Below are 72,089 nucleotides of genomic sequence, written 5' to 3'. Positions count from 1 at the left end.
ATTTTCAGGTCTTTCCAGAGATGTTTGATTGGCTTCAAGTCCGGGCTCTGGCGGGGACACTCATGGACATTCAGAGACTGGTGCCGAAGCAACTCCTGCGTTGTCTTGGCTGTGTGCTTAAGGTCGTTGTCCTATTGGAAGGTGAGCGTTCGCCCCAGTCTGAGGTATTGAGTGCTATGGAGCAGGTTTTCATCAAGGATCTCTCTGTACTTTGCTCCATTCAATTTTCCTTGATCATGACTAGTCTCCCAGTCCCTGCCGCTGAAAAACATCCACCACAGCATGATGCTGCCACCACCATGCTTCACCGTAGGGATGGTGCCAGGTTTCCTTCAGATGTGACTCTTGGTATTCAGGCCAAATAGTTCAATCTTGGTTTAATCAGACAAGATAATCTTGTTTCTCATGGTCTGAGAGTCCTTAGCTGCCTTTTGGCAAGCTCAAAGTGGGCTGTCATGTGCCTTTTACTGAGTAGTGGCTTCCGTCTGGCCACTCTACCAAAGGCTTGATTGGTGGAGTGCTGCAGAGATGGTTGTCCTTCTGGAAGGTTCTCCCATCCCCACAGAGGAAGTCTGTAGCTCAGTCAGAGTGACCATCAGGTTCTTGGTCACCTCCCGGACCAAGGTCCTTCTCCCCCCGATTGCTCAGTTTGCCCGGTTGACCAGCTCTAGGAAGAGTGTTGGTGGTACCAAACTTCTTCCATTTAAGAATGATGGAGGCCACTGGGTTTTTGATCTGTGCAATCCTGTCTTTTGTCTCTACGGACAAATCCTTTGACCCCATTACTTGGTTTTAGCTCTGACATGCATTGTCAAGTGTCCAATCAATGGAATTGACCACAGGTGGACTCCAATCAAGTTGTACTGTAGAAACATCTCAAGGATAATCAAAGGAAACAGGATGCACCTGAGCACAATTTCGAGTCTCAAAGCAAAGGGTTTGAAAACTTATCTAAATAAGGTATTGCTGTTTTTATTTTTATTTTTATACATTTGCACAAATTTCTAAAAACCTGTTTTCGCTTTGTCATTATGGGGTATTGTGTGTAGATTGAAGAGGGAAAACAATAATGTATGTGTATGTGGCTGGTATGTAAGTGAACTGTAATCAGATCAACTAACAACCTTACGATGGGTATAGGGCAAATTCCAGTATCATGTTGTAGCTTAAACCTATCGATGTTGTATACATTAAGCTGGGCTAATGGAATATGAATGACAGTCATCCAATATGCTGTGATAATACTGTAAGTCCATGCTCACACACAAAAAAATGTCATCCCAAATCTTGAACGGCACCTATCGCCACACACACACACACACACACACACACACACACACACACACACACACACACACACACACACACACACACACACACACACACACACACACACACACACACACACACACACACACACACACACACACACACACACACGTATCACACTGTCATCCACCGTGATGGGAGAGAGAGGCCCCATCCAGAAATAGCCCATAGCCCAGGGTACATTGTAGATTCTGGAGGGGAAAATGCAGCAACTACCATAAAGCTATCAAATTGTTTCAGATCAACATGAAGTGCCTAGGAGGTGGTTGTGTCTGGATGGGACCTCTGACACTTAGTGTTGTGGATTAATGGTGGGAGGCAACATCATTGGGTAGTCAAAACAACACTCTCTTTCATCCATCAGCCAGAACTGAGGCCTGGAGAGTAGAACTCCTGTGGAGTGAATAACTACAGTATCGCCCACACACACATCTCTCAGTAAGAGGGATGATTCACCCAATTACACTTGATGCAATTACACTTGACTTTATCATGCTAACAGAACCCCATTCAATCCCATTCCTGTCTAGGCATCAATGCTGATGGCAGTCTTGCATGACTCAATGAGGGTTAATTTACTGGCCAAGAATCAAATGTCATTATATGGTTATTTTTATAGCAACTCTGTCTGTGTGTTTCTAAACTGAGACCCATCTGTGTGTTTTTTTTTAGCTTAACTGAGGAGAAGGAAAGTAGAGCATTACTCTCAGCCCCACACGTCTCACACACACACACACACACACACACACACACACACACACACACACACACACACACACACACACACACACACACACACACACACACACACACACACACACACACACACACACACACACACACACACACACACACACACACACACACACACACACACACACACTGTAGAGTAGAGAACCAAAGAACACATTACCCATGCACAGAACAGAGTGTGCCCCAGGCAAGTCTCTCTGTCTGGGGGCGTCTCGCTAACTGTCTGCCCTGTTCCGCTTTGATCATGGAGCCGAACAAAGTGGAATCAGAAAGGCTTGGCAATCTCAGGCCTGTGATGAGATGCAGTGTAGTGACGTCTTGGGTGGTACCAGGCTTTTGTATGGTAATTTGTTCATTAAGGAGGGGGAGTTGTTTTTCAAAGGAGTGTTTTGAAGGTTCATGGAGATATGAATGGGGGTAGAAGATTATAGTAGCTGCAGAATGCTGGGTCCAAGAGAATGAAGGTGGAGATGAAAGCAAGTGAAAACATGTCAGATAAGGCCTTTAAATGCCTTTAGCCCAGCAGTAAGTAACTGTAATCTGCATGGGTATTCTAGTCTGTGGACCAAGTGAGGATTTTCTACCCTGTATCTGTTGGCTGCCATTCTGCTCATTCACAGGCAGCCAGAGATGGCTCAGTCCCAGGGGAGAGGGCATTCAGATGTTGATGGCAGACAGACAGACAGATAGACAGATGGCAGCTCCCTGGATAGGTGACAGGAGACAGCCAGCTAGGAGGGAGAGACTGGATAGGTGACAGGAGACAGCCAGCTAGGAGGGAGAGACTGGATAGGTGACAGGAGACAGCCAGCTAGGAGGGAGAGACTGGATAGGTGACAGGAGACAGCCAGCTAGGAGGGAGAGACTGGATAGGTGACAGGAGACAGCCAGCTAGGAGGGAGAGACTGGATAGGTGACAGGAGACAGCCAGCTAGGAGGGAGAGACTGGATAGGTGACAGGAGACAGCCAGCTAGGAGGGAGAGACTGGATAGGTGACAGGAGACAGCCAGCTAGGAGGGAGAGACTGGATAGGTGACAGGTAGGGGAAATACGGGAGCAGCAGTACATCATGGGACAGTTCAGAGAGTATCCAACAATCATTTATTTACTTCAACTTATTAAAATGTACTGTTTACACAAACATCTACACACACTTGTGCACACACATACGCATGCACGCACACATACACACACACAAACAGATATGCAACCCACAGAGCTGACAAATTAGTGTAGTGAGGGTTGGCCTCCCACGGCAACGCGTCACACAAATACACGACACATGTGCGTGCTGATAAAAACAGTCCAGGGGACCAACACATGCATTGTTTAAAATAACCCAAGCATTGGGGCGAGTTGTTGCAGTGAGAGATTGCTGTACACAAATAGGCCATATTGCTAAAACTGGGACACACGTAGTAGTCTCAGAATAAAATCCCTCAGTGTGTCTCTGTAGGCAGGATGTGAGTGGCTGTGTGCTCGTTATCTGAACAAACAGAACAGCAAGCTGAAGAATAGAGAACATACATCATTTCACAGAAAAGGGATGAAAGCCAGAAGGAAAAACCAAACATTCCCAATGAGGAACAGAACGCATAGCAGTAACATAAGAGAAGGAGAATTATTCAGAGCGTTTTATACATTGTAAGTCTAGCAAACAAAAACAAAGATATAGTAGATATTGTGTTCTGAATAATGTACTATGAAACAAAATCAAGATCAGCGTTACATTTGTGCTTTTAGTGTCTCTAAAATAATAAACAGTACCAACATAATCTCTTTGAATCCCCTTTTAGTGTGTCAGCTTTTGTAGGCCTACGTTGTCCTTGTTTTGGTAAGCGATGGAAGTGTGTAGGTTTCTGTAAGACAAAGGGATCAACCCTATCTCTGACTATTTCTCCGGCTTGGTTTAGAGGCTGTGATGACTGGGATCCAACTCTGTGGTAACAGTGATAAGCCTGACGTTTTATTTGACATCCCTTATCTCAAACCAAAAACCATTAAAACCCTTGTCAGTGATCGGAGCCTCCGTCCGCCCAGAACTGCAGTGACTGCCCAGTTTTTCTCAGTAGTTTTGAGGGAGAATGGATCTCAGGAAGAGATAAACGTGTAAGACTAAGAAGTGACGCGATACGAGCCGCTCAAAGAGCCTCACAACTCAATAGGATGCGTCTAGACGTCTGGGAGCTGCACACTGATATATTACTCCCATGCCAGATGGAGTCAGTGGACAAGTGTTCTTATCACTATACCTGGGTCGTTCCACGAAATGAGTGTCTTTTACGCTCTTTTGATATTTTAAGTAGAGATTGTGCACAAATATTGCATTTTAAAAGCCTGGTATACTAAATGAAGGGCCCTTTAATATATGTCATTAATAAAGACTTGCTTAAGTGGCAACATTCAGCATTTGGAAATGTCCCTTTGTGTATCCTCTGTGAAGATTTTAAACCACTTAACCCCAACAAACCCCACGTTTTCACCATCATTCTAACTCCCTTGTTATTTTGTTACATTGGCAAAGTCATTTCTGAAGATTATGATTTATTTCATGTGATTAGTGAGCTTGCATTCATTTGCCTCTCTCTGTTGTATAAAATAAGCTTCCCATTCCCCCTGTCACATGGGGATTTGTGGCCGATTTTTTTTGATGAAATCGTCAACCCTGTTGCGGTCAACCCTGTTACGGTCAACCCTGTTACGGTCAACCCTGTTGCGGTCAACCCTGTTACGGTCAACCCTGTTACGGTCAACCCTGTTGCGGTCAACCGTGTTACGGTCAACCCTGTTACGGTCAACCCTGTTACGGTCAACCCTGTTACTTTATTTGGCACTTAATAGGCACTTACTAAAGTCCTTTTTTAAATGTAATCTCTTGAGATGGGATTTTATTTATTTTTATTAAGTTGAACATGTGCTCTTTATGACAGGCTGTTACGATTAGGTGAAATAAGAAATGTTATTTAAGAAATTAGGTTACACTGCTCAAAAGGCATCAAATTGGTGAAATGACCCACCTGTGTACAGCATTGTCTGGCCGCATATTTCATCAATTCAAATTCACCTCTGTAATCTACTGGTTTGTGTTGGATGATTTGTTCGCATATGAGTTGTATTGATCGGTAAGGTGATTATGTGACGTTGAAAGGTCAGTCTTTTCACAGTAAAAAGATAGATCTGCAGTATGTAGCTCAGCCAGGAGATGTCACTGCTCCACTAGTAACAGGTCTGATATTGAGGCCCTTTCTCCAATCTGGGCCTTGAGATCTGTTTCTCATTCTTCCTCTCTTTTCAGACATTGATTCAGATCTGGGACTCCAGGTGAGCAGAATCTTGGCTTTGACAGACAGATAAATAAACAGAGAGGTGTGTGTGTCCATATCCTTCAGCAGTAGAACAATCAGAGGCGTCATGCTCATAGGGGGCACAAAGGCACACGCCCCCTCAGATTATTATATGTACATTTTTGTGTCAAATACATTTTTTATCTTCATTTTTATGCCCATGTTTTTTCATAATTATTTATAAAAAGATGTCAACAGTATTTTGTGGAGGAGGCACACTGACTGGACCAGGCAAAGAGTACCCCCTCTCTTATTCTCCCTAGTAAATGGTTCCTTCCAAGGTGCACCACGGAGCAGAGATATGCTATGCAGGATGATAGATACTCTAGTGCAGGGGTACTCAACTCTTACCCTACGAGGTCCCGTAACCTGCAAGCTTTCCCTTCTACCTGATAATTAATTCCACCCACCTGGTGTCCCAGGAGTAAATCAGTCCCTTATTAGAGTGGAACAATGAAGAAATGCAGTGGAACTGGCTTCGAGGTCCAGAGTTGAGTTTGAGGGCTCTAGTGCATACAGACAATATTGTCAGAGGAGGAGATAGAGTTCAGAATGAGTGACACACGCAGTGTTTGATTTGATTTTAGCTCCCGGTGATGGGCAGAACTCATAGGAGGTATGTTTGTAAATTAATTTGATCAAGCTATGTAGGTTATTGATTCAGTCTTGATTAGTAAATAAAACAAACATGTTTTGTTTTTCTCTGTAATACCAGCCACCTAGCAATTTGATGAAGTTGGCTTTAGCTATAGCCAGGTATACAGGTTCCAATTTCACAACCTCATAAATAGCTACTAAGGCATTTCAGGCTATCAATAAAGTTAGAGTAGCTTTTCTAACTATATTAGCTGGCATGGCTGCTGGCAAAGTTGCTAGACTTTAGAAAAGCAAAGAATTACGAAATATACTGAGTAAGACTTACATTCCTTTGACTCTTTTGCCCAGATTTGAACAGAGATGCAGAGAATCATTGGCCTATTTAAATCAGTCAGGTGGATACAGACAGCTCAAGAGGTATGCTTAGACATGCAGAAAGATACTTGGTTTATATTTTGTATTTGCATTTATTAGGATCCCCATTAGCTGATACTCTTCCTGGGGTCCAGCAACATTAACATACTTACAGTAAATGTAATTATAAATGTACACATTGCATTTCATAACACTTTTCACAACACATTAAGTGTGTTCCTTCAGGCCACTACTCTAATACCACATATCTACAATACAAAATCCATGTCTGTGTGTGTAGAGTGTGCGTAATTGTATCTGCTATTCAAATCTGATGCTACTGCTTGCATCAGTTACCTGATGTGGAATAGTGTTATGCAAGTGAAAGAGGACCCAAAAGCGACTTAGCGAAAACAGAGTCTTTATTCCAGTAAAACTCAAGACGAAAACAAAACAGGAAAAAACTTAAATCCACTCGTAGTAACGAGGACAGACTGGAGACTCGAGCATTGACTGCAGGTTGCTTCGGGAAGGCACCGACCGTAGCAGACTTAAGACACCTGCTCACACGCAGCATCTGAAGGAGACAAGACACGACAGGGCGAGACAATGACACAGCACAGCGAACATCATACAAGGATCCGACAGGACAGAAACGGAAAACAAGGGGAGAAATAGGGACTCTAATCAGAGGACAAAATAGGGGACAGGTGTGAAGAGACTAAAAGAGTGAGTTAGGAGAATGAGGAACAGCTGGGAGCAGGAACGGAACGATAGAGAGAGGAGAGAGAGGGAGGGGGAGAGAGAGGGATAGACAAAAGGAACGAACCTAATAAGACCAGCAGGGGGAAACGAACAGAAGGAAAGCATAATGACAAGACAATATAAGACAAAACATGACAGTACCCCCCACTCACCGAGCGCCTCCTGGCGCACTCGAGGAGGAATCCTGGCGGCAACGGAGGAAATCATCAATCAGCGAACGGTCCAGCACGTCCCGAGATGGAACCCAACTCCTCTCCTCAGGACCGTAACCCTCCCAATCCACTAAGTACTGGTGACCACGTCCCCGAGAACGCATGTCCATGATCCTACGTACCTTGTAAATAGGTGCGCCCTCGACAAGGACGGGGGGAGGGAAGACGAACGGGGTGCGAAGAAAGGGCTTGACACAGGAGACATGGAAGACAGGATGGACGCGACGAAGATGTCGCGGAAGAAGCAGTCGCACAGCGACAGGATTGACGACCTGGGAGACACGGAACGGACCAATGAACCGCGGAGTCAACTTACGAGAAGCTGTCGTAAGTGGAAGGTTACGAGTGGAAAGCCACACTCTCTGGCCGCGACAATACCTAGGACTCTTAATCCTACGTTTATTGGCGGCTCTCACAGTCTGCGCCCTGTAACGGCAAAGTGCAGACCTCACCCTCCTCCAGGTGCGCTCACAACGTTGGACAAACGCCTGAGCGGAGGGAACGCTGGACTCGGCGAGCTGGGACGAGAACAGAGGAGGCTGGTAACCCAGACTACTCTGAAACGGAGATAGCCCGGTAGCAGACGAAGGAAGCGAGTTGTGAGCGTATTCTGCCCAGGGAGCTGTTCTGCCCAAGACGCAGGGTTTCTAAAAGAAAGGCTGCGTAGTATGCGACCAATCGTCTGATTGGCCCTTTCTGCTTGACCGTTAGACTGGGGATGAAAACCGGAAGAGAGACTGACGGAAGCACCAATCAAACGACAGAACTCCCTCCAAAACTGTGACGTGAATTGCGGACCTCTGTCTGAAACGGCATCTAACGGGAGGCCATGAATTCTGAACACATTCTCGATGATGATTTGTGCCATCTCCTTAGCGGAAGGAAGCTTAGCCAGGGGAATGAAATGTGCTGCCTTAGAGAACCTATCGACAACCGTAAGAATCACAGTCTTCCCCGCAGACGAAGGCAGACCGGTAATGAAGTCTAAGGCGATGTGAGACCATGGTCGAGAAGGAATGGGAAGCGGTCTGAGACGACCGGCAGGAGGAGAGTTACCTGACTTAGTCTGCGCGCAGTCCGAACAAGCAGCCACGAAACGGCGCGTGTCACGCTCCTGAGTAGGCCACCAAAAGCGCTGGCGAATAGAAGCAAGAGTACCTCGAACGCCGGGATGGCCAGCTAACTTGGCAGAGTGAGCCCACTGAAGAACAGCCAGACGAGTAGAAACAGGAACGAAAAGAAGGTTACTAGGACAAGCGCGCGGCGACGCAGTGTGAGTGAGTGCTTGCTTAACCTGTCTCTCAATTCCCCAGACTGTCAACCCGACAACACGCCCATAAGGAAGAATCCCTCGGGATCAGTAGAAGCCACAGAAGAACTAAAGAGAGACGGGATAAGGCATCAGGCTTGGTGTTCTTATTACCCGGGCGATAAGAAATCACAAACTCGAAACGAGCGAAAAACAACGCCCAACGAGCTTGACGTGCATTAAGTCGTTTGGCAGAACGGATGTACTCAAGGTTCTTATGGTCAGTCCAAACGACAAAAGGAACGGTCGCCCCCTCCAACCACTGTCGCCATTCGCCTAGGGCTAAGCGGATGGCGAGCAGTTCGCGGTTACCCACATCATAGTTGCGTTCCGATGGCGACAGGCGATGAGAAAAATAAGCGCAAGGATGAACCTTATCGTCAGACTGGAAGCGCTGGGATAGAATGGCTCCCACGCCCACCTCTGAAGCGTCAACCTCGACAATGAATTGTTTAGTGACGTCAGGAGTAATGAGGATAGGAGCGGACGTAAAACGCTTCTTGAGGAGATCAAAAGCTCCCTGGGCGGGACCGGACCACTTAAAGCACGTCTTGACAGAAGTAAGAGCTGTGAGATGCTACCTTATATAATGTTACTTAAGTCGCTCTGGATAAGAGCGTCTGCTAAATGACTTAAATGTAAATGTAAATGTACTTACCCTACATTATTCATCTCATATGCATATGTATATACTATACTCTACATCATCGACTGCATCCTTATGTAACACATGTATCACTAGCCACTTTAACTATGCCACTTTGTTTACTTTGTCTACACACTCATCTCATATGTATATACTGTACTCGATACCATCTACTGTATGCTGCTCTGTACCATCACTCATTCATATATCCTTATGTACATGTTCCTTATCCCCTTACACTGTGTATAAGACAGTAGTTTTGGAATTGTTAGTTAGATTACTTGTTGGTTATCACTGCATTGTCGGAACTAGAAGCACAAGCATTTCGCTACACTCGCATTAACATCTGCTAACCATGTGTATGTGACAAATAAAATTTGATTTGATTTGATTTGATTTGATTTGAGAGGGGCAGCAACTTGACCGAAATTACGAATGAAACGCCGATAGAAATTAGCGAAACCTAGAAAGCGCTGCAACTCGACACGTGACCTTGGAACGGGCCAATCACTGACAGCCTGGACCTTAGCGGGATCCATCTGAATGCCTTCAGCGGAAATAACAGAACCGAGAAAAGTGACGGAGGAGACATGAAAGGAGCACTTCTCAGCCTTCACGTAGAGACAATTCTCTAAAAGGCGCTGGAGTACACGTCGAACGTGCTGAACATGAATCTCGAGTGACGGTGAAAAAATCAGGATATCGTCAAGGTAGACAAAAACAAAGATGTTCAGCATGTCTCTCAGTACATCATTAACTAATGCCTGAAAAACAGCTGGAGCATTCGCGAGGCCAAACGGCAGAACCCGGTACTCAAAATGCCCTAACGGAGTGTTAAACGCCGTTTTCCACTCGTCCCCCTCTCTGATGCGCACGAGATGGTAAGCATTACGAAGGTCCAACTTAGTAAAGAACCTGGCTCCCTGCAGAATCTCGAAGGCTGATGACATAAGGGGAAGCGGATAACGATTCTTAACCGTTATGTCATTCAACCCTCGATAATCCACGCAGGGGCGCAGAGTACCGTCTTTCTTCTTAACAAAAAAAAACCCTGCCCCGGCAGGAGAGGAAGAAGGCACTACGGTGCCGGCGTCAAGAGAAACAGACAAATAATCCTCGAGAGACTTACGTTCGGGAGCCGACAGAGAGTATAGTCTACCCCGAGGGGGAGTGGTCCCCGGAAGGAGATCAATACTACAATCATACGACCGGTGAGGAGGAAGGGAGTTGGCTCTGGACCGACTGAAGACCGTGCGCAGATCATGATATTCCTCCGGCACTCCTGTCAAATCACCAGGTTCCTCCTGAGAAGAGGGGACAGAAGAAACAGGAGGGATAGCAGACATTAAACACTTCACATGACAAGAAACGTTCCAGGATAGGATAGAATTACTAGACCAATTAATAGAAGGATTATGACATACTAGCCAGGGATGACCCAAAACAACAGGTGTAAAAGGTGAACGAAAAATCAAAAAGGAAATAGTCTCACTGTGGTTACCAGGTACTGTGAGGGTTAAAGGTAGTGTCTCATATCTGATACTGGGAAGATGACTACCATCTAAGGCGAACATGGGCGTGGGCTTCCCTAACTGTCTGAGAGGAATGTCATGTTTCCGAGCCCATGCTTCGTCCATAAAACAACCCTCAGCCCCAGAGTCTATCAAGGCACTGCATGAAGCAGCCGAACCAGTCCAGCGTAGATGGACCGACATAGTAGTACAGGATCTTGATGGAGAGACCTGAGTAGTAGCGCTCACCAGTAGCCCTCCGCTTACTGATGAGCTCTGGCTTTACTGGACATGAATTGACAAAATGTCCAGCAAATCCACAGCAATAGAGGCACAGGCGGTTGGTGATCCTCCGTTCCCTCTCCTTAGTCGAGATGCGAATACCTCCCAGCTGCATGGGCTCAGTCTCTGAGCCGGAGGAAGGAGATGGTTGCGATGCGGAGAGGGGAAACCCGTTAACGCGAGCTCTCTTCCACGAGCTCGGTGACGAAGATCTACCCGTCGTTCTATGCGGATGGCGAGTGCAATCAAAGAGTCCACACTGGAAGGAACCTCCCGGGAGAGAATCTCATCCTTAACCTCTGCGTGGAGTCCCTCCAGAAAACGAGCGAGCAGCGCCGGCTCGTTCCAGTCACTAGAGGCAGCAAAAGTGCGAAACTCTATAGAGTAATCCGTTATGGATCGATCACCTTGACATAGGGAAACCAGGGCCCTAGAAGCCTCCCTACCAAAAACTGAACGATCAAAAACCCGTATCATCTCCTCTTTAAAGTTCAGGTAATTGTTAGAACAATCAGCCCTTGCCTCCCAGATAGCTGTGCCCCACTCTCGAGCCCGGCCAGTAAGGAGTGATATGACGTAAGCAACCTGAGCTCTCTCTCTTGAGTATGTGTTGGGTTGGAGAGAGAACACAATATCACACTGGGTGAGAAAGGAGCGGCACTCAGTGGGCTGCCCGGAGTAACAAGGTGGGTTATTAACCCTAGGTTCCGGAGACTCTGCAGACCAGGAAGTAGCTGGTGGCACGAGACGAAGACTCTGGAACTGTCCAGAGAGGTCGGAAACCTGAGCGGCCAGGGTCTCAACGGCATGACGAGCAGCAGACAATTCCTGCTCGTGTCTGCCGAGCATAGCTCCCTGGATCTCGACGGCAGTGTTACGAGAATCCGTAGTCGCTGGGTCCATTCTTGGTCGGATCCTTCTGTTATGCAAGTGAAAGAGGACCCAAAAGCGACTTAGCGAAAACAGAGTCTTTATTCCAGTAAAACTCAAGACGAAAACAAAACAGGAAAAAACTTAAATCCACTCGTAGTAACGAGGACAGACTGGAGACTCGAGCATTGACTGCAGGTTGCTTCGGGAAGGCACCGACCGTAGCAGACTTAAGACACCTGCTCACACGCAGCATCTGAAGGAGACAAGACACGACAGGGCGAGACAATGACACAGCACAGCGAACATCATACAAGGATCCTACAGGACAGAAACGGAAAACAAGGGGAGAAATAGGGACTCTAATCAGAGGACAAAATAGGGGACAGGTGTGAAGAGACTAAATGAGTGAGTTAGGAGAATGAGGAACAGCTGGGAGCAGGAACGGAACGATAGAGAGAGGAGAGAGAGGGAGGGGGAGAGAGAGGGATAGAAAAAGGGAACGAACCTAATAAGACCAGCAGGGGGAAACGAACAGAAGGGGAAAGCATAATGACAAGACAATATAAGACAAAACATGACAAATAGAGTTCCATGTAGCCATGGCTCTATGTAGTACTGTGAGCCTCCCATCGTCTGTTCTTAATTTGAGGATTGTTAAGAGACCATTGGTGGCATGTCTTGAGGGGTATGCATAGGTGTCTGAGCTGTGTGCTAGTAGTTTAAACAGACAGCTCAGTGCATTCAGCTTGTCAACACTTCTTATAAAAACAAATAGTGATGTAGTCCATCTCCCCCTCCACTTTGAGCCATGAGAGATTTACATGCATATTATTAATGTTAGCTCTCTGTGTACATTTAAGGGCCAGCTGTGCTGCCCTGTTCTGAGACAATTTTTGTGTCACCTGACCACACAAATGAACAGTAGTCCAGGTGCTAGAAAACTATGGCCTGTAGGACCTGCCTTGTTGAAAGTGTTGTTAAGGATGCAGGTCAGTGCTTTATTATGGACAGACTTCTCCCCAACTTAGCTACTGTTGTATCAACATGTTTTGACCATGACAGTTACCAATCCAGGGTTACTCCAAACAATTTAGTCACCTCAACTTAATCAAACTCCACATGATTTATTTGACGATTTAGTTGAGGTTCAGGATTTAGTGAATGATTTGTCCCAAATACAATGTTTTTAGTTTTTAAAATATTTAGGAGTAACTTATTCCTTGCCACCCATTCTGAAACTAACTGCAGCTCTTTGTTAATTGTTGCAGTCATTTCAGTTGCTGTAGTAGCTGATATGTATACTGTTGAGTCATCCACATACATAGACACATAGGCTTTTCTCAAAGCCAGTGGCATGTCATTAGTAAAGATTGAAAAAATAAGGGGCCTATACAGCTGCCCTGGGGAATTCCGGGTAGCCATTTGGTTAGCTGTTCAGGAATCGTATGGCTTGGGGGTAGAAGCTGTTAAGATGCCTTTTGGACCTAGACTTGGTGCTTGCTGTGCGGTAGCAGAAAGAACCGTCTATGACTAGGGTGGCTGGAGTCCTTGGCAATTTTTAGGACCTTCCTCTGACACCGTCTGGTATAGAGGTCCTGGATGGCAGGAAGCTTGGCCCCAGTGATGTGTTGGGCCGTATGCATTACCCTCTGTAGTGCCTTGTGGTCAGAGGCTGAGCAGTTGCCATACCAGGCGGTGATGCAACCAGCCAGGATGATGTCGATGGTGCAACTGTATAACTTTTGGAGGATCCAATGACCCATGACAAATCTTTTCAGTCTCCTAAGGGGGAATAGGCATTGTCGTGCCCTCTTCACGAATGTCTTGGTGTGTTTGGACCATGACAGTTCATTGGTGATGTGGACACCAAAGAACTTGAAGCTCTCAATCTGCTCCACTACAGTCCTGTCGATTAGAATGGGGGTGCTCGGCCCTCCTTTTCCTGTAGTCCACGATCATCTCCTTTGTCTTGATCATGTTGAGGGAGAGGTTGTTTTTCTTGCACCACACTGCCAGGTCTCTGACCTCCTCCCTATAGGCTGCCTCATCGTTGTCTGTGATCAGGCCTACCTGTTGTGTCGTCGGCAAACTTAATGATGGTGTTGAGTCGTGTTTGGCCATGCAGTCGTGGGTGACCAGGGAGTACAGGAGGGGACTGAGCACGCACCCCTGAGGGGCACCCATTGTAGAGGATCAGCTTGACTACCCTTAATAACCTGGGGTGGCCCTTCAGGATGTCCAGGATCCAGTTGCAGAGGGAGGTGTTCAGTTGCAGAATCCTTATCTTACTGATGAGCTTTGAAGGCGCTATGGTGTTGAACGCTGAGCTGTAGTCAATGAATAGCATTCTCCCATACACTACCGGTAAAAGGTTTTAGAACACCTACCCATTCAAGGGTTTTTCTTTATTTTTACTAATTTCTACATTGTAGAATAATAGTGAAGCCATCAAAACTATGAAATAACACATATGGAATCATGAAGTAACCAAAAAAGTGTTAAACAAATTAAAGTATATTTTATATTTGAGATTCTTCAAATAGCCATCCTTTGCCTTGATGACAGCTTTGCACATGCTTGGCATTCTCTCAACCAGCTTCACCTGGAATGTTTTCCCAACAGTCTTGAAGGAGTTCCCACATATGCTGAGCTCTTGTTGGCTGATTTTCCTTCACTCTGCAGCCAGACTCATCCCAAACCATCTACCAACGCCCATGGGATAATTTACATTTGCTGAAGCATTATGACAACTCAGCGACACAATGGTAGGGATTACCTGAGCTGGCTTGGGTCATTGATAAGTCATTGTCTCAACACAGCCTTATAATGATGTGAACACATCCAGGAACCCAAAAGATTTGGGTGGACCCCATCCTCTTTATAATATGATCTTTGTTTCCAGAAGGTATTAACATTTTCAATGAATGTTACACCCAAAGAGCTACAATAGTCAGGTAGTCAGTTATGAAGTGCTAAAAGTCTGCTGAAATGTTCAATGGAATTAGGGAGGGCACAGGGCCAGATATTATGGGGCATTTGTTGGTGTCAAGAAGAGACCCAATCAGTTCTTTAAAATGGAATGTGGCACATTATATTATTTGTGTATTAATTATGATGCCACGATATGTGCCTGTATTCATGTGCGTTATGATCCCATGTACAGTGTTGTAATTTGGATGTAATATCCTAGGCATGTTAGTGCAGTATATTGAGATGTGCAATTTACAAGAGTCAGAATGACACCCTCATTTAAATGACAATTGAAAAGTTAAAATGGGTAAACTTAGATAATCTATGCATCAACATGTTAATATTTTTTTTATAGAATAAGGCATAGTGATTATGGCTCTAGATTACAGGTAACAGCTGTTTCAGGTGTTTTCTCCAGTCTCCAACCCCCCCCCCCCTCCATCCTCACATACTTCATGCCCCCTCTAAACTAGTAGGTGCATGATCCCCTGGAGAACAATTGCCTGATCAGGACTGCTAAAATGATGACATTTTGTTTTTATGGAGATATTCTACTCTGTTATCCCAGAGAGGTATCCTCTCTCTCTCTTCCTCTTTGGTCTCCTTTTTATTCTATATCTTTCCTGATGTAAATGTGGAGAAAAAACAATAAAGTTAATCAGCCTTATGTATTATAAATAGAGGTTGCTAAATTCAATCCAAATCAATGATCAGCACTTGGCTATTCCTACAGGAACATAGTGTCTATACTCTGAAATAAGCAGTCAACAATTCACAATCGTTTCACGCCAGAGAGGCAATATTACTTTGCACGCTACACAATTGTTTTCTCTCTCTTTCAGCGTGTCAGAAATTACAGAGGCGCAGGCAGCGAGCGAAGCAATTTCCTCCTCATTAAAAACCTGCAGGAATGAAGTGTCTGCGTAACATACTAACACACACACACACACACACACACACACACACACACACACACACACACACACACACACACACACACACACACACACACACACACACACACACACACACACACACACACACACACACACACACACACACACACACACACACACACACACACAGATGCAGAGTGATGCTGGAGTGCTTTACTCACACTAACATAACCTGACGGAGTAATCAGTCATACACATTGCTTACCACTCTCTCTCCCTCTTTCCAATCTATTCTATCTTGCTCTCTATCTTCATCTCCTTTGTCCTCCTCATTCTCTTCCCTCTCTTAGGGACAGATCGACATTTACTGGACGGTGTGGGGTTCCAATTCAAGGTGTCGTAAAATAATGAACCCCCTCCACAACATAAAAAACATTTTCACATGACCCTCCCCTTGTGCTGTGAAATAAATTGAACACCCTCCTCCTCTGCGGATGGACCCGCAGAAGGCGAGTAGGAAGTTGCCATTATCGTCAATACAATCAGCATTCAACACCATAGTACCCTCACAGCTCATCACTAAGCTAAGGAACCTGGGATTGATCACCTCCCTCTGCAACTAGATCCTGGACTTCCTGACAGGCCGCCCCCAGGTGGTGAGGGTAGGTAGCAACACATCTGCCACAATGATCCTCAACACTGGAGCTCCCCAGGGGTGCGTGCTCAGTCCCTTCCTGTACTCCCTGTTCACCCAAGACTGCATGGCCAGGCAAGACTCCAACACCATCATTAATTTTGCCGACAACACAACAGTGGTAGGCCTGATCACCGACAACGACGAGACAGCCTATAGGGAGGAGGTCAGAGACCTGGCCGGGTGGTGCCAGAATTACAACGTCTCCCTCAACGTAACCAAGACTAAGGAGATGATTGTGGACAACAGGAAAAGGATCACCGAGTACGCCCCCATTCTCATCGACGGGGCTGTAGTGGAGCACATCAACAACAAACTAGAGTGGTCCAATCACACCAAGACAGTCGTGAAGAGGGCACGACAAAGCCTATTCCCCTTCAGGAAACTAAACAGATTTGGCATGGGTCCTGAGATCCTCAAAACGTTCTACAGCTGCAACATTGAGAGCATCCTGACCGGTTGCATCACTGCCTGGTACGGCAATTGCTCGGCCTCCGACAGCAAGGCACTTCAGAGGGTAGTGCGTACGGCCCAGCGCATCACTGGGGCAAAGCTGCCTGCCATTCAGGACCTCTACACCAGGTGGTGTCAGAGGAAGGCCCTAATAATTGTCCAAGACCCCAGCCACCCCAGTCATAGACTGTTCTCTCTACTACCGCATGGCAAGTGGTACGGGAGTGCCAAGTCTAGGACAAAAAGGCTTCTCAACAGTTTTTACCCCCAAGCCATAAGACTCCTGAACAGATTACCAAAAGGTTACCCGGACTATTTGCATTGTGTGCCCCCGCCCCAACCCCTCTTTTACGCTGCTGCTACTCTCTGTTTATCATATATGCATAGTCACTTTAACTATACATTCAGGTACATACTACCTCAATTGGCCCGACCAACCAGTGCTCCCGCACATTGGCTAACCGGGCTATCTGCATTGTGTCCCACCACACGCCAACCCCTCTTTTTACGCTACTGCTACTCTCTGTTCATCATATATGCATAGTCACTTTAACCATACCTACATGTACTGTACATACTACCTCAATAAGCTTGACTAACCGGTGTCTGTATATAGCCTTGCTTCTCTTATTTTCAAATGTCTTTTTACTGTTGCTTTATTTCTTTACTTATCCCCCCCACCACCACCACACACACTCACACACACACACCTTTTTTTCACTGTCGGTTAGAGCCTGTAAGTAAGCATTTCACTGTCGGTTAGAGCCTGTAAGTAAGCATTTCACTGTCGGTTAGAGCCTGTAAGTAAGCATTTCACTGTCGGTTAGAGCCTGTAAGTAAGCATTTCACTGTCGGTTAGAGCCTGTAAGTAAGCATTTCACTGTCGGTTAGAGCCTGTAAGTAAGCATTTCACTGTCGGTTAGAGCCTGTAAGTAAGCATTTCACTGTCGGTTAGAGCCTGTAAGTAAGCATTTCACTGTCGGTTAGAGCCTGTAAGTAAGCATTTCACTGTCGGTTAGAGCCTGTAAGTAAGCATTTCACTGTCGGTTAGAGCCTGTAAGTAAGCATTTCACTGTAAGGTCTACACTTGTTGTATTCGGTGGACGTGACAAATACACTTTGATTTGATATAATTAACTCAAATAATGTTTACGACCACAAATAACAATAACTGTAGAGACCCTGTGTTTATAAAGTTGGATATCTACTTTGCATTTTGTAGCACAGTCAATGGCACGCAGGGCTACGGGACAGAAGGTTGAGGGTTGAAGGTTGAGGGCCGACCACCAGACAGGAGCTCCCTCTCCGTGTCTGTTTCATTACATAAAGATCAGAGCCGGTTGAAGAAAATGATCAGCTAGGGTGAAATCAGATTTTCAACATTTTGGTGCCATATTTGGAAATCTATCAAATATATGCAACAGATTTTCCACCAACATTTTTCTGTGCCAATGCATCACACAACCAATAAACAAAACATACTGACATAGTTTGCGTTTTCAACACCACAATAAATAGACTATGTAAATCTTGACAAACAGAAAACACATCCCTCCCTACCTTGTAGGCACATCCCTCCCTACCTTGTAGGCACATCCCTCCCTACATTGTAGGCACATCCCTCCCTACCTTGTAGGCACATCCCTCCCTCCCTTGTAGGCACATCCCTCCCTACCTTGTAGGCACATCCCTCCCTACCTTGTAGGCACATCCCTCCCTACCTTGTAGGCTCATCCCTCCCTACCTTGTAGGCTCATCTCTCCCTACCTTGTAGGCACATCCCTCCCTACCTTGTAGGCTTGCCCACTATTGAATCTTTGAATATCATTTTGGTGTTTTGTAACAGATGTCTCTTTCCATTTATCAAATTTACTCTGCACAGTTTGGATTGATTGATTGATTTTATTTGTAGGTTCAAAAAAATACATATATACACAAATCATTTTGAAAGTTCCTGGGATTGCACAATGATGTCGGTTACTTATTTCCATTGTGGACCATACATTTTGCTGCAGCATATGCTGCAGTAATATAAGGACTGAATGCATGTCTAATTAACACGTCTCCATCTGGCTTTCGAGTGTCACCTTATTATAATAACAGCTACATCTACACTCAAATTATATTATTTTTCACAGCAATCTAGAGTAGGCTAGATTGTTGTACTCACTTAAAAACAAGAATGCAATTATTCATTGTATTGTGGTGTTGTAGGCTAGACTAGGTACGATCATTGTGGTGTTGTAGGCTACACTGGGGAGGATCATTGTGGTGTTGTAGGCTACACTGGGGAGGATCATTGTGGTGTTGTAGGCTACACAGGGTACGGGTACGATCATTGTGGTGTTGTAGGCTACACTGGGGAGGATCATTGTGGTGTTGTAGGCTACACAGGGTAGGATCATTGATGTGTTGTAGGCTACACAGGGTACGATCATTGTGGTGTTGTAGGCTACACTGGGTAGGATCAATGTGGTGTTGTAGGCTACACTAGGTAGGATCATTGTATTGTGGTGTTGTAGGCTAGTCTAGGTAGGATCATTGTATTGTGGTGTTGTAGGCTACTAGGGTACGATCATTGTGGTGTTGTAGGCTACACTGGGTAGGATCATTGTGGTGTTGTAGGCTACACTAGGGAGGATCATTGTGGTGTTGTAGGCTAGTTTAGGTAGGATCATTGTATTGTGGTGTTGTAGGCTAGTCTAGGTAGGATCATTGTATTGTGGTGTTGTAGGCTAGACTAGGTACGATCATTGTATTGTGGTGTTGTAGGCTAGTCTAGGTAGGATCATTGTATTGTGGTGTTGTAGGCTACACAGGGTACGATCATTGTGGTGTTGTAGGCTACACTGGGTAGGATCATTGTGGTGTTGTAGACTACACTGGGTAGGATCATTGTGGTGTTGTAGGCTAGACTAGGCTACACTGATCATTGTGGTGTTGTAGGCTACACTAGGGAGGATCATTGTATTGTGGTGTTGTAGGCTAGTCTAGGTAGGATCATTGTATTGTGGTGTTGTAGGCTAGTCTAGGTAGGATCATTGTATTGTGGTGTTGTAGGCTACACTGGGTAGGATCATTGTGGTGTTGTAGGCTAGTCTAGGTAGGATCATTGTATTGTGGTGTTGTAGGCTACACAGGGTACGATCATTGTGGTGTTGTAGGCTACACTGGGTAGGATCATTGTGGTGTTGTAGGCTACACTAGGGAGGATCATTGTATTGTGGTGTTGTAGGCTAGTCTAGGTAGGATCATTCTATTGTGGTGTTGTAGGCTACACAGGGTACGATCATTGTGGTGTTGTAGGCTACACTAGGGAGGATCATTGTGGTGTTGTAGGCTAGTCTATCATTGTGGTGTTGTAGGCTAGACTGGGTAGGATCAATGTGGTGTTGTAGGCTACACTGGGTAGGATCATTGTATTGTGGTGTTGTAGGCTACACTAGGTAGGATCATTGTATTGTGGTGTTGTAGGCTACACAAGGTAGGATCATTGTATTGTGGTGTTGTAGGCTACACAAGGTAGGATCATTGTATTGTGGTGTTGTAGGCTAGTCTAGGTAGGATCATTGTATTGTGGTGTTGTAGGCTAGTCAAGGTAGGATCATTGTATTGTGGTGTTGTAGGCTAGTCAAGGTAAGGATCATTGTATTGTGGTGTTGTAGGCTAGTCTAGGTGAGCAGAGGTGTGACCAAGTCATTGTTTTACAAGTCACAAGTAAGTCTCAAGTCTTAGCACTCAAGTGCCAAGTCAAGACAGGCAAGTCTGAGACAAGTCTCACATCAAGACCGTCAAGTATCAAGTCAAGTTAACTTTGAATTTTGAGTCTTAAACAACTCTTAATGTGCTCTTCACCAAATTTAATACCATTTCATATTTTTAACAAGAGTAATAGTTAGTATATTACATTTACGCAAATCATGAATGCTTTTAAAAATATCTATAAATGTATTACTTTCCAAATAAACTTTATATTTCCATGGAATACATGGGTAGCCATGAGAAAGACCCCCCTCACACCCCAATAGTGATCGACTATCGAGGATCACTATAGGCGATGTAGGCTTGTACACAATCGCCCAACCTTGTTTTAAGAACATCAGGCAGGATTTAGGCTACCAACTGCCTAGCCAGTTGTAGCTCAATCTTGGGTGCAATGATCACATTCCCACACTGACTGACTGTGTGGAGGCTCATTTATTTAACGTTATGCTAGCCTACATGATACACTAGTAAAGTAATTAAATATATAGCTGTCGGCTATATTAGCCATGACTTACTGTTCTTTGTGCGCAACTTCAAATGTTGAACAAAGTTGGAAGTTGTTGCGCCTCCGTCTGTAATTTTCTTCCCGGATGTTTGGCAAGTTGCAATCTGTTTTTTGATGATGCAGCGTCGTCTTTATATCCGAAAATAATAATTTTGTTTACCATCTTTCCAAGGGCTCCATCTGAGTTCACCCGCCGACGTTCCTCTGCACTGCCAAGCACAACTTTTCTCAGCTGGCACAATTTGATTGGCTGCTGTCCGATACAAACTGTATTCCATTAAATGAAGAGTTGATGCGCTGCACACTGTTTTTAATAGCATCATTTTTAATATTTGGGCTTGGGGAGGGTATCAAGTCAGTTCGAGTCATAAGGCTCAAGTCCAAGTCAAGTCACGAGTCATTGGTGTTAAAGTCGAGTCATAGTTGTGACTCGAGTCTGACTTGAGTCCAAGTCATGTTGTCTAGCCCTGACCTTAGAGCTTTTTATGTCTCTATTTTGGTTTGGTCAGGGTGTGATTTGGGGTGGGAATTCTGTTCTTTTATCTATGTTTTGTATTTCTTTGTTTTGGCCGGGTATGGTTCTCAATCAGGGACAGTTGACTATCGTTGTCTCTGATTGGGAACCATACTTATGTAGCTTTTTCCCACCTATGTTTTGTGGGTAGTTGTTTTCTGTTTAGTGTTCTGCACCTGGCAGGACTGTTTCAGTTTGGTTTTGCACTTTGTTATTTTTGTTTCAGTGTTCAGTTTAATAAAAGTCATGAACTCTTACCACGCTCCGCTTTGGTTCGATTCTTCCTCATCAGACGACGACCACACCTCTGCTAGGTAGGATCATTGTATTGTCCCTAAACAAGATCAATTTGGGAGATTTTTGAGCTGTGCATCTCATGTCTTCACTGTTCTTTCTTGCACAATGATCCACCTGCCCTCTCCGCTGCCTATCAGCTATTTCTATTGTTCTTGTCGATTCATAGAAAACATGTATGCAGATTTGAATGTTTTAATGTGTGGTATGAATGCTGGTATGAATGCTGGATGGAAGACATTATATTGTCAAATCTGCAAAAGAGCACTACCCTCGCCTGTGCCCAATAAAAAATAAAAGTTTGACAACCCTCCCCTATTTTGGAACATCCTTCCCACCCAGTAAATTGGTATTTGTCCACACCCTCCTATGTTTCTCTCCACCCTCTTTCCCCATTCTCTCATATCTCCTCTCATATCTCCCTCCTCTCTTTCTCTTCATCCTTCTCTTTCTCCCATCTCCCTCTTCTCTTTCTGTGTTCACATCAGATGCTGGAAGCCTATTATACAAAGGACATGACAGGCCAGTTTTAACAGCCCTCTCGTTTGTTCTCTGTTTCCTCCCTCTCTCATTCTCCTTCTCCCTCACACTCTCACTCGTTCTCTCTCTTTCATGCTGTTCTCTGGGTGGAGGTGGAATGCAATGCAGAGAGAGAACTGGAGCGAGACCAAGCCGTATCTCAGTCAGGGAGAACCAGGTTCACACAGGGCTGGGTTACACCTCGCTAAACCTACTCACATACACCCGCGCATACACGTGCTTACAAACTAGCATGCACGCACGCACACACACTCATTCACTGGTGGTAGCAATTTCCATTTTCTTTTTGTGTGTGTGTGTGTGTGTGTGTGTGTGTGTGTGTGTGTGTGTGTGTGTGTGTGTGTGTGTGTGTGTGTGTGTGTGTGTGTGTGTGTGTGTGTGTGTGTGTGTGTGTGTGTGTGTGTGTGTGTGTGTGTGTGTGTGTGTGTGTGTGTGTGTGTGTGTGTGTGTATCGCTGTGTGTTTTTGTGTGTATACATTATACACCAGCTGCAGTGCTGTCCATCTGTGAAAAGGTAAATTGAATTTTACAGACACAAAGCGGAGTTCCCTGCGGTCCTTAGGAAAAAGCCCACTGTGAGTCTAAAGCTTTCTAAAGCTTTTCTCTCTCTGGAAATGGAGGTGTGAGAACGACTGATCAATAAGCTATTTAAAGAGCTCCCTCTTTCTAATGCTCCGTCTCAACGCAGCTCCACAGGAAACACAACACACAGAGGAAAAAACCACCTCAGATAACAGCTTTTAAAATAGTTCCATATCTTAAACCTACCCCCACACCTCTAATGATGTGTTCCAAAGAACTACTCAGAATAGTTTTCCTTCTATAACTACCCAAACACAGGGTCGCTTTTTGTGTGTGTGTAAAACTGCATTACACCAAACACAGTAGAGATCAGTTGAATTGGGGAAATGGTACCAGTGGGGGTTCTTTCTCTCAGCTTGCGCCCACCTGGGATCTTTCCTGCATATTGTCTCTGAGCTTTCTACAATATGTTAATCAGCTCTATTATTAGAAGCCTGTATCTTGTTTTGTGCCAGCTATTACTGTCACCGAATGCACACAGGCACGCACACGCACCCATGCACACGCACCCATGCACACGCACACGCATGCATACACACACACACGCACGCACGCGCACACGCACACATAGGGTTTTGTGATGTGTTGTTTTTGTTTTTGTAGTTTTTATGAGAGTCCCATACAGTATGGTGTGTTGTGAGGTGCCAGAGAACAGATCAACAGCTGGGGAGAGAGTCTGCCCACACAATTAATTCACTATGAAGGTGTCAGGATAGAACCCAAATAAATCACTTAGAATCTCATTAAAGGAAGAGAAAACGCCTACACTACTCTGCCTTATTATTTCTGTGTGTGTGTTTTGTATGTGTGTGTGTTTTGTGTTTGCGTGTGTGGAACAAAGTTAACTTTGGCATGTACTAAGCTCTTGTACTAAGCTCTAGATTTATCCTCCATCAGTCCAGGTGATGGACAGGAGACAAGTAGCAGAGAGAAGACATAATATAATAATAATATGCCATTTAGCAGACGCTTTTATCCAAAGCGACTTACAGTCATGTGTGCATACATTCTACGTATGGGTGGTCCCGGGGATCGAACCTTCTATAGACTATTGAGATAGACCCTAGTACACCCTAGGAGTCCTGATACTTTGCTGGGTTCAGTGGCTGGACTAACCAGTTCTGGTTGTCCGGGTTACCAGGTCCCTGTGGAGGGTCAGGGTTCCGTTGCTATGCTAATGAGACTGGATCAAAGTGAGGGGGAAGGGGGGGGGTGTAAATGATGATTAGAGCGTGGGCAAGACAAACTTGAAAGCTAATGAGGCATATATCTGGATGAGGGTAGGAATGACGTGTGTATGTGTCATTACCACACTGCTTATGTGATTACCACAGGGTCAAAGAGAGGCAAGAGCTTTCTTAATTTGAAATGCAAAGGAAATCATGAAATTGTTAAATTGACCAAATAACAGCAACTATTTGCCTAAGGGCTCTTAATGGCTTTTTCTAGATTTTTTTCTTATTTTTCCATACCTCCAATTCCATGCCTCTTTCTGTCTCTCTCTCTCTCTCTCTCTCTCTCCATACCTCCATACTTGTCACGTTCTGACTTTAGTTCTTTTGTTATGTCTTTGTTTTAGTATGGTCAGGGCGTGAGTTGGGGTGGGTAGTCTATGTTCCTTTTTCTATGTTGTGGTTATGTGTTTGGCCTGGTATGGTTCTCAATCAGAGGCAGGTGTCGTTCGTTGTTTCTGATTGAGAATCATACATAGGTAGCCTTTTCCCACCTGTGTTTTGTGGGTGATTAATTTTCCGTGTCAGTGTTTGTTCCACACGGGACTGTTTCATTTGTTTCGTTTATTCACGTTGTTATTTTGTATTTCAGTGTTCAGGCAAATAAACATCATGAACACGTACCATTGGTCCGATATTTCCTACTCCTCCTCAGACAAGGAGGACGACGAGCGTTACAATACTTCCATACTTCCACCGCTCCCCTGCCCTCCCCTCCCACCCCCCTTCTCCTTCTTTCTACCCCTGTCTCCCTCTTTATCACTCTCGGAACATTTACCTTGGTAAAGTACTGGCTGTGAAATCATGTGCTTTAGAAGAGAAGAGAGGTATGGGGGAGGAGGGAGGATGGGTGGAGGAGGGAGGGGGAGGAGGGAGGAGGGGGAGACAGCATACATCTTTATTATGGCCTCCCATTAATGTGTCTTTATTAAGCTGCAGTCATCACAACCAGTGCTGTCTCTCTCATATCACTGTCACTTGCCAGGTAGACCACTGGCCAGGTAGACCACTGGCCAGGTAGACCACTTGCCAGGTAGCCCACTGGCCAGGTAGACCACTGGCCAGGTAGACCACTGGCCAGGTAGACCACTTGCCAGGTAGCCCACTTGCCAGGTAGACCACTGGCTAGGTAGACCACTGAGAAATGGTCTTCTCCACTTTATTATATATCTCTGAAAATATCACCCATCAACTGTATATTTACAAACAGGATGGTTTTATTAAAAAAACTCTCCGCGCAGTTGTGAAAACCATACAAATGTAAACGTCAGGGAGTCTCAGTGCAAAACAAGAGAGCTTTAGCGCTCATTTACCGGAACAGAAACAGGAAAGAAATACAAATATAAATGTATTCATCAGAGATGCAGGAATTACAATATAATTTCATCATGGCTTCCTGGCAGTTTGGCTTCTTTAATAATCACAGTGCATAGCAATCTATTACTTATTCATAAACACAGATTTAGAAGGCACACAGACACACCATAGGCAGTCTCCACAGAGATGACACAATCAAATATACATGAATATCATATTACTGTAGGAGGGGAATAGTTTTGGGAGAACATCGTTTAAACACTGTTGATGTAGAGAGGGACATGGAAAAAGGGAAGATCAGGGAGTCTGCAGGGAGGGGTCAAATCCCACCCATACAACTTATCAGGTGCAGGACAGATCAAAGAAAAAAGCCATGTCTGAAACTGTGATGTGCTCCCATGGGGATGTGATCTGACACAAGAAAAGATAAGGTTTCCAGCCGAGTTGGATCTTCGTCAGGTCTATTTTTGTGTGTCTGATTAAATCCCCATGGGAGCGAACGTTCCTTTTTTTTCTTCTAACAAACCCATTCTCTCCCACTCAAACACTGTGTCATACCACAGTGTCCTGAGAAAGATTTATATAGTATTTCATATGTGTTTGTGTACGTGCTTGAGTTCCTCAGTGTCTCTTTCACTCTCACTCTCTCTATCTCTCTCTCTCTCTCTCTCTCTATCTCCTTCCCTCCCTGTGTGTGTGGTCAGGTCTGGTCTGGCTGTAGATAGCTGTGTTAAGGCGAGCCTCTTTAATGAGACTTTGCTGCAAGGAGAACTTCACAGACCTCGAACGTGCTCTGCATCCCAAGCACACAGCCCTCCACCTCACACACACTCAACCCTCCCTCCGGCGTGTGTGTGTGCATGCACGTGTGTGTGTTAATGATGGGTGTCAGACAGTGTCAGACTTTGCTGGGTGTGTGGGTGATAGCCTGTCAATATTGTCTGATCCGAGGGCCAAAGTCTGTCTCTGAGGATCGATACCCAGCCCTTTCCTCACACTGTCTCTTTACCTCGCCCCAGGCCTTCGGGTGGACATTTAATACAAGGCTCAGGTTAACTAGAACCTGTCTGTTTAGAACAGATATCTGCTCTGAACAACATACTCTGGAATCCCTCCCACGAAGGTCACTTCGATATTTTTTAAGCTGGGTTTTAGAAGACTGTTTTACTGTGGCTGTAAAGTTTCATGAATAACCCCCTTCAATCTGGGAGTAATGTATCTGATACTGTATCTCTCAGTGCGGAGATGGTTGGCTGCTCTGTCTGAGTCCTTTACCCTCTCTGTTTCTCTCTTCCTCTATTCCTCCTCCCCTCTCCGCTGCTCCCTCCCTGCCGCAGAGCCCCAGGAGGATGAATAATGTAACAGACTCTTGCAGAAGCAGATTACCCCAGCGTGCTCTCTCTCTCTCTCTCTCTCTCTCTCTCTCTCTCTCTCTCTCTCTCTCTCTCTCTCTCTCTCTCTCTCTCTCTCTCTCTCTCTCTCTCTCGCTCTCTCTCGCTCTCTCGCTCTTTCTCTCTCTCTCTCTCTCTCTCTCTCTCACACACACTGCTGCGCTGATGCCAATCAGATCTCACAAACAACAGAACAAAGTAGACAAACACACTGACAGAGAGAAACATACCTTGTGTTTGGAGTTACAGCACAATACCAGGGTCTCTCATCCTTACATTACAATGGATGACTGCAGTACTAAGGATTTTCTTCCCACCCTAAACCGTAGAATGCACCCATATACTATACACGAATAACACTATTGGATTTTGAAACAAGAATGATTCTACAGTACACAAGGCATGCTTTTGGTTTCACCATATCGCTGCAGAGAACTGGGGACTCTGTTTGAGAGACAGTTCTGGGTCTAGTGTTTGAGAGACACAGTTCTGTGCCTAGTGTTTGAGAGACACAGTTCTGTGCCTAGTGTTTGAGAGACACAGTTCTGGGCCTAGTGTTTGAGATACACAGTTCTGGGCCTAGTGTTTGAGAGACACAGTTCTGTGCCTAGTGTTTGAGAGACACAGTTCTGTGCCTAGTGTTTGAGAGACACAGTTCTGGGCCTAGTGTTTGAGAGACACAGTTCTGGGCCTAGTGTTTGAGAGACACAGTTCTGGGCCTAGTGTTTGATAGACACAGTTCTGGGCCTAGTGTTTGGGAGACACAGTTCTGGGCCTAGAGTTTGAGAGATACAGTTCTGGGCCTAGTGTTTGAGAGACACAGTTCTGGGCCTAGTGTTTGAGAGACACAGTTCTGGGCCTAGTGTTTGAGAGACACAGTTCTGGGCCTAGTGTTTGAGAGACACAGTTCTGGGCCTAGGATTTGAGAGACACAGTTCTGGGCCTAGTGTTTGAGAGACACAGTTCTGGGCCTAGTGTTTGAGAGACACAGTTCTGGGCCTAGTGTTTGAGAGACACAGTTCTGGGCCTAGAGTTTGAGAGAGTTCTGGGAGTGTTTGGAGACACAGTTCTGGGCCTGTTTTGAGAGACACAGTTCTGGGCCTAGTGTTTGAGAGACACAGTTCTGGACCTAGTGTTTGAGAGACTGGACCTAGTGTTTGAGAGACACAGTTCTGGACCTAGTGTTTGAGAGACACAGTTCTGGACCTAGTGTTTGAGAGACACAGTTCTGGGCCTAGTGTTTGAGAGACACAGTTCTGGGCCTAGTGTTTGAGAGACACAGTTCTGGGTCTAGTGCTCACATCAATCAATAAGTCACCATGTGTGTCTGATAAATGAAAAGCTTTAATGGCAGAGGCTTTGCAGTGAGTGATGCATTCTAGTCAAGTGATGTGTGTGATTGTGTGCATGAATGTGTGTGTAGGGGGTTGTATCGCAGGCAGGCACACACACACAGACTTAATCAAACAACGTTTAGAGCAATCCCTCAGACTGTAACTCAATGCTGTGGGTTCCAGTCTGAAACCCCCAGAGAAATCAAATATTAATTTAGACGAGAGCCACTGCTCAATATCGACTCTCCAATCGATGTGTGCGTGTGTGCGTGCAAGGAGAGAAAAAGAGATGCAGGACAAACAAGAGATTGAGTGAAGAGAAAAAGAGTCAGAGAGGAAGAAAGACTGAGAAAAAGATGAGTCTCTAGGACTCCAGCCTCAATCACAGAAGTTTGATCAAAGTTCTCTGTTCCAGTATACATTTCTGAACAGCAGGCCCGATTCAAACACAGCTCAACTGCATGCACAGTAGGGGGGAATACAATCAGTGTAGCGCTCCCTTTTCATCGAGAAATGATGAGAATACAAGCTGTAGCGGCCTTCATTCTCCTCCAGTCACAAAGCAACTGGTCTGTGATTGCCCTGGACCCCTCGTTAGGCACCAAGAGCCTGTCCAATCAACTCCATCATTCCACTACAGTGCATGTGTGTGGGTGTTTTGTGTGTGTGATGTCTGAAGACAGACACAAATTGGCAATCAGGTAACGCTATCATGGATTGGACTTTCCTCAGAGAGATCCTGACTCCAATACCTTCTTCCTTTCCTCTCCTCCATCTCCTCGTCGCTCCGGAGCGGCTCCAGCTCGACCCTGACAGGTGCTCCTGACAAAACCTATTACCATACAATTACACAAGCATTCTCTCTCTCAATCTCTCAATCAATCTCTATTGGTTTCCATCTCCTAGGCCCAATTAGAGCATTAGAGTACATGGCTCACTTTAATCTGCATTAGGGAAGAGATGAGAGGGCAAAGAGGAGAGAGGAGAAGGTGATGAGGAGAGAGGAGAAGGTGATGAGGAGAGGAGGAGAGAGGAGAAGGTGATGAGGAGAGAGAAGGTGATGAGGAGAGAGAAGGTGATGAGGAGAGGAGGAGAGAGGAGAAGGTGATGAGGAGAGAGGAGAAGGTGATGAAGAGAGGAGGAGAGAGGAGAAGGTGATGAGGAGAGAGAAGGTGATGAGGAGAGAGGAGAAGGTGATGAGGAGAGAGGAGAAGGTGATGAGGAGAGGAGGAGAGAGGAGTAGGTGATGAGGAGAGGGCGAGAGGAGAAGGTGATGAGGAGAGGACGAGAGAGGAGAAGGTGAGTTGAGGTGATGAGGAGAGGAGGAGAAGGTGAGGAGGGGAGGAGGAGAGAGGAGAAGGAGATAAGGAGAGAGGAGAGGGTGATGAGGAGGAGAGAGAAGAAGGTGATGAGGAGAGGAGGAGAGATGAGAGGAGGAGAGAGGAGAAGGTGATGAGGGGCATAGAGGAGAAGGTGATGAGGAGAGGAGGAGAGAGGAGAAGGTGATGAGAGAGGAGGAGAGAGAAGGTGATGAGGAGAAGGCGATGAGGAGATGAGGAGAGAGGAGAAGGTGATGAGTAGTGAAATTGAGGGTTTCCTCTTTCTCCTTACTCCGCTATAGATCAGTTTAATTGTCTCTCTTCCTCCCCACTTCCCTCCCCATCTTGCAGGTGTGTAATAGTGTGGTATTGAGTAGAGAGAGAGAGGGAGAGAGGGACAAAGAGAATGCGAGAGAGAAAGACAAAGGAAGAAAGAGAGGGAGAGAAAGCAATAGTGAGACAAAGGGAGAGAGAGTGATTAATCTCCTCTGTATGAAACACCCTCTGCCTCACTTGCTCTTCCCATCTTTTCTGACCCGAATCTAATCTGACAGCACTCGTTCTCTCTCCCTCTCCCTTCCTTCCTTTGCTCCTGCTATTATAGTGGTCGCGTACTCCCCTCTATTTTTAGCTGTTTGTCCTTGAGTAAGGCTCGGTGAGCATGGATATGATCCATAGAAGTCTACACATAGTCACTCAGGTGAAAAACAACCCTCCCACAGATAATAACAAACTGTTATTCATTTCAGCTCCTCTTCATTATTCAAGTGAATCCTTTCTTTAATGTGATGGAGGGAGCATTAAACAAATGTAATGCCGGTATCCTCTCGCCTCAGAGAGTTAGCAAATGTAGCCAATTAGCATGACTGCCGAGTATTAGCTCCCTCTTCCATTTCCATCCCTCTCTCATTAACTCTTCTCTCTCTCCCCCTCTCCCTCTCTTTCTGGTTGAAAATACTTTCTGTAGCATGGTGACTCATATCTGCTCATCTCTGTGAAATGGCTTTGTGTTATCCCATTTCACTTTCCCTCAATGGTAGAATGGTAGAATACACAATCAACCCTATCGCTTAATCTATTCTTATAAACACACACACACACACACACACACACACACACACACACACACACACACACACACACACACACACACACACACACACACACACACACACACACACACACACACACACACACACACACACACACACACACACACACACACACACACACACACACACACACACACACACACACACACACACACACACACACACACAGCTTTTGTGGTCTTGGCGAGAGGGCTCCCTGAATGAGAGTCAGAGTGCTGGTGTTAATCTATGGGTGCTGCCAGCCAGGCAAGGCCATGCTCACTGCCCAGAGAAACATGTGTTTTACTGAGAGATAAAGAGCAGGAGAGAGAGGGATGTGGGCAAATTGATTGAGAGAGGGGAGAAAGGAGATGGAGACAGGGAGAGTGGTGGAGAAAAGAGGTTTCGTAGTCAGTCAGCCAGCCAGCCAGCCAGCCAGCCAGCCAGCCAGCCAGCCAGACAGACAGACAGACAGACAGACAGACAGACAGACAGACAGACAGACAGACAGACAGACAGACAGACAGACAGACAGACAGACAGACAGACAGACAGACAGACAGACAGACAGACAGACAGACAGACAGACGACATGGGGACAAGAAGAGGGAGAAAGAGAAAGGAGGGAAGATAAAGGGAGAGGAGAGGTAATTTGGCATTATTAGTGTTTTAAGCCTTAGATGGAAATATGCGTGAGGGGATTATCATTGAATGCCAGCCGCTGTCTTTGACACTTTATTTCCGTGACACCAGACGTGTGTGTGTGCATGTGAGTGTGTCAGACGTCCAGATTGCTGTTTCCTGCTGGAAAAGGTTAATTACTTCCCCACTGGCCAACTGGACGTGCCATGCATAATTACACAGGCTAATGAGACCTGCGTGTGTGTGTGTGTGTTTGCGTGCGTGTAAAGGGCATTCATTCTGCAGCATATGCTTATCTTAACTGGTAGGTGCAGTCCTGCAACTCTCTGTGGTCCCGCTGCAATGAAGTCTCAGTGCACACACAATCACATTCACTACTTTCATCATAAACAGGTGATAGGTGTCCCTACACCCCACTGGCATTTATAGACCTACACAGGACTTTAATTAATGCGTGTGTGTGTGCACGTGTGTGTGTGCACGTGTGTGTGTGCACGTGTGTGTCTGTGGTGTAGGAGATAGTAAAGAACGTTAGTTTTGAGCTTTGACCTCTACCTATGCACTCCAGTGAAGCTGCTGATTGAACAGCTGCTGCAGGTGGAGGAGAGACGCACCACAGTGTGAAGAAAAGGATCTGGATGTAGAAATTAGAATGCCGTCACAATCGTGGCCAGAGTCTCTGGGAGAATGAAGAGGAGGGTGAAGTTGCTCCAGGCTTCCTTCACACCTCAGTCTCCTGATCCCTCCGTTTCTCCTGCATCTCATCCTGTTCCTCCCCTTTCTGATTTTCCTTTTTCCTCCGTCTCTGGCAGAATCCGTGCAGACTGCAAAAAGAGGTGAAGGTGAACTGGGGCGTGGTCTGACTAAGACATGTAATAACTGCAGAGAGAAAGAGAGACAGGAGAAGGTGTTAAAGTATAATCCACTTTTTATGTCAGTAAATACTGCTGCACAAGTAGGCAAACTTCTTATCCAGAAGGCAAAAGAACACTTCAGAAATGATTAAAATTGAAGCTAAACTCAAACTTTTCAAGGGGATGTTGAGGTGTGAGAACGTTAGAATGTTTGAGGTTAATAGATTCCTGATATTTTGTGTGGGAAACTTAATGGAGAGAAAGTTTCTGTGCCAATCGATATCTCAGCCCATAACTAGCCTGAAACACACAAAACAAACACACACACACACACACACACACACACACACACACACACACACACACACACACACACACACACACACACACACACACACACACACACACACACACACACACACACACACACACACACACACACACACACACACACACACACACACACACACACACACACACACACACACACACACACACACACACACACACTGCGTTGAGGATTAGATAAACATTTTATCGAACTCTGCCACTCAAACAGGAGGCAAGATCATTTCTTATCAGAGTCCTCCTACAGCATTACAGGACAGAACTGACTAGCATCAGGAGTTATTACACCTGAAATAATGTATTATGACCGATTACAGTCCAGCTGAGGCAGAAAGAATACTCACTGTGATATAGAAGTGATATGCAGCACACACATTAGTTTGCTTGATTGTCAGCTACAGTCTATCTATTTGACAATTGAGGTGCAATCTTTGGTTTGTCAGAAAAGACAGTTGTCAGTAGCCCACAGATATGCCTGGCTGGAGAATACTTTAACAGACCTTTGTGGTCATTTGAATCTTTCTCTCCCATATGGACTAACAGTCACAGATCTTCCTCTCTGCCATTAGCCAATCACATGCTACTGTGAGATTAAGAGACAGGTGGTACAATTGAGAGCTTCATTAGATACCAACCTGAGTCAGCATGAACAAGTGTCCATTAGGGAGTGTATGTGTTTTTGTTTGTTTGTGTGTGTTGTAGGGTGTTGCTCTGTTCAACCTGTCTCATACTGGGCCAGTTCATTCTGAGCCTGAGCTTGGGCTGCTTACAGAAGACACCTCAAGGCATGACATGTTATGTTCGTGTCAAATCATCAGTTGACAACCCATCCCGTTCTGGATTAATTGACATTACAATAATTCACTGTGATCATTCTTCCGGTATTCTGTGCACTGCGCACCGCATAAACAGTGAAAAATAAATGAATATGTAATAGTAAGTAAGGTTATCCATGCAATGATTATAACCCTAGAGCAGTAAATATAATACAAAATAAATAAATATGTATATATGCACTGGAAGAAGTATTATCACTGAATGATCACAGTGAATTATTGCAATGTTTGTTTATGTGTCAATTAATCCCATAAGGGATGGGTTGTCAACTGGCGATTTGACACGAAAATAAAAAGTAATTCATTCATTCAAATGTAATTCATACAGATAAATAGAGGAAAATGAAACGAAAGGCGTTCGAACCCAGTCTGGCACAAAGAGGAGATTGAAGTGTGTGTTGAGTTATGCTGCAGATGAGCTAAAACCTGTCCTTCCTCAAGCCCTGACGATCCCATTGGTCCCCTCTTTCTTTAGCAGATGTTCCACTCTGTACCCAATGGCTTTGGACCCTACGTGACAGTAGAGAAGATCACATAGGAATAGAAAGCCATAGAAAACAGCAGCGAGTTAGTCACAGAGACACCCAACTCCCCAACCCCCCATATAGACGTGTGACTCTATTTTTTGTTTGAGTGTCTGAGTACTTGTGAGCATCCTCTCCTCTCAACCTTAGCGTTTCTGTCGATATAACGGTGTGTGTGTAGCCTTCTCACTCTCGTTGACTTTAACACTTTCAGCTTGTCTGACAGCAGGGAGTTACAGTAATACTGGAACACCAGTCTATCACATCCACCACTCTCTTCCACTCCGTCAACTCCAATGCCCTTCATCTCAGTCAGTAGCCTTACTGCTGTATCCAATGCTCCATCTTTATTCGGACCATACAATCATTTATTTCATACTGTCATTTGTACATGAAGCACTCTGCTATGGGCACTCTTTAATCTTCAACTCCATTTTGGCTCTGACATCACGATATAATCCTGCAAATGCATTATGCCTATCTCTTCTTCATCTTCTTCTTCTTCTTCTCTCCATCTCTCATGCTCCCCTTTCCTCTCCTCCCACCCTTCTCCTCTTATCCACTTGCCAATGTATAGTCGCAGTAAGTATTAAATGGAACGTTGCAGCCCTGCCCGTCTGTGGAGAAAACAACCCACGGTTACCTTGGTTTCCCGATTGGCTCACAGCAAGAACTTGACCTTTTTCAAACTCAATTGTCTTGTTGTCTTCTTGTTTTAGTCAATTACAAAACTACATTTAAAAAAAGTACAAAATGTCTAAAGATGACTTTTCAACCTTGCATTCTCACTAGTTAGAAAAACCTATTATTGTAGGGCTTCCCTCATGAGCCTTTTCATCACGGTGCTAAAGTTAGCCACATGAGTGCTAGCTACAGTAACTACCAACCAGGACATGAAGCTTGCCAAGACCAACAACACAAACCAACAGAGTGTAAAGCTACAGGTTGTGAGTGGAGCTCCAAACGGACTATAAAGCTACTGGTTGTGAGTGGAGCTACAAACGGACTATAAAGCTACATGTTGTGAGTGGAGCTCCAAACAGACTATAAAGCTACATGTTGTGAGTGGAGCTCCAAACGGACTATAAAGCTACAGGTTGTGAGTGGAGCTCCAAACGGACTATAAAGCTACAGGTTGTGAGTGGATCTCCAAACGGACTATAAAGCTACAGGTTGTGAGTGGATCTCCAAACTGACTATAAAGCTACAGGTTGTGAGTGGAGCTACAAACGGACTATAAAGCTACAGGTTGTGAGTGGAGCTACAAACGGACTATAAAGCTACAGGTTGTGAGTGGAGCTACAAACGGACTATAAAGCTACAGGTTGTGAGTGGAGCTACAAACGGATTATAAAGCTACAGGTTGTGAGTGGAGCTCCAAACGGACTATAAAGCTACATGTTGTGAGTGGAGCTCCAAACGGACTATAAAGCTACAGGTTGTGAGTGCTCCAAATGGACTATAAAGCTACAGGTTGTGAGTGGAGCTCCAAACGGACTATAAAGCTACATGTTGTGAGTGGAGCTCCAAACGGACTATAAAGCTACATGTTGTGAGTGGAGCTCCAAACGGACTATAAAGCTACATGTTGTGAGTGGAGCTCCAAACTGACAATAAACCTACATGTTGTGAGTGGAGCTCCAAACGGACTATAAAGCTACATGTTGTGAGTGGAGCTCCAAACGGACTATAAAGCTACATGTTGTGAGTGGAGCTCCAAACGGACTATAAAGCTACATGTTGTGAGTGGAGCTCCAAACGGACTATAAAGCTACATGTTGTGTGTGGAGCTCCAAACGGACTATAAAGCTACAGGTTGTGAGTGGAGCTCCAAACGGACTATAAAGCTACAGGTTGTGAGTGGAGCTCCAAACGGACTATAAAGCTACTGGTTGTGAGTGGAGCTCCAAACGGACTATAAAGCTACAGGTTGTGAGTGGAGCTCCAAACGGACTATAAAGCAGCAGGTTGTGAGTGGAGCTCCAAACGGACTATAAAGCTACATGTTGTGAGTGGAGCTCCAAACGGACTATAAAGCTACATGTTGTGAGTGGAGCTCCAAACAGACTATAAAGCTACATGTTGTGAGTGGAGCTCCAAACGGACTATAAAGCTACATGTTGTGAGTGGAGCTCCAAACGGACTATAAAGCTACATGTTGTGAGTGGAGCTCCAAACGGACTATAAAGCTACAGGTTGTGAGTGGAGCTCCAAACGGACTATAAAGCTACAGGTTGTGAGTGGAGCTCCAAACGGACTATAAAGCTACATGTTGTGAGTGGAGCTCCAAACGGACTATAAAGCTACATGTTGTGAGTGGAGCTCCAAACGGACTATAAAGCTACATGTTGTGAGTGGAGCTCCAAACGGTTGTGACTCCAAACGGACTAAAAGCTACATGTTGTGAGTGGAGCTCCAAACGGACTATAAAGCTACATGTTGTGAGTGGAGCTCCAAACGGACTATAAAGCTACATGTTGTGAGTGGAGCTCCAAACGGACTATAAAGCTACATGTTGTGATGGAGCTCCAAACGGACTATAAAGCTACAGGTTGTGAGTGGAGCTCCAAACGGACTATAAAGCTACAGGTTGTGAGTGGAGCTGGAGGACTATAAAGCTACAGGTTGTGAGTGGAGCTCCAAACGGACTATAAAGCTACTGGTTGTGAGTGGAGCTCCAAACGGACTATAAAGCTACAGGTTGTGAGTGGAGCTCCAAACGGACTATAAAGCAGCAGGTTGTGAGTGGAGCTCCAAACGGACTATAAAGCTACATGTTGTGAGTGGAGCTCCAAACTACATGTTGTGACTCCAAACGGACTAAAGCTACATGTTGTGAGTGGAGCTCCAAACGGACTATAAAGCTACATGTTGTGAGTGGAGCTCCAAACGGACTATAAAGCTACATGTTGTGAGTGGAGCTCCAAACGGACTATAAAGCTACAGGTTGTGAGTGGAGCTCCAAACGGACTATAAAGCTACAGGTTGTGAGTGGAGCTCCAAACGGACTATAAAGCTACTGGTTGTGAGTGGAGCTCCAAACGGACTATAAAGCTACAGGTTGTGTGTGGAGCTCCAAACGGACTATAAAGCTACATGTTGTGAGTGGAGCTCCAAACGGACTATAAAGCTACATGTTGTGAGTGGAGCTCCAAACAGACTATAAAGCTACATGTTGTGAGTGGAGCTCCAAATGGACTATAAAGCTACAGGTTGTGAGTGGAGCTCCAAACGGACTATTAAGCTACAGGTTGTGAGTGGAGCTCCAAACGGACTATAAAGCTACAGGTTGTGAGTGGAGCTCCAAACGGACTATAAAGCTACATGTTGTGAGTGGAGCTCCAAACGGACTACACACATAGTCTACTTGGACACCGGCTCCCCACAATTTCCCACTCTTCCACACGAATAGCCTGAAGCCACAGGGCTCTTCTCTCAGGCTTTATTTCCCTATGTTGGAACATTGCGAACCGTAGGTCGGGAGTTTTGACCTGGTACATTGAACAACACAGCAGCCTTTCGGCATGCTTTGTTATTTCTGAATAACAAAAAATTGAGAACGAAGCTGGCTCTTTTATAATGGATGAGAACAAATGTTTGTTTCCCCAATTTGTCGCCGTGGTCAAGGGGAATTCCTTCTTATGAAATGAATAGCAACTCAGAGTATCCCCCTGCCCTCTCCTCTATCCTCTCGTCTTCTCACTGTGTGAGTCATCGTCTTCTCACTGTGTGAGTCATCTTCTTCTCACTGTGTGAGTCATCGTCTTCTCCTTCCATCTTGTTTCGAGGAGGTCATTATTGGTGCTATGTTGCAGAAGATGAGAGAGTAAAAACAGCCTCTACATCATTAACTGGTTGAATATGAACAAGTCAACAATCAGTGGCCTAGGAGAGGAAATACCACATATGCACACACACTATAAACATAGTTTGGTTATTCATTCTGAAAGTTGATCCCACAGAACAACGAGCTGTTTTGTAGTTTAAGAGCTCCTAAAGTTTCAGAGGGGTATATGGGATAGATGGAGTAGAAGGGAGAGAGGAAGGACAAAGATAAGAAGAGGGGGATCGAGGGAGTAGAGGGGAGAGCGGAAGGATAGAGAGAGGGGTAGAGGGGAGAGAGGAGGGACAGAGAGAGGGATAGAGGTATTGGAGAGAGAGGAGGGACAGAGAGAGGGATAGAGGGAGTAGAGGGGAGAGAGGAGGGACAGAGAGAGGGATAGAGGGAGTAGAGGGGAGAGAGGAGGGACAGAGAGAGGGATAGAGGTATTGGAGAGAGAGGAGGGACAGAGAGAGGGATAGAGGGAGTAGAGGGGAGAGAGGAGGGACAGAGAGAGGGATAGAGGGAGTAGAGGGGAGAGAGGAGGGACAGAGAGAGGGATAGAGGTATTGGAGAGAGAGGAGGGACAGAGAGAGGGATAGAGGGAGTAGAGGGGAGAGAGGAGGGACAGAGAGAGGGATAGAGGGAGTAGAGGGGAGAGAGGAGGGACAGAGAGAGGGATAGATGGAGTAGAGGGGAGAGAGGAGGGACAGAGAGAAGGAATGAAGGAAGACCTGAAAGATCATTACCTAAAACTGAAGTGGGTTAAGAGAGAGAGACTGAGAGAGAAGAGGGATGATGGAAGTTGAGAATGATAGAGGGAAAGAAGGTGAGACAGAAACATATAGTAAAAGGAGAGGTAGAGAGAGCTATAATCAAAGAATGTGTTTGTGGTGGGAACAGGTTTGAATTACGTATACCATTTCTCTGTGTGTGTGAGTGCTGATAAGCCGAGGTCTTGGCTTTGAGTGACATAATCCTAGAGCTGATCCCTATGGTCAACAGCCAGGCAAGTTTGACGGAATACGGAAAGCGTATTAGCTTATTCTACCTTTATTTACAGTAAACACACTCACAGATATAAACCAGACTCTGTTGCCTGAGTCCACTCCACACACATGACAGCAGTGATAAGTGTATGTGTCTGTTTCTGCGTGTGTGTGTGTGTGTGCGGTTATTGGGCACTATTTCCAGACCCCGTTCTGGATTGGATTGATTACATTGTTCCAGCCTTCCATGTACACCAAAACAAACAAGGAAAGGAGGCTGTCCAGACAGGTCGAACCTCTCCGCCCCGCTTTCTTTCATCTCTCCATCCCTCCATCTCTCCCTTCCTCAGTTCAATGTATTTTCTGCGGAGGGAGGAGAGAAGCGAGAGGCGCCCTGGCTGCAGTGATAACAGGGCTGTGATGTAAAGACCTTTAGATAAGACACCTAACGATCTTCGCCCCCGGAGAAAGAAGAAGCAGGTGAAGGGAGGGGGGGGGGGGAGGGAATAGAAAAGGGGAGAGGGAATTGAAGTGAGGGGGTGACAAGATGGGGAGGTTAGCAGAGGGGAGGGGTTGTAGAGTGTTATGAGTCATCCCCCAGAGTCCACAAATAACTCCAGTGACACATTAGGATCAAATGTGATGTCTTGTCTTCCAGACACATTCCGACCAGTTTCATCACTTTAGAGAACTCAGAGATTACTTCAGTCTCTTGTTAACTCAGACCCCTCCACGCACAAACACGCACGTACTCACACTCACGCACATCGAAATGTTCCCTTGTTGAAGCCCCTCCTTGCAAAGAGACAATGCTGTCCCTGTGTTCCCCTAAGCCAATGACATCCAACCGTGATCTACCATTAGTTATGAATACAATAAGTTCTATTGGCTGCGTCGTAAACAGTATGGGTTGTACCGTCATAAACAGTATGGGTTGTACCGTCATAAACAGTATGGGTTGTACCGTCATAAACAGTATGGGTTGTGCCGTCATAAACAGTATGGGTTGTGCCGTCATAAACAGTATGGGTTGTACCGTCATAAACAGTATGGGTTGTACCTTCATAAACAGTATGGGTTGTGCCGTCATAAACAGTATGGGTTGTGCCGTCATAAACAGTATGGGTTGTGCCGTCATAAACAGTATGGGTTGTGCCGTCATAAACAGTATGGGTTGTGCCGTCATAAACAGTATGGGTTGTGCTGTCATAAACAGTATGGGTTGTGCCGTCATAAACAGTATGGGTTGTGCTGTCATAAACAGTATGGGTTGTGCCGTCATAAACAGTATGGGTTGTGCCGTCATCAATTCTAGATGAAAAGAGACGATATAGACATTCTTCTTCTAATGACATGAGTTAAGACAATCCTCTGAACAGAACAATAAGTATCTTGGTATATCTCCTAACTCTACTATATGGTAAAACTACATCAGAACAATAAGTATCTTGGTATAACTCCTAACTCTACTATATGGTAAAACTACATCAGAACAATAAGTATATTGGTATATCTCCTAACTCTACTATATGGTAAAACTACATCAGAACAATAAGTATATTGGTATATCTCCTAACTCTATGATAAAACTACATCAGAGCAATAAGTATCTTGGTATATCTCCTAACTCTATGATAAAACTACATCAGAGCAATAAGTATCTTGGTATATCTCCTAACTCTACTATATGGTAAAACTACAACAGAACAATAAGTATCTTGGTATATCTCCTAACTCTACTATATGGTAAAACTACATCAGAGCAATAAGTATCTTGGTATATCTCCTAACTCTACTATATGGTAAAACTACAACAGAACAATAAGTATCTTGGTATATCTCCTAACTCTACTATATGGTAAAACTACATCAGAGCAATAAGTATATTGGTATATCTCCTAACTCTATGGTAAAACTACAACAGAACAATAAGTATCTTGGTATAACTCCAAACTCTACTATATGGTAAAACTACATCAGAGCAATAAGTATCTTGGTATATCTCCTAACTCTATGGTAAAACTACATCAGAGCAATAAGTATCTTGGTATAACTCCTAACTCTATGATAAAACTACATCAGAGCAATAAGTATCTTGGTATAACTCCTAACTCTATGGTAAAACTACATCAGAGCAATAAGTATCTTGGTATAACTCCTAACTCTATGATAAAACTACATCAGAGCAATAAGTATCTTGGTATATCTCCTAACTCTACTATATGGTAAAACTACATCAGAACAATAAGTATATTGGTATATCTCCTAACTTTACTATATGGTAAAACTACATCAGAACAATAAGTATCTTGGTATATCTCCTAACTCTATGATAAAACTACATCAGAACAATAAGTATCTTGGTATATCTCCTAACCCTACTATATGGTAAAACTACATCAGAACAATAAGTATCTTGGTATATCTCCTAACTCTACTATATGGTAAAACTACAACAGAACAATAAGTATATTGGTATATCTCCTAACTCTACTATATGGTAAAATTACAACAGAACAATAAGTATCTTGGTATATCTCCTAACTCTATGATAAAACTACAACAGAACAATAAGTATCTTGGTATATCTCCTAACTCTACTATATGGTAAAACTACATCAGAGCAATAAGTATCTTGGTATATCTCCTAACTCTATGGTAAAACTACATCAGAGCAATAAGTATCTTGGTATATCTCCTAACTCTATGGTAAAACTACATCAGAGCAATAAGTATCTTGGTATATCACCTAACTCTATGATAAAACTACATCAGAGCAATAAGTATTTTGGTATATCTCCTAACTCTACTATATGATAAAACTACATCAGAGCAATAAGTATATTGGTATATCTCCTAACTCTACTATATGGTAAAACTACATCAGAACAATAAGTATCTTGGTATATCTCCTAACTCTACTATATGGTAAAACTACATCAGAACAATAAGTATCTTGGTATATCTCCTAACTCTACTATATGGTAAAACTACAACAGAACAATAAGTATATTGGTATATCTCCTAACTCTACTATATGGTAAAACTACATCAGAACAATAAGTATATTGGTATATTTCCTAACTCTATGATAAAACTACATCAGAGCAATAAGTATCTTGGTATATCTCCTAACTCTATGGTAAAACTACATCAGAACAACAAGTATCTTGGTATATCTCCTAACTCTACTATATGGTAAAACTACAACAGAACAATAAGTATCTTGGTATATCTCCTAACTCTACTATATGGTAAAACTACAACAGAACAATAAGTATCTTGGTAAATCTCCTAACTCTACTATATGGTAAAACTACATCAGAACAATAAGTATCTTGGTATATCTCCTAACTCTACTATATGGTAAAACTACAACAGAACAATAAGTATCTTGGTATAACTCCTAACTCTATGATAAAACTACAACAGAACAATAAGTATCTTGGTATATCTCCTAACTCTACTATATGGTAAAACTACAACAGAGCAATAAGTATCTTGGTATATCTCCTAACTCTACTACATGGTAAAACTACATCAGAGCAATAAGTATATTGGTATAACTCATAACCCTACTATATGGTAAAACTACAACAGAACAATAAGTATCTTGGTATATCTCCTAACTCTACTATATGGTAAAACTACATCAGAACAATAAGTATCTTGGTATATCTCCTAACTCTACTATATGGTAAAACTACAACAGAACAATAAGTATCTTGGTATATCTCCTAACTCTACGATATGGTAAAACTACATCAGAACAAAAAGTATCTTGGTATATCTCCTAACTCTACTATATGGTAAAACTACATCAGAACAATAAGTATCTTGGTATATCTCCTAACTCTATTATATGGTAAAACTACAACAGAACAATAAGTATCTTGGTATATCTCCTAACTCTATGGTAAAACTACAACAGAACAATAAGTATATTGGTATATCTCCTAACTCTATGATAAAACTACATCAGAGCAATAAGTATCTTGGTATATCTCCTAACTCTACTATATGGTAAAACTACAACAGAACAATAAGTATCTTGGTATATCTCCTAACACTACTATATGGTAAAACTACATCAGAACAATAAGTATATTGGTATATTTCCTAACTCTATGATAAAACTACATCAGAGCAATAAGTATCTTGGTATATCTCCTAACTCTACTATATGGTAAAACTACAACAGAGCAATAAGTATCTTGGTATATCTCCTAACTCTACTATATGGTAAAACTACAACAGAACAATAAGTATCTTGGTATATCTCCTAACTCTACTATATGGTAAAACTACATCAGAACAATAAGTATCTTGGTATATCTCCTAACTCTACTATATGGTAAAACTACATCAGAACAATAAGTATCTTGGTATATCTCCTAACTCTATGATAAAACTACAACAGAACAATAAGTATATTGGTATATCTCCTAACTCTACTATATGGTAAAACTACATCAGAACAATAAGTATCTTGGTATATCTCCTAACTCTATGATAAAACTACAACAGAACAATAAGTATCTTGGTATATCTCCTAACTCAACTATATGGTAAAACTACAACAGAGCAATAAGTATCTTGGTATATCTCCTAACTCTACTATATGGTAAAACTACATCAGAGCAATAAGTATATTGGTATAACTCCTAACCCTACTATATGGTAAAACTACAACAGAACAATAAGTATCTTGGTATATCTCCTAACTCTACTATATGGTAAAACTACATCAGAACAATAAGTATCTTGGTATATCTCCTAACTCTACTATATGGTAAAACTACATCAGAACAATAAGTATCTTGGTATATCTCCTAACTCTACTATATGGTAAAACTACATCAGAACAATAAGTATCTTGGTATATCTCCTAACTCTACTATATGGTAAAACTACAACAGAACAATAAGTATCTTGGTATATCTCCTAACTCTAGAACAATAAGTATCTTGGGTAAAACTACATCAGAACAATAAGTATCTTGGTATATCTCCTAACTCTACTATATGGTAAAACTACAACAGAACAATAAGTATATTGGTATATCTCCTAACTCTACTATATGGTAAAACTACATCAGAACAATAAGTATATTGGTATATCTCCTAACTCTACTATATGGGTAACTACAACAGAACAATAAGTATCTTGGTATATCTCCTAACTCTACTATATGGTAAAACTACATCAGAACAATAAGTATCTTGGTATATCTCCTAACTCTACTATATGGTAAAACTACATCAGAACAATAAGTATCTTGGTATATCTCCTAACTCTACTATATGGTAAAACTACATCAGAACAATAAGTATCTTGGTATATCTCCTAACTCTACTATATGGTAAAACTACATCAATAAGTATCTTGATATCTCAACTCTAGTAAAACTTCAGAACAATAAGTATCTTGGTATACTCCTAACTCTATGGTAAAACTACATCAGAACAATAAGTATCTTGGTATATCTCCTAACTCTACTATATGGTAAAACTACATCAGAACAATAAGTATCTTGGTATATCTCCTAACTCTACTATATGGTAAAACTACAACAGAACAATAAGTATATTGGTATATCTCCTAACTCTACTATATGCTAAAACTACATCAGAACAATAAGTATCTTGGTATATCTCCTAACTCTACTATATGGTAAAACTACATCAGAACAATAAGTATCTTGGTATATCAGAACAATCCTAACTCTATATGGTAAAACTACATCAGAACAATAAGTATCTTGGTATATCTCCTAACTCTACTATATGGTAAAACTACAACAGAACAATAAGTATCTTGGTATATCTCCTAACTCTACTATATGGTAAAACTACAACAGAACAATAAGTATCTTGGTATATCTCCTAACTCTACTATATGGTAAAACTACATCAGAACAATAAGTATCTTGGTATATCTCCTAACTCTACTATATGGTAAAACTACAACAGAACAATAAGTATCTTGGTATATCTCCTAACTCTACTATATAAAACTACAACAGAACAATAAGTATCTTGGTATATCTCCTAACTCTACTATATGGTAAAACTACAACAGAACAATAAGTATCTTGGTATATCTCCTAACTCTATGATAAAACTACAACAGAACAATAAGTATCTTGGTATATCTCCTAACTCTACTATATGGTAAAACTACAACAGAGCAATAAGTATCTTGGTATATCTCCTAACTCTACTATATGGTAAAACTACATCAGAACAATAAGTATATTGGTATATCTCCTAACTCTACTATATGGTAAAACTACAACAGAACAATAAGTATCTTGGTATATCTCCTAACTCTACTATATGGTAAAACTACATCAGAACAATAAGTATCTTGGTATATCTCCTAACTCTACTATATGGTAAAACTACATCAGAACAATAAGTATCTTGGTATATCTCCTAACTCTACTATATGGTAAAACTACAACAGAACAATAAGTATCTTGGTATATCTCCTAACTCTACTATATGGTAAAACTACATCAGAACAATAAGTATCTTGGTATATCTAACTCTAACTCTAAGTATCTTGGTATATCTCCTAACTCTACTGGTAAAACTACAACAGAACAATAAGTATCTTGGTATATCTCCTAACTCTACTATATGGTAAAACTACAACAGAACAATAAGTATCTTGGTATATCTCCTAACTCTATATCTTGGTAAAACTACAACAGAACAATAAGTATCTTGGTATATCTCCTAACTCTACTATATGGTAAAACTACAACAGAAAACAATAAGTATCTTTGGTATATCTCCTAACTCTACTATATGGTAAAACTACATCAGAACAATAAGTATCTTGGTATATCTCCTAACTCTACTATATGGTAAAACTACAACAGAACAATAAGTATCTTGGTATATCTCCTAACTCTACTATATGGTAAAACTACATCAGAACAATAAGTATCTTGGTATATCTCCTAACTCTACTATAGAACAATGGTAAAAACTACATCAGAACAATAAGTATCTTGGTATATCTCCTAACTCTACTATATGGTAAAACTACAACAGAACAATAAGTATCTTGGTATATCTCCTAACTCTATATATGGTAAAACTACAACAGAACAATAAGTATCTTGGTATATCTCCTAACTCTACTATATGGTAAAACTACAACAGAACAATAAGTATCTTGGTATATCTCCTAACTCTACTATATGGTAAAACTACAACAGAACAATAAGTATCTTGGTATATCTCCTAACTCTACTATATGGTAAAACTACATCAGAACAATAAGTATCTTGGTATATCTCAACAGAACAATAACTTGGTATATCTCCTAACTCTACTATATGGTAAAACTACAACAGAACAATAAGTATCTTGGTATATCTCCTAACTCTACTATATGGTAAAACTACATCAGAACAATAAGTATCTTGGTATATCTCCTAACTCTACTATATGGTAAAACTACAACAGAACAATAAGTATATTGGTATATCTCCTAACTCTACTATATGGTAAAACTACAACAGAACAATAAGTATCTTGGTATATCTCCTAACTCTACTATATGGTAAAACTACAACAGAACAATAAGTATCTTGGTATATCTCCTAACTCTACTATATGGTAAAACTACAACAGAACAATAAGTATCTTGGTATATCTCCTAACTCTACTATATGGTAAAACTACATCAGAACAATAAGTATCTTGGTATATCTCCTAACTCTACTATATGGTAAAACTACATCAGAACAATAAGTATCTTGGTATATCTCCTAACTCTACTATATGAACAATAAGTAAAACTACAATGGTAAAACTACAACAGAACAATAAGTATCTTGGTATATCTCCTAACTCTACTATATGGTAAAACTACATCAGAACAATAAGTATCTTGGTATATCTCCTAACTCTATATGGTAAAACTACAACAGAACAATAAGTATCTTGGTATAAAACTACATCAGAACAATAAGTATCTTGGTATATCTCCTAACTCTACTATATGGTAAAACTACATCAGAACAATAAGTATCTTGGTATATCTCCTAACTCTACTATATGGTAAAACTACAACAGAAAACAATAAGTATCTTGGTATATCTCCTAACTCTACTATATGGTAAAACTACATCAGAACAATAAACAATAAGTATCTTGGTATATCTCCTAACTCTACTATATGGTAAAACTACATCAGAACAATAAGTATCTTGGTATATCTCCTAACTCTACTATATGGTAAAACTACAACAGAACAATAAGTATCTTGGTATATCTCCTAACTCTACTATATGGTAAAACTACATCAGAACAATAAGTATCTTGGTATATCTCCTAACTCTACTATATGGTAAAACTACAACAGAACAATAAGTATCTTGGTATATCTCCTAACTCTACTATATGGTAAAACTACATCAGAACAATAAGTATCTTGGTATATCTCCTAACTCTACTATATGGTAAAACTACAACAGAACAATAAGTATCTTGGTATATCTCCTAACTCTACAACAGAACAATAAGTATGGTAAAACTACAACAGAACAATAAGTATCTTGGTATATCTCCTAACTCTACTATATGGTAAAACTACATCAGAACAATAAGTATCTTGGTATATCTCCTAACTCTACTATATGGTAAAACTACAACAGAACAATAAGTATCTTGGTATATCTCCTAACTCTACTATATGGTAAAACTACATCAGAACAATAAGTATCTTGGTATATCTCCTAACTCTACTATATGGTAAAACTACAACAGAACAATAAGTATCTTGGTATATCTCCTAACTCTACTATATGGTAAAACTACATCAGAACAATAAGTATCTTGGTATATCTCCTAACTCTATATGGTAAAACTACAACAGAACAATAAGTATAATATCTCCTAACTACAACAGAACAATAAGTATCTTGGTATATCTCCTAACTCTACTATATGGTAAAACTACAACAGAACAATAAGTATCTTGGTATATCTCCTAACTCTACTATAAAAACTACAACAGAACAATAAGTATCTTGGTATATCTCCTAACTCTACTATATGGTAAAACTACAACAGAACAATAAGTATCTTGGTATATCTCCTAACTCTACTATATGGTAAAACTACAACAGAACAATAAGTATCTTGGTATATCTCCTAACTCTACTATATGGTAAAACTACAACAGAACAATAAGTATCTTGGTATATCTCCTAACTCTACTATATGGTAAAACTACATCAGAACAATAAGTATCTTGGTATATCTCCTAACTCTACTATATGGTAAAACTACAACAGAACAATAAGTATCTTGGTATATCTCCTAACTCTACTATATGGTAAAACTACATCAGAACAATAAGTATCTTGGTATATCTCCTAACTCTACTATATGGTAAAACTACATCAGAACAATAAGTATCTTGGTATATCTCCTAACTCTACTATATGGTAAAACTACAACAGAACAATAAGTATCTTGGTATATCTCCTAACTCTACTATATGGTAAAACTACAACAGAACAATAAGTATATTGGTATATCTCCTAACTCTACTATATGGTAAAACTACATCAGAACAATAAGTATCTTGGTATATCTCCTAACTCTACTATATGGTAAAACTACAACAGAACAATAAGTATCTTGGTATAACTCCTAACTCTATGATAAAACTACAACAGAACAATAAGTATCTTGGTATATCTCCTAACTCAACTATATGGTAAAACTACAACAGAGCAATAAGTATCTTGGTATATCTCCTAACTCTACTATATGGTAAAACTACATCAGAGCAATAAGTATATTGGTATAACTCATAACCCTACTATATGGTAAAACTACAACAGAACAATAAGTATCTTGGTATATCTCCTAACTCTACTATATGGTAAAACTACATCAGAACAATAAGTATCTTGGTATATCTCCTAACTCTACTATATGGTAAAACTACATCAGAACAATAAGTATCTTGGTATATCTCCTAACTCTACTATATGGTAAAACTACATCAGAACAATAAGTATCTTGGTATATCTCCTAACTCTACTATATGGTAAAACTACAACAGAACAATAAGTATATTGGTATATCTCCTAACTCTATGGTAAAACTACATCAGAACAATAGGTATCTGGGTATATCTCCTAACTCTACTGTATGATAAAACTACAACAAAACAATAAGTATCTCGGTATATCTCCTAACTCTATATCAGAACAATAAGCATTTTGGTATAACTCAGTACTCAATGAATAAACTACAACAGAATTTCAAAGACAGAAGCACGGAGAAGGGAGAGGCAAGGAGAGGGAGATAGAGGGTAGGTTCGGGGAGAGAATAGGAGATGAAACGAGGATATATAGGTAGGGAGAGGCAAGGAGAGGGAGATAGAGGGTAGGTTCGGGGAGAGAATAGGAGATGAAACGAGGATATATAGGTAGGGAGAGGCAAGGAGAGGGAGATAGAGGGTAGGTTCGGAGAGAGAATAGGAGATGAAACGAGGATATATAGGTAGGGAGAGGAAAGGAGAGGGAGATAGAGGGTAGGTTCGGGGAAAGAATAGGAGATGAAACGAGGATATATAGGTAGGAAGAGGCAAGGGGGAGCAGAGGAGTGAGAGGTATGTATTTCACTGCTTTCCCTACTCGCTGCCTCAGCCACTCAAAGCATTGCAACACACCACAGATAATACACCCATAGCATGATGTCTTCTGCACACTAAATCTACCATCGGATTCATACTCAAAGCCCCACATTCCATAAGCCAATCAGTCAATGCAACTGAAAATACTAACGTAACAGACCACACCCTCTCCTCTACCTCTCCATATCTCATGCTGTACTCACCCTTATTCTCCATGTTCTTCTACAGGAGATGGTAAAGGAAGTATTGTGACTGTCTGAGAGTTTGCATTCCCATTCCTATGTTCATTTAGTTGAGACTACTCAATAAAACATCAATGGGTCTCCTACTAGCCTGAACCCATCCATGTGTATGCACCTGTTTTTGCTCTATCTATCTCCCTCCCTCCCCTTTTTCTCCCACCCCCTCTCTTCTCACACACAGTGCTCTCTGTGTATTAGCCACAGGTAAGTCAACAGCCCCCCCCCTCTCCCCTCCTCCTGGCCAGATAAAGCAGAAGGCCAGGAACAAGGAAACAGTTTCAGTTGTTCAAAGACAGAAAGAGAGAGAGGGAGGCGGAGATGGAGGGGGGAGGTAAAGATCTAGAGAGGAAGAGCCAAAGAAGTAGCGACATAGAGAGGCGGTATAGAGAGAGGGGGAAGAGTATTATAGTACAGGCTTTCAGGATGAGGTATTTCAGGATGAGCTATTTCAGGATGAGGTATTTCAGGATGAAGTATTTCAGGATGAGGTATTTCAGGATGAGGTATTTCGGGATGAGAGTGTATGTGTGTATTGGGGGCCCAGGGTTGCTTGGACGAGGGGGGGGGGTTGTCAGGTATTGCGGTGTGTCCGAGTCTCTCTCACAGCTCACTGTCTCTCAGCCCTGGTAACAAAGACCCTATTCAAATATCCACACAGGGGCTTTCTCTCTCTGCTAGACACACATGCACCCTCCCACATTCAGTGACAATTTAACTGCATCCTACATACACCATAGACTGGCTCAACTCTTCCCTCTTGTGGGTAAAGGAAAGAAACACCGGGAACAGGAGCTGTTCTACCCTCAATTACAGAGGATTAAGCTATCAAAGAGTATTATACAAGGGGCCTTAGAGCAGCTATAAGCTGTCTCACCCCGTCTAAACATGTACAATACAATCTATAGCTGGTAGGATAGTGCATATGATGCTGATACCAGGGATGACTGGGAGGCTATAGATTAATCCAACCCTTTCTCAGAGTCTCCGTCACTCAGCTCAACTCCCAGACACCAGCCGCAGAGGAAAGGGCAAGAACTAAGAGAGGAATGTGTAAAAAAGAGCAGAAAGATAGAGAACCAGTGTCTGAGCTAAGTATGGGGCTGGAGGGATTACCTGAGTCTGGGAAGAGAGGGAAAGAGAGAAAGGTCACAGTAATCTCAGAAAGGGACGTGAGTGAGGAAGGCAGGGGAAGACAGGGAGGGAGGAGTCTGGGAAAAGAAAATGACTATTGAATGAGGAATTGATGTCAGCTCAGCATAGATCTCTTCAAGCAGGCAAGACAAGAGAGAAAAGGAGACCAGGGAGCTAGACCGAGGGAGAGAGAGGGCAGCCTGCCCTAGATAGCTCTCTGTAAGCTGCTCACAAAGTAGAAGTGGCAATGGGCCATGCAGAACGAGAGAAGAGAGGAGAGGAGATGGACATAACAAGAAGAAAGAGGGATAGAAATGCTGGCTAGAGAAAGGATTAGTGAACAAAGGATGTGGACGGGTAGTTCCTGACCTCTTACACATGCACGCCACCAACCACACTGTTCTGATCATTAGACTCCACCCCCGGATAGAACATTCCTCTTCGTCTTCCAAATGGCCTTTACCTGACCTGATGTTTAATTCGTCTCACACACCCTTCTGCTGCTGGAACTGACCTGCTCTGCACCCCAAATGAGGACTTGAGGGGAGAGGGATGGAGAAGGATAGAGAGAGAAAAAAGTTGAGCGAGATGATGAAATAGATAGGGAGGGAGAGGGAACACACTTGCAGAGTGAGGAGGAGGAGAGACTTTAAAATGTTCACTGCTAATCAGGGCATCCTCCCTCTCAATCTCTCACAGCAACCTTGTCCACGCAATCACACACCTACTACCACAAACACACACACACGCGAGGGTGCACACACACATGCGCGAGGGTGCACACACACACAGCCCTGACCTACACTGGCCCACGCAGCTTTTTGGAATTCGGCTGACCTGATTGGCTGATGACGGCTCATTAATCTTGATGCTGCACCTGCAGAGGGGCTAAGCGCTACCTATAATCTCATCCCAGTGTATGTGTGTGTGTGTGTGGGGGGGGTGCGTGCGTGTGTGTGTATTTCATCCTGCTATACCAGCTTTATCCGTGACAACACCGCCCTTGCAACATATTACGCAGTCCCTTACCTGAGGAGAAGGAGGAAGAGGAGGGGAGGGAAGGAGGGACAGAGCTGAAATTAATACTGTGCGTGTGTCTGTCTGCAACAAATTCTCACCGTTTGACCAATTTGATTTCAGATTCTGACGTTTGTCCACGTTTCTCTAAATGTCAAATTTTACGTTTTTGAGGTGTTTTGGATACCCTGGGTTGCTCTTCGCGGCTGGATTGGACATTAATTCCGCAGGGTTAAGTAAAAATATAAGGTTTAGGTAGGGTTAAAACAAAAGCAACTTCACGATCAAGTTTAGGCATCAATTCCAAATGGTTAAGTTAAGGGTTAAGATTTGGAATAGGGTAAAATAAAAAATAAGTGCCTATGACTGGGATTATACACGCTATCCTCAGAGCTCAAACTCACGGTTTACACCAGCCTGACCACAACACCCGAACAAAACCCAAGCCTACTTGATGGTAATAGTGCTCACCGTTGCCCCTAGTGGTCGGTTATGAAGGCATCTCCCGACGTGCTGGGTACCTGGACAAACGTCGGATTTCGAAATGGATCTTGATGTGTCTGTGTGTCTGTGTAAGATGACGCAAAAATCAATACTGATCATAAAGAGAGAATAACTAAACCCAGACGGTCAGTACACTGCCAGAGATCTGTCTCTCCCTTCCTCCCTCTCTTTACCTGGCTGCAGTGATAGAGAGAGAAATTGTGTGAATTCATGGATTTTCCTCTGGTCCTCGTTCTCTCCCTCTCTGCTCACTTCCTGGCTGCGATGAAAGACAGAAAGAAGGGAAGAGTTTGAACGGATGAGTTTTGGCTTGACTTCACTCAAGTTTAAGCCGCAGCCTCTGGCTCTGAGGGTCACATGTTCAATCCCAATGCTAGGCACTTGTTTTTTAGTGTTTGTTTTAAGCCTTTCCCAAACCTTTACCATTAACTTAACCAGTAGGAATGAATGCCTGAACTTAAGTTGAAGTTTCACTTTTGTGGAGTTTAACTAACACCTAAGGTATGGCAACACATGGCGTAATTAAATGTCGAGCCATGGCGTAATAAACGTCGAGCCATGGCGTAATTAAACGTTGAGCCATGGCGTAACTAAACGTCGAGCCATGGCGTAATTAAACGTCGAGCCATGGCGTAATTAAACGTTGAGCCATGGCATAATTAAACGTTCAGCCATGGCGTAATTAAATGTCGAGCCATGGCGTAATTAAACGTCGAGCCATGGCGTAATTAAACGTCGAGCCATGGCGTAATTAAACGTTCAGCCATGGCGTAATTAAACGTCGAGCCATGGCGTAATTAAACTTTGAGCCATGGCGTAATTAAACGTTGAGCCATGGCGTAATTAAACGTGAAGCCATGGCGTAATTAAACGTCGAGCCATGGCGTAATTAAACTTTGAGCCATGACGTATTTAAACGTTGAGCCATAATTAAACGTCAAGCCACAGCGTAATTAAACGTCGAGCCACGGCGTAATTAAACGTGAAGCCATGGCATAATTAAACATCGAGCCATGGCGTAATTAAACGTCCAGCCATGAGGTAATTAAACGTCAAGCCATGGTGTAATTAAACCTCAAGCTATGATGTAATTTAAAGTCGAGCCATGGCGTAATTTAAAGTCAAGCCATGGCGTAATTTAAAGTCGAGCCATGGCGTAATTTAAAGTCGAGCCATGGTGTAATTTAAAGTCGAGCCATGGCGTAATTAAACGTCGAGCCATGGTGTAATTAAACGTCGAGCCATGGTGTAATTAAACGTCGAGCCATGGTGTAATTAAACATCGAGCAATGGTGTAATTAAACATCGAGCCATGGTGTAATTAAACGTCGAGCCATGGTGTAATTAAACGTCGAGCCATGGTGTAATTAAACGTCGAGCCATGGCGTAATTAAACATCGAGCCATGGTGTAATTAAACGTCGAGCCATGGTGTAATTAAACATCGAGCCATGGTGTAATTAAACATCGAGCCATGGTGTAATTAAACATCGAGCCATGGTGTAATTTAACGTCGAGCCATGGTGTAATTTAACGTCGAGCCATGGTGTAATTTAACATCGAGCCATGGTGTAATTAAACATTGAGCCATTGTGTAATTAAACGTCGAGCCATGGTGTAATTAAACGTCGAGCCATGGTGTAATTAAACATCGAGCCATGGTGTAATTAAACGTTGAGCCATGGTGTAATTAAACGTCGAGCCATGGTGTAATTAAATGTCGAGCCATGGTGTAATTAAACGTCAGCCATGGTGTAATTAAACGTCGAGCCATGGTGTAATTAAACGTCGAGCCATGGCGTAATTAAACGTCGAGCCATGGTGTAATTCTGTTCCTGCTGCTACGCCACAGGTTGGTGTATTATTTGGAGATTGGTTTGCACCCTTCCCCCTCTGTTTCTTTCCTTTTTCTCTTTCACCCTTTTCATCCTTTCTTGCTTTCCCACTTCACTTCTTCTTCCTGTTCTCCTCCTCCTGTCTCCTTCTTCACTACACTCCTTTGTCGTTATCCCATTTAGTTGTAACAAACAGGTGTTGGTTTGGATCTGACCTTCACTGCTTCTCCTAATCTCTCCCCCTCAACCTCCCCAGCTTTGTAAAACCAAACCGGAGTCAGATGGTAATCCCCTGTTCTAATCCTCATCTGAATCCTAGTTTTGATTTCAGATCTCATCCTGATCTCAGATGGACTACAGGAGCAGGCTCTCACTGAGCTTCTGAAGATACTAGGATATCTCAAACACCAAATGTAAACTTGTAAAGCACATTCTGTCTGAATGATTCAAGCACAAAGTGAACAATCAAATATGATATTGTGCAGCTGAGCTGCAATGTGTTTGTCTGCGTGTGTGTGTGTTGCAGGACTGCAAGTGTTATGGGGGTAGTTTGAGCACTAGCCCTCTGCTCAGTCCTGATTTAGAATTAGATCTATTTCTGTTCACCCCCGGGAAATACTCAAATCTGCCATGGAATGTGATGTGTGTGTGTGTGTGTGTGTGTGTGTGTGTGTGTGTGTGTGTGTGTGTGTGTGTGTGTGTGTGTGTGTGTGTGTGTGTGTGTGTGTGTGTGTGTGTGTGTGTGTGTGTGTGTGTGTGTGTGTGTGTGTGTGTGTGTGTGTGTGTGTGTGTGTGTGTGTGTGTGTGTGTGTGTGTGTGTCTACATGCTTAATGCGAAATAGCAGGGAGTGAGGCTGAAGCCATGGTCAGTAATTCATAACCAGAGCATTATAGTCCAAGCCAGTCTCACCCTGGGGCTCCATAAACACACCAACACACACATGAACACACACACCAACATTGGCACGTACACACATTGGCACATACCCACACATTGGCACAGGGAACCGGGTGATTCTTGAGATATCTGAACATCCAGTCTGCCACAGTCATATCTCGTACTCCACATACCATTCCATGGGGATTACAGAAACCTGACATAATTAACCCCTTTGACACACTCCTCTTACTGATACTACACATAGACACACAAAAACACACGCAAGCACTCAGACACACAGAGAAAAAACAGCCAGACACACAGAGACAAAATAGCCCGACACACAAACACAGTCCTCATGTGACACCAAACAGAGGAGGATTTGGTATGGGAAAGAATCGGTGAGTACTCACCTCAGACTCCCCCTGTGCTCCGCGGCTCCACTGCAGAATGGGTTGGTTACGCCGTACACACACTCGCACTAAAGCACTCCGGCTGTGTGTGAAGACAATGAGACCGGGCAAGTGAGGGAGCAGTAGGCAAAGAGAAAAAGAAGGGAGGTGTGAGGAGGGGGGATTGGAGAGAGTGATAGAGTGATAGAGAGAGAGAGAGAGAGAGAGAGAGAGAGAGAGAGAGAGAGAGAGAGAGAGAGAGAGAGAGAGAGAGAGAGAGAGAGAGAGAGAGAGAGAGAGAGAGAGAGAGAGAGAGAGAGAGAGAGAGAGAAGGGTTTGTGTGGAAGATATATGGTGTTCTTAGAGCCTATGTGGAGAGATGGAGAGATGGAGGAGAGGAGAGATGGAGTAAAGGAGAGATTGATGAGATTGAAGAGGTGGAGGAGAGATGGAGGAGAGTGAAGAGATGGAGGAGAGATTGAGGAGAGTGAAGAGATGGAGGAGAGATGGAGGAGAGATGAAGAGATGGAGGAGAGATGGAGGAGAGATGAAGAGATGGAGGAGAGATGGAGGAGAGATGAAGAGATGGAGGAGAGATGGAGGAGAGATGGAGGAGAGATGAAGAGATGGAGGAGAGATGGAGGAGAGATGAAGAGATGGAGGAGAGATGGAGGAGAGATGAAGAGATGGAGGAGAGATGAAGAGATGGAGGAGAGATGGAGGAGAGATGGAGGAGAGTGAAGAGGGCAAAGAGGGAAAAAATAAATGGGTGCTAAAAACAAAAAATCCTGAAAAAAGGGTCCCAGACGAAGCCAGGTTTCTCTCATTCTGTTCTTTTGTGTGTGAGTGTGCGTGTGTGTGTGTGTGCGTGTGCGTGTGCGTGTGCGTGTGCGTGTGCGTGTGCGTGTGTGTGTGTGTGTGTGTGTGTGTATTTGGCTCTTTGCCCTAAGAGAGAGACAGACCAGAAAGCAAAGAGGTTGAAGGGGCTGACAGTATGAGAATTTGTTTGTTTGTCAATTGACTTCTGTCTTGTGCATTCTTCTCAGTCGGGGTGACTTGCTGATGTTGTGAAGGGGCCGATGTCTCTTCTCCTCGTCTCTTCTCTCCTCTTCTCAGTCGGAGTGACTTGCTGATGTTGTGAAGGGGCCGATGTCTCTTCTCCTCGTCTCTTCTCTCCTCTTCTCAGTCGGAGTGACTTGCTGATGTTGTGAAGGGGCCGATGTCTCTTCTCCTTGTCTCTTCTCTCCTCTTCTCAGTCGGGGTGACTTGCTGATGTTGTGAAGGGGCCGATGTCTCTTCTCCTCGTCTCTTCTCTCCTCTTCTCTGTCTTGTCGTTTATTTGCTCACTCTGTCCATCCACATCACTGGTTGGGCTTCAAGTGAAAGCAGTACTTTCCTTCATTTCCACCCTCACACCCCTCCACAGGGAAATACTTCTACCGGATTAGTGCTCTACTGTACTACTCTGGATAAGAGCGTCTGCTAAATGACTTAAATGTAAATGTACTACCTTTTTCTCTCACTCCCTCTTTCCTTTTCTCATTTTTCTGTCATGCACGCCCAGTTCACACTGGTGTGGTACACCCCCCCCCCAAAGCCCCTAGGGATAAGTCAGAGATTCCACACACACTCATCCACGCACACACTCGCACACAACCAGGTGTGTGAAGGATTGGGAGAGCTCTCTCCTCTGGCAGAGGCACAGAAAAGCCAATCTCCACTCCCAATTATTCTGCTCTCAAGTCGCCGGATGGAGAGAAGGAGAGAGAGAGAGCGAAGGAAGGAGAGAAAATCTCTTTGAGTGTCTGCACAGAGGGGAATTAATTAGAATGGAAAGAAAGATAGAGTGAGTCTCTCTCGTTCCTCTGCTGGAGTCCTGAGAATACTCCACAATTAGCCAGAGTCCCAAACACAGCCTGCAGGGCTGGAGACAGGAGAGAGGGAAGGAGGGAAAAGAGATAGAGAAAGAGAGGGAAAGAGATGAAACCGAAATGAAAAATGCCAAAGGGACATTTAGAAGCAGAAGTTGTTAGGAAATGATTAGAGTTTTTATATATATATACCCGTCACACGGACTGGCTGTCCGGAGTGCAAATCCTTTCTTCTCTCTTCCTCTTCCTCTTTTCTCCTCCACTCCTCCATCCGTCCATGGGGCTCTGCATAATCCATAGAGGAAACTGGAACGTCTGGAGTATCTTAAATGGACAGAGTTCACTCTTTCTCTCTTTCTCCACTCTTTTTCCTCTCCTCTACCTCTTCCAGCTTGTTGGCTGATCATTTTCTTGACCACGGTGGTAACAGAGTGTGTGGGTTAGAAGGGCGTGGGGACTGGAGAGAAAAAAAGAAGGATGGCTGGATGGATGGAGTGAGAGGGAATAAGATACTGGTGGAGGTAGTGATGATACTGGGAGAAATAGGAGAGATGGAGGCAGGTGGAAGGGATGAAGAGCAGCAGTCTGTGTGTGTGTGTGTGTGTGTGTGTGTGTGTGTGTGTGTGTGTGTGTGTGTGTGTGTGTGTGTGTGTGTGTGTGTGTGTGTGTGTGTGTGTGTGTGTGTGTGTGTGTGTGTGTGTGTGTGTGTGTGTGTGTGTGTGTGTGTGGAGGGGGGATCCTTTCCCACACACCTCCACCACCCCATCACTGAAGCAGAAAACAATAAAGAGAAAGGAGGGATGGATGGATGGATGGGGTGGTGGTGAATCAGCCGACTGCCTCGTTACTTTTCTCTCCGCTCTCCTCCCTCTCTCCACTCTCCTCCCGCTCTCCACTCTCCTCCCACTCTCCACTTCCCTCCCGCTTTCTGCTCTCCTACCTCTCTTTGCTCTCGGCTCTCCTCCCGCTCTCCATTCTCCTCCCTCTCTCAGCTCCACCCGCTCTCCACTGTACTCTCTCTCTCCACTCTCCTCCCGCTCTCCGCTCTCCGCTCTCCGCTCCCGCTCTCTGCTCTCCTCCCGCTCTCCTCCCGCTCTCCAATCCCGCTCTCCGCTCTCTGCTCTCCTCCCGCTCTCCTCCCGCTCTCCAATCCCGCTCTCTGCTCTCCGCTCCTGCTCTCTGCTCTCCTCCCGCTCTCCGCTGTCCACTCTCCGCTCTCTCCACTCTCCGCTCTCTCCGCTCTCCGCTCTCTGCTCTCCTCCCGCTCTCCGCTCTCCGCTCTCCGCTCTCCGCTCTCTGCTCTCCACCCGCTCTCCACTGTACTCTCTCTCTCCACTCTCCTCCCGCTCTCCGCTCTCCGCTCTCCGCTCCCGCTCTCTGCTCTCCTCCCGCTCTCCTCCCGCTCTCCAATCCCGCTCTCCGCTCTCTCCGCTCTCCGCTCTCTGCTCTCCTCCCGCTCTCCGCTCTCCGCTCTCCGCTCTCTGCTCTCCTCCCGCTCTCCGCTGTCCACTCTCCACTCTCCGCTCTCCGCTCTCTGCTCTCTGCTCTCTGCTCTCCTCCCGCTCTCCACTCTCCGCTCCCGCTCTCCGCTCCCGCTCTCCGCTCCCGCTCTCCGCTCCCGCTCTCCGCTCCCACTGTGCGCTCTCCGCTCTCTGCTCTCCTCCCGCTCTCCGCTCTCCGCTCTCTGCTCTCCTCCCGCTCTCTGCTCTCCTCCCGCTCTCCGCTCTCCGCTCTCTGCTCTCCTCCCGCTCTCTGCTCTCCTCCCGCTCTCCGCTCTCCTCCCGCTCTCTGCTCTCCGCTCTCCGCTCTCCGCTCTCCGCTCTCCGCTCTCCGCTCTCTGCTCTCCTCCCGCTCTCTGCTCTCCTCCCGCTCTCTGCTCTCCTCCCGCTCTCTGCTCTCCTCCCGCTCTCTGCTCTCCTCCCGCTCTCCGCTCTCCTCCCGCTCTCTGCTCTCCGCTCTCCGCTCTCCGCTCTCCGCTCTCCGCTCTCCGCTCTCTGCTCTCCTCCCGCTCTCTGCTCTCCTCCCGCTCTCTGCTCTCCTCCCGCTCTCCGCTCTCCGCTCTCTGCTCTCCTCCCGCTCTCCGCTCTCCGCTCTCTGCTCTCCTCCCGCTCTCCGCTCTCCGCTCTCTGCTCTCCTCCCGCTCTCCGCTCTCCGCTCTCTGCTCTCCTCCCGCTCTCCGCTGTCCACTCTCCACTCTCCGCTCTCCGCTCTCTGCTCTCTGCTCTCTGCTCTCCTCCCGCTCTCCGCTCCCGCTCTCCGCTCCCGCTCTCCGCTCCCGCTCTCCGCTCCCACTGTGCGCTCTCCGCTCTCTGCTCTCCTCCCGCTCTCTGCTCTCCTCCCGCTCTCCGCTCCCGCTCTCCGCTCCCGCTCTCCGCTCCCGCTCTCCGCTCCCGCTCTCCGCTCCCACTGTGCGCTCTCCGCTCTCTGCTCTCCTCCCGCTCTCCGCTGTCCACTCTCCACTCTCCGCTCTCCGCTCTCTGCTCTCTGCTCTCTGCTCTCCTCCCGCTCTCCACTCTCCGCTCCCGCTCTCCGCTCCCGCTCTCCGCTCCCGCTCTCCGCTCCCACTGTGCGCTCTCCGCTCTCTGCTCTCCTCCCGCTCTCTGCTCTCATCCCGCTCTCCTCCCGCTCTCCACTCTCCACTCCCGCTCTCCGCTCCCGCTCTCCGCTCCCGCTCTCTGCTCTCCTCCCGCTCTCCGCTCCCGCTCTCCACTCCCGCTCTCTGCTCTCCTCCCGCTCTCCGCTCCCGCTCTCTGCTCTCCTCCCGCTCTCTGCTCTCCTCCCGCTCTCCACTCCCGCTCTCTGCTCTCCTCCCGCTCTCTGCTCTCCTCCCGCTCTCCACTCCCGCTCTCTGCTCTCCTCCCGCTCTCTGCTCTCCTCCCGCTCTCTCCTCCCGCTCTCTGCTCTCCTCCCGCTCTCTGCTCTCCTCCCGCTCTCTCCTCCCGCTCTCTCCTCCCGCTCTCCGCTCCCGCTCTCTGCTCTCCTCCCGCTCTCTCCTCCCGCTCTCTGCTCTCCTCCCGCTCTCTGCTCTCCTCCCGCTCTCTGCTCTCCTCCCGCTCTCTGCTCTCCTCCCGCTCTCTGCTCTCCTCCCGCTCTCTGCTCTCCTCCCGCTCTCTGCTCTCCTCCCGCTCTCTGCTCTCCTCCCGCTCTCTGCTCTCCTCCCGCTCTCCGCTCTCCTCCCGCTCTCTGCTCTCCTCCCTCTCTCCACTCTCCTCCCTCTCTCCGCTCTCCTCCCTTGCACCGCTCTCTCCCCTCTCTCCGTTCTCCCTCTCTCTGCTCTACTCCCTCTCTCTGCTCTCCTCCCTCTCTCAGCTCTACTACCTCTCTCCGCTCTTCCTCTCTCCGCTTGCTCTGCCCTCAAAGAACAGAAATGTCTCATATTCACAGAATACTCCCTCCTTCCCTGACACACACACACAGTTCATTAACATGCACTGGTTCTCACTGTGACACGCTTGGCTAACCCACTCTCAGAGTCGGGGCTGAGCAAGGAGTAGAATTTTAATAGAGGGAGGTGAGAAAGAGAGAGGTTGTGAAAGAGGAAGGGAGAGGAAAGTACTGAGGGAGGGAGAAGAGAAGGATAGGGAGAGAGAGTGAAAGAACAGTGGAGGGAGTAAGAGGAGGGGGGTGTATCAGACTAGCAGGTGTCCTCTGTCTGATTCTGTCAGTGAATAGACTGTCCTTCTAAACCAGTTTGCATTGTTCTGTGTGTGTTTGTGTGTGTGTGTGTCGTTCTAAGCTGCACTCATGGGGATAGCTAGGTACTGAGCTGAATGGCAGATGGGAAAGAAAAATGTGATTTTTCCCTAAATATTCATAATCTCATTTCTCTCAATAGAACCCAATACCTGTAGGTTTGGTGTTGGCTCACCTTTCATCACTGACTTTCTGACTCAATTCATATTGTCTCCAGGTTTCACAGTCTATTATAACTTCAATCTCATAGGTTCCTTTACTCACTGATGTAATTACATTACCTATGAAACACAAAGAAACTGTAGTTGTTCTTGATAATAATAACCATTCTTTATTACAAGATGTTTGTCATCATCTCTGTGGTTATGAAAAACCCTGTGTTTGTGTGTGTGTGTGAAAACTGCTTTTCTTAAATGTCAGGTAGAGCACAGGCGTCCCCATCCCTCCCCCATACCTCAGGAAGCTCAAGGGTAATACTTTTATTAAAGATCATGGTGATTGGCTGCTGAGAAGCCAGTGCCCTTTTCCACTGCTATGACTGACAGAAGTGAGGGGGTCCTGGGAAAGAATGTTGGGGGTGGTTTGAAGGATTGTGTGTGGGTATCCTTCCTCTGATCTCTGAAATGCAATAAATCTCTCAAAAAGAGAATGTGCCTGTTACACTGTCACTATCATGCAACCGTATATGCCCCCCCGCCCCCAACTGTCTAGCTACGTGTGTGTTGGACAGTAGGATGTGGACACGGCTATACAGTACAGTATGAGTGAGTGTCGTTTCTTCAATAAGGGAACAGTCAGTGAGCTTCCCTTTCTTTCTTTGAGAGCCTGTGCCTTTTTCACGGTCTTTGTGTGTGTGTGTGTGTGTGTGTGTGTGTGTGTGTGTGTGTGTGTGTGTGTGTGTGTGTGTGTGTGTGTGTGTGTGTGTGTGTGTGTGTGTGTGTGTGTGTGTGTGTGTGTGTGTGTGTGTGTGTGTGTGTGTGTGTCATAGCCGAGCGGTGTTCGACCCCCAGACACAGAGGATAAGTTAGCCTCCACCCTGTTGCCATGGCAGCGTCTAGCTTTATTAGTGTCCCACTTGGAGTACCACACATGCCACGCCACCCTACCCCGAGGCGCTTGCGTTTTGGAGCAGTTAAGAAACTTGTCAGGAATGAGAGATGGGTGATGCGTGGCTAAATGAAGCGGAATGGAGGAACCGCCACACGATTTCACACTATGGTAGCCTGCGGCACAGCCACACAAAGCACACACAGCAGACACACACACTCACACGCTCGCACTCACACACACGCACATACACACAGAGGCAAAACGAGATGCCCGAGATGAATGTACTTTAAATACAAATTCCTATTCTCACTCTGCAATACTGTATCAATATTCACCAAACCATACCCATATCCCATACCATTTGTTCTGAGAACTAACTCCCATATCAATACCCTATAAACCCAACCCCATATCTAGTCTATGAACCATATCCCATTTCCACATTTATTACAACTAAGCCTGCCACAGTCCATTAACCAAATGACCCAGTCTTACCAAACCAAACAGCCCAATAGCTATTTGGTGTATCAGACAGTTCAGTCTGGAGACTTGGGGATCTGAAGATCTGGGGACCTGGGGATCTGAAGATCTGGGGACCTGGGGATCTGAAGATCTGGGGACCTGGGGATCTGAAGATCTGGGGACCTGGGGATCTGAAGATCTGGGGACCTGGGGATCTGAAGATCTGGAAACCTGGAGATCTGGAGACCTGGGGATCTGAAGATCTGGAGACCTGGGGATCTGAAGATCTGAGGACCTGGGGATCTGAAGATCTGGAAACCTGGAGATCTGGAGACCTGGGGATCTGAAGATCTGGAGACGTGGGGATCTGAAGATCTGGAGACGTGGGGATCTGAAGATCTGGAGACCTGGGGATCTGAAGATCTGGAGACCTGGGGATCTGAAGATCTGGAGACCTGGCGATCTGAAGATCTGGAGACCTGGGGATCTGAAGATCTGGGGACCTGGGGATCTGAAGATCTGAGGACCTGGGGATCTGGAGACCTGGGGATCTGGAGACCTGAAGATCTGGAGACCTGGGGATCTGAAGATCTGAGGACCTGGGGATCTGGAAACCTGGGGATCTGAAGATCTGAGGACCTGGGGATCTGGAAACCTGGGGATCTGGAGACCTGGGGATCTGGAGACCTGAACATCTGGAAACCTGGGGATCTGGAGACCTGGGGATCTGGAGACCTGGGGATCTGGAGACTTGGAGACCTGGGGATCTGGAGACCTGAACATCTGGAAACCTGGGGATCTGGAGACCTGGGGATCTGGAGACCTGGGGATCTGGAGACCTGGGGATCTGGAGACCTGGGGATCTGGAGACTTGGAGACCTGGGGATCTGGAGACCTGGGGATCTGGAGACCTGGGGATCTGGAGACCTGGGGATCTGGAGACCTGGGGATCTGGAGACCTGGGGATCTGGAGACTCTGGAAACCTGGGGATCTGGAGAACTGGAGACCTGGGGAGCTGGGCAACTGTTAAACACTGTGGATGAACGGGGGCTAATTGGACAGCATGGAAGATAACAGTCCCTCTGGAAAAGTGGAACGAATTACATTTTTACATTTTCTATTCTCTTTCCCCTCTCCTCTCCTTTTTTTAAACTATTGGGCTATCAAATGTTGGTGTTTTCCTCCCAAAGAGCAGAGAGGAGAACAGGGATGCAAGGACGCATGTCGTAGAGAATACTAAACACTCTGAGGGTTCTCAGACACAAAGGCCTGTACACACACACACAAACAAACAGACACACACGTACACTTACACACGTGTACACACACACACACACACACACACACACACACACACACACACACACACACACACACACACACACACACACACACACACACACACACACACACACACACACACACACACACACACACACACACACACACACACACACTCATACACACACGTACACTTACACACACATACACACACACACTGCTGGGTATTAGAGTACCCCTGGCAGGGGCTGAATAGAATGTGTTTGTATCGGCTGCTCAAACACTAAGGATTATGGGGGATACGAGGGGAATGCTAAAACCAGGAGGGAGGGCAACGACCTTGGCAGTGGGGAGGAGAGGGTAGGAGAAGGGGGAGGGGGAGGAGGAGGGGAGTTGAGAAAGGAGGAGTGAAAAGGATGGAGAAGCAAGCAGTGACACAATATAAAGCATTTTAAGGCACACACGCAGCTGCTCTCACCAACGACACACACACACACGCACCTACAATACACACACCTACACACCTAAGCACACACACAGGGCCACTCAGCGCAGAGAAGTCAGCTCAGACAGATCCAGCTCAGCCCCTGAGCTCCATCACTATCAGATATTCATTTAGAATGGAAAATTAAATGTTCATGCAACAATTGTTAGTTCATCGTATTGTATTGAATCCAACTGAATCACATTGATTCGTTCCACTAATCAAATCGAATCGCACCGAATCATTTCAAACTAAAAGTATCATTCCTGTATCGTATCGGAGCCCATGTATCTACACTCTTAGAAATAGGTGCTATCTGGAACCTAAAAGGGTTCTTTGGCTGTTCCCATATGAGAACCCTTTGAAGAATCCTTGTAGGTTCCAGGTAGAACACTTTTGGTTCCAAGTAGAACCATTTTGGGTTCCATGTAGAACCATTTACATTTACATTTAAGTCATTTAGCAGACGCTCTTATCCAGAGCGACTTACAAATTGGTGCATTCACCTTATGACATCCAGTGGAACAGTCACTTTACAATAGTGCATCTAAATCTTAAAGGGGGGGGGGGGGTGAGAGGGATTACTTACCCTTTCCACAGAAGGTTCTACCTGGAACCGTAAAGCGCTTTAACTGGAGCCAAAAAGGGTTCTCCTTTGGGGACAGCTGAAGAACCCATTGGAACTTTTTTGAAGAGGGTAGGTGCTTATAGATGCACATTCCTAGAATATATCCTATACTTCGACAAGCGGCAGGATAAAATACAATTGCAGTTTTCATTTGGGTCCTGTAATAGGGTGGTATGTGGGAACATGCTGGGGCTGTGTGTTAATGTGTGTGTGGTGATGCGTCTAGCAGGGTAATAACCGCAGATTGGATCGTCAGATCATTTCTACAAGCGAGGAGAGAGGCATTCAGGGAGGGAGGGGGGAAGCGGAGGTTGAGCGGGGAAGCGGAGGTTGAGCAGGGAAGCGGAGGTTGAGCAGGGAAGCGGAGGTTGAGGTTGAGTAGTGAAGCTGAGGTTGAGGGGGAAGCGGAGGTTGAGGGGGAGGCGGGGTTGAGGGGGAAGCAGAGGTTGATGGGGATGAGGGGGAAGCGGAGGTTGAGGGTGGAAGCGGAGATTGAGGTGGGAAGCGGAGTTTGAAGGGGGAAGGGGAGGTTGAGGAGGTTGAGCAGGGAAGCGGAGGTTGAGGGGGGAAGCGGAGGTTGAGGGGGTGAGGGGGAAGCAGAGATTGAGGGGGAAGCGGAGGTTGAGGGGGGTGAGGGGGAAGCAGAGATTGAGGGGGAAGCGGAGGTTGAAGGGGAAAGCGGAGGTTGAGCAGGGAAGCGGGGGGTTGAGGGGGATGAGGGGGAAGCGGAGATTGAGCAGGGAAGTGGAGGTTGAGCGTGGAAGCGGAGGTTGAGGGGGAAAGCGGAGGTTGAGGGGGAAGCGGAGGTTGAGCGGGGAAGCGGAGGTTGAGGGGGTTGAGTAGGGAAGCGGAGGTTGAGGGGGAGGCGGGGTTGAGGGTGGATGAGGGGGTAGCGGAGGTTGAGGGGGAAGCGGAGATTGAGTGGGATGAGGGGGAAGCGGAGATTGAGCGGGGAAGCGGAGGTTGAGGGGGAAACGGAGGTTGAGCAGGGAAGCGGAGGTTGATGGGGATGAGGGGGAAGCGGAGGTTGAGGGGGGAAGCGGAGGTTGAGGGGGATGAGGGGGAAGCGGAGGTTGAGGTGGGAAGCGGAGTTTGATGGGGATGAGGGGGAAGCAGAGGTTGAGCGAGGAAGCGGAGGTTGAGGGGGAAGCGGAGGTTTATATATTTATATATGCCATTTAGCAGACGCTTTTATCCAAAGCGACTTACAGTCATGTGTGCATACATTCTACGTATGGGTGGTCCCGGGGATCGAACCCACTACCCTGGCGTTACAAGCACCATGCTCTACCAACTGAGCTACACAGGTTGATGGGGATGAGGGGGAAGCGGAGGTTGAGGGGGAAGCGGAGGTTGAGGAGGGATGAGGGGGAAGCGGAGGTTGACGAGGAAGCGGAGGTTGAGGGGGAAGCGGAGGTTGAGCTGGGAAGCGGAGTTTGAGCGGGGAAGCGGAGGTTGACGAGGTTGAGTAGGGAAGCGGAGGTTGAGGGGGAAGTGGAGATTGAGGGAGGAAGCGGAGGTTGAGGGGGATGAGGGGGGAAGCGGAGGTTGAGGGGGAAGCGGAAGTTGAGGGGGGATGAGGGGGAAGCGGAGGTTGAGGGGGAAGCGGGGTTTGAGCGGGGAAGCGGAGGTTGAGGGGGGAAACGGAGATTAAGGGGGTTGAGGGGGAAGCGGAGGTTGAGCGGGAAAGTGGAGGTTGAGCGGGGAAGCGGAGGTTGAAAGGTGAAGCGGAGGTTGAGCGGGGAAGCGGAGGTTGAGGGGGAAGCGGAGGTTGTGGGGGAAGCGGAGATTGAGCGGGAAGCACGGAGCAGAGGTTGAGGGGGAAGCGGAGGTTGAGGGGGAAGCAGGGAGCAGAGGTTGAGGGGGAAGGGAGATTGAGGGGGAAGCGGAGGTTGAGGGGGAAGCGGAGGTTGAGGGGTAGCGGAGGTTGAAGGGGTAACGGAGGTTGAAGGGGTAACGGAGGTTGAGGGGTCTACATCTCAGCTCATCAGTCATAGAGACAGGGGATAGGAAGACAGGTAAGAAGGGACAGAAAAAGGGAGCGGGGAAGGAGAGGGGTGAGCAGGGAAGGAGAGGGGTGAGCGGGGAAGGAGAGGGGTGAGCGGGGAAGGAGAGGGGTGAGCAGGGAAGGAGAGGGGTGAGCGGGGAAGGAGAGGGGTGAGCGGGGAAGGAGAGGGGTGAGCGGGGAAGGAGAGGGGTGAGCGGGGAAGGAGAGGGGTGAGCGGGGAAGGAGAGGGTGAGCGGGGAAGGAGAGGGGTGAGCGGGGAAGGAGAGGGGTGAGCGGGGAAGGAGAGGGGTGAGCAGGGAAGGAGAGGGGTGAGCGGGGAAGGAGGGGTGAGCGGGGAAGGAGAGGGGTGAGCGGGGAAGGAGAGGGGTGAGCGGGGAAGGAGAGGGGTGAGCGGGGAAGGAGAGGGGTGAGCGGGAAGGAGAGGGGTGAGCGGGGAAGGAGAGGGGTGAGCGGGGAAGGAGAGGGGTGAGCAGGGAAGGAGAGGGGTGAGCGGGGAAGGAGAGGGGTGAGCGGGGAAGGAGAGGGGTGAGCCGGGAAGGAGAGGGGTGAGCCGGGAAGGAGAGGGGTGAGCGGGGAAGGAGAGGGGTGAGCCGGGAAGGAGAGGGGTGAGCGGGGAAGGAGAGGGGTGAGCGGGGAAGGAGAGCGGTGAGCTGGAAAAGGAGAGGGGTGAGCAGGGAAGGAGAGGGGTGAGCCGGGAAGGAGAGGGGTGAGCGGGGAAGGAGAGGGGTGAGCCGGGAAGGAGAGGGGTGAGCGGGGAAGGAGAGGGGTGAGCAGGGAAGGAGAGGGGTGAGCGGGGAAGGAGAGGGGTGAGCCGGGAAGGAGAGGGGTGAGCCGGGAAGGAGAGGGGTGAGCGGGGAAGGAGAGGGGTGAGCGGGGAAGGAGAGGGGTGAGCCGGGAAGGAGAGGGGTGAGCGGGGAAGGAGAGGGGTGAGCAGGGAAGGAGAGGGGTGAGCGGGGAAGGAGAGGGGTGAGCAGGGAAGGAGAGGGGTGAGCGGGGAAGGAGAGGGGTGAGCAGGGAAGGAGAGAGGGTGAGCGGGGAAGGAGAGGGGTGAGCAGGGAAGGAGAGGGGTGAGCGGGGAAGGAGAGGGGTGAGCCGGGAAGGAGAGGGGTGAGCGGGGAAGGAGAGGGGTGAGCGGGGAAGGAGAGCGGTGAGCTGGAAAAGGAGAGGGGTGAGCAGGGAAGGAGAGGGGTGAGCGGGGAAGGAGAGCGGTGAGCTGGAAAAGGAGAGGGGTGAGCAGGGAAGGAGAGGGGTGAGCGGGGAAGGAGAGGGGTGAGCCGGGAAGGAGAGGGGTGAGCAGGGAAGGAGAGGGGTGAACGGGGAAGGAGAGCGGTGAGCTGGAAAAGGAGAGGGGTGAGCGGAAAGGAGGAGAGGTGAATGAGGAAGGTAAGAAAGCATAGAGAAAGAGAGTGTGGTAGGGATGGGAGGAAGGGAAAGGAGAAGGTATAGAGAGTCGGCGATGGTGCTGTATTCCAAGCTCGTGTTGATTCTTCCCAGATGGGGTTTACAAGGCTTGGTTAGATGAGGCTCTATGTGCAGTATGTCTTTTGTTTCTTGTATGCGTGTTTTTCCTTGGTATTAGTGTGTGTGTGTGTGTGTGTGTGTGTGTGTGTGTGTGTGTGTGTGTGTGTGTGTGTGTGTGTGTGTGTGTGTGTGTGTGTGTGTGTGTGTGTGTGTGTGTGTGTGTGTGTGTGTGTGTGTGTGTGTGTGTGTGTGTGTGTGTGTGTGTGTGTGTGTGTGTGTGTGTGTGTGTGTGTGTGTGTGCGTGTTCCCTTTGGGCATAGCCGCGGGAAGTAGGGGTGCTGAAAAATAGAAATAAATCAAACATAACATAGTAATGGACCTTTACTAGTATTGGTGGACCGTTATAGACGTCTGTAACGCAGGCCTAAAACAATTTCAGCATCTCTGCTTTGGCAAGAAATGTAGTTATATAATTAAGAACAGTATCTTGCAGGATTCCATAGTTGTAATTGTAAGTTGTTGTTGTTGCCCTGTCCATTTCTCTGTGATTGTCATGCTAATAGCATCCAGAAAGAAGAAAACCCTGTCCTCAAACATTTACATCAAAAGGTGCAAAGTTATGGGCAAAGACACAAAACATACACATCAAATTAATTCATTTGTCTTGATCAAATAACATGGAAAACAACCACTTGTGTGCAGTATTAATTTACCATCTTTACAAACCACGTAATGTAAATATGCACTACTGTATTGTACATAGGCTGGTCATCTACAGTTGAAGTCGGAAGTTTACATACACTTAGGGTGGTCATTAAAATTTGGTTTTCAACCACTCCACAAATTTCTTGTTAACAAACTATAGTTTTGGCAAGTCTGTTAGGAAACTACTTTGTGCATGACACAAGTACTTTTTTCAACAATTGTTTACATACAGATTAATTCACTTATAATTCACTGTATCACAATTCCAGTGGGTCAGAAGTTTACATACATTAAGTTGACTGTGCCTTTAAACAGCTTGAAAAAGTCCATAAAATTATGTCACTGTTTTTGAAGCTTCTGATAGGCTAATTGACATCATTTGAGTCAGTTGGAGGTGTACCTGTGGATGTATTTCAAGGCCTACCTTCAAACTCAGTGCCTCTTTGCTTGACATAATAGGGAAGTCAGCCAAGACCTCAGAAAACAAATAGTAGACCTCCACAAATCTGGTTCATCCTTGGGAGCAATTTCCAAATGCCTGAAGGTACCACGTTCATCTGTACAAACAATAGTATGCAATTATGAACACCATGGGACCACGCAGCCGTCATACCGCTCAGGAAGGAGACGTGTTCTGTCTCCAAGAGATTAATGGACTTTGGTGCGAAAAGTGCAAGTCAATCCCAAAACAACAGCAAAGGACCTTGTGAGGAAGCTGGAGGAAACAGGTACAAAGTATCTATATCCACAGTAAAACGAGTCCTATATTGACATAACGTGAAAGGCCGCTCAGCAAGGAAGAAGCCACTGCTGCAAACCAGCCATAAAAAAGCCAGACTACGGTTTGCAACTGCACATGGAGAATTTTTAAAAGATTTTTTTAAATAAATTTCCTCTGTTCTGATGAAACAAAAATAGAACTGTTTGGCCATAATGACCATCGTTATGTTTGGAGGGAAAAGGGGGAGGCTTGCAAGCTTAAGGCTTAAGGACGACAAAGTCAAGGTATTGGAGTGGCCGTCAAAAAGCCCTGACCTCAATCCTATAGATAATTTGTGGGCAGAACTGTAAAAGTGTGTGCAGGCAAGGAGGCCTACAAACCTGACTCGGTTACACCAGCTCTGTCAGGAGGAATGGGCCAAAATGTACTCAACTTATTGTGGGAAGCTTGTGGAAGGCTACCTGAAATGTTTGACGCAAGTTAAACAATTTAAAGCAATGCTACCAAATACTAATTGAGTGTATGTAAACTTCTGACCCACTGGGAATGTGATGAAGGAAATAAAAGCTGAAATAAATCATTCTCTCCACTATTATTCTGACATTTCACATTCTTAAAATAAAGTGGTGATCCTAACTGACCTAAAACAGGGAATTTTTACTGGGATTAAATGTCAGGAATTGTGAAAAACTGAGTTTAAATGTATTTCCCTAAGGTGTATGTAAACTTCCGACTTCAACTTTAATTATGAAAGTCAAGTTACAAATGCTGGTAAAAACTCAAAGACGTTGCTTAAATATTTATCACAAAAGTAGTGCACCTGGCCTGTGGGGAGGGAAAAAAACAGCATTTTCTTCTGCAGCACCCCCACCCCCAAACTACTTCCCGCGGCTATGCCTTTGGGTGTGTGTTCCCTTGGTGTGTGTGTGTCAGGCTGATGCTAAGGTGAGGTGATGGGTCAGTCTATATCACACAGGGACCGCCCTCCCCCAGCCTCCCTCCAATTCCCCCAACCCCCCTCCCCTCCGAGCGCTGTTAAGGTCATGTTGTCCCTGTGGCATTAACATCATCCCCAAATGCCACTGACCGCCAACACAAGGAAAACGGCCAGGTTGTTACCGTGGAGACAAGCTAAACCAAACGTCAGTAGTCTAATATCCAATGCATCAGGTGTGACTGGGCTGGTTAACACCGGAGAGACACAAACATCCATTTGGATGACAAACATTGGATAGATGAGTTGGGCAGTAATGGCACTGGAGAATATAGGTACCCTTAATTGGAAACTGAGGTAGAGCACACACAGACACAGATACAAAATAAGATTGTACCCCCATATACTCACTCATACACACAAACATACACAGTAGGCGACCAGGGAACACAAAGCAGAAAGACTATTTTCTCTCTCTCTCTCTCTCTCTCTCTCTCTCTCTCTCTCTCTCTCTCTCTCTCTCTCTCTCTCTCTCTCTCTCTCTCTCTCTCTCTCTCTCTCTCTCTCTCTCTCTCTCTCTCTCTCTCTCTCTCTCTCTCTCTCTCTCTCTCTCACACACACACACACACACACACACACACACACACACACACACACACACACACACACACACACACACACACAGTTAACAGGTAGTTAGATTGGAAATTCCTCTTGCTGCACTCAGAGTGGTATTGTTCAGATGAAGGCTTTGGAGGAGCAGGTATGAGTCTTCTACTTGACACATACAGTACACAGAGGAAAACAAGCATATGGCAAACACAAGCATATGGCAAACACAAGCATATGGCAAACACAAGCATATGGCAAACACAAGCATATGGCAAACACAAGCATATGGCAAACACAAGCATATGGCAAACACAAGCATACACAAGCATATGGCAAACACAAGCATATGGCAAACACAGGCATAAGGCAAACACAACCATATGGCAAACACAACCATATGGCAAACACAAGCATATGGCAAACACAAGCATATGGCAAACACAAGCATATGGCAAACACAGGCATAAGGCAAACACAACCATATGGCAAACACAAGCATATGGCAAACACAGGCATAAGGCAAACACAACCATATGGCAAACACAACCATATGGCAAACACAAGCATATGGCAAACACAAGCATATGGCAAACACAAGCATATGGCAAACACAGGCATTTG

The 72,089-nt window shown here is 45.3% G+C and overlaps 1 long non-coding RNA gene across 1 annotated transcript; it reads right to left on the bottom strand.

Annotated features, from left to right (window-relative positions):
• Positions 1-31,401: 31,401 nt before the first annotated feature.
• On the bottom strand, positions 31,402-58,048 carry LOC124003795. The gene is made up of 5 exons (XR_006833275.1): positions 57,621-58,048; positions 55,579-55,660; positions 52,625-52,710; positions 52,419-52,515; positions 31,402-32,394 (listed from the first exon to the last, which is right to left on the bottom strand). It is a non-coding gene; the product is annotated as an uncharacterized LOC124003795 (long non-coding RNA).
• Positions 58,049-72,089: the final 14,041 nt, after the last annotated feature.

Source organism: Oncorhynchus gorbuscha, linkage group LG18 (genome assembly GCF_021184085.1).
Source record: "Oncorhynchus gorbuscha isolate QuinsamMale2020 ecotype Even-year linkage group LG18, OgorEven_v1.0, whole genome shotgun sequence".
NCBI lineage: Eukaryota > Metazoa > Chordata > Actinopteri > Salmoniformes > Salmonidae > Oncorhynchus > Oncorhynchus gorbuscha.
This window is presented reverse-complemented; position numbering and strand designations above follow the sequence as displayed.